We start from the raw sequence: 65,827 nt of genomic DNA on the forward strand, positions 1-65,827 counted from the left end.
CAAAAGGTGGTACGAGAAGTCCTGAAACGGTTAAAGGAGAATGACCTGTTCTTGAAGCCTGAGAAATGTAGCTTCGAGCAGTCTAAAGTCGAGTTCCTTGGGTTGATCGTGGAAGAAGGCAATGTGTCGATGGACCCTGTGAAAGTAGAAGGAGTATTGAAATGGCCTGTTCCCAAATGCGTAAAAGATATACAAGCATTCATGGGCTTTGCCAACTTTTATCGAAGATTCATACTTGGGTTCTCGGATATAGCCAGACCAATGAATGATCTGCTAAGAAAAGATGTCAAATGGGACTGGACGGAAAAGCAACAAAAAGCTTTTGATGAACTTAAGAAACGTTTCACAGAAGCTCCCGTTCTAGTCATGCCAGATGTTGAGAAGAAAAAGAAAATAGAGACCGATGCTTCAGATTACGCAACAGGAGCGGTTCTCTCTCAACTTATGGAAGATGGATTATGGCATCCAGTAGCATATTACTCTAAGTCAATGAATGATGCAGAAAGAAATTACGACATTCACGACAAGGAATTATTAGCGATCATTAGAGCGTTAGAAGAGTGGAGACACTACGTGCAGGGAGCACCTCACCCAGTTGAAATATGGACAGATCATAAGAACCTTGAATACTTCATGACGAGTCAAAAGTTGACCAGAAGGCAAGCTAGATGGAGTCTTTTCCTAGCGGAGTATGAATTTACACTCCAACATAAGCCTGGCGTGGTTAATGACAAAGCAGACCGTCTTTCTCGGAGATCAGACCATAGAGGGGGGGTAGAAAACGATAACTCAGATCGCATCCTTTTGAAACCGGAATTCTTTATCGTAAAAGCTGCTAAAAGAGGTCAAGTTTTGGTGCATGGAGAGAAACATTTACTCCAAAAGATACTAAAATGCACAGAACGAGAACCTGAAGTCGCGAAAGCATTAGAAACACTAAAAGCAGTACCGGTTCAATTGCGTAGAGGAATCGAAGAGTGGAATGTGGAGGATGGATTGGTGTTATTCCGAGGATTAGTTTATGTTCCAAATGACAAAGAGATCCGCCGAGAGATATTGGAGTTGTTTCACGACTCTCCACCAGCTGGACATCCTGGACGAGCTAAGACCTTAGAGTTGATTTCCAGAAACTATTGGTGGCCTTCAATGACGAAGTATGTCCACGATTATGTAGATGGTTGCGATAGGTGCAAACAAACGAAAGTGCTTCCGAGTAGACCAACGGGGCCTTTACAGCCGAATGAAGTCCCAGAAGGACCTTGGCAGACAATCACCTGTGACCTGATAGTGGATTTGCCGAAGAGTGAAGGGTGTGATAGCATTTTTGTAGTCGTTGATCAATTTTCGAAACAAGCACACTTCATTCCCACCACCAAAGATATAGACTCGAAGGGTATTTCCGAGCTATTCCTGAAAAATGTATGGAAACATCATGGAACACCGAAGAAAGTGATTTCAGATAGAGGAACTCAGTTCATATCAAAGTTCATGGGACAAATGTCAAAAAGATTAGGAACGAAATGGTCTGCGTCGACCTCCTATCATCCCAGAACCGATGGACAGACTGAATGCGTAAACCAAGAAGTCGAACAATATTTGCGCATGTTCACGTCATATAGACAGAATGATTGGGTATCTTGGCTGCCGATAGCAGAGTTTTCACACAACAATGCAGTCACAGTAACCTGGTCATAGTCCGTTTAAAGTTCTCTACGGGTATAACCCAGATTTCATGATTCATCCAAACTCTATGTCCATAATCCCCGCCGCCTGATGAGAGAGTTGATCAAATGAAAGAAGCGAGAGATGATGCTGAAAATACTCTTAAGATGGTCAACTGAGCGCATGAAGCGTTTCTACGACAAAGGAGTAAAAGAAGCACCTCAGTATAAGAAAGGAGACAAGGTCTGGCTTGACTGCAAAGAATCTTAAACAACTGTCGTCCGAGTCAAAAGCTGTCAGATCGTCGTCTAGGTCCCTTCGAAATACTAGAGAAGATCGGTGAAGTGAACTACAAGTTGAAATTGCCAGGAAAAATATCAGATTCACCCGGTTTTCCACGTAGAATTGCTTACGCCATATCACTGCATCTCAATTAATTCCTCATCCTCCTCCCAAACCGACCACCTCCAGAATTGATTGACGATCGGGAAGAATTTGCTGTAGAAGAAGTACTAGATAGCCAATTGTTCCGAGGAAAGCTGCAATACCTAGTGAAATGGGAAGGATATCTGAAGGAAGAGTCATCTTGGGAGCCAGAAGAGAATTTGAAGAACGCTCCAATTCCTTTAGCGGAGTTCCATAAGAACAATCCAACGGCTGCAGCCGGAAAATACCGAAGAATCAAAGGCTCAGTACTGTTTATGGAAGATTTCAAACGATGGAGAGAAAAGAATATCCGACCTTCATTCGTTCGTGATGACACTCACCTTAGAGAGGGGGTAATGTCACGAGTACCTTTAACGAACCATTATTCTTTCTTGAATCTTCCTAAGCGTCAATACACAGCGCCTAAATCAAACCCTAACCCTACCTTGAAAGCGTCTATCATTCCTGAAATACCTTTAGCGCCCACGACACGTGTCTTCGATGTGACTGATGAAGAAGACGAGTTCTTTGATTGTGAATTAGATAAGATAAGATAAGATATGGTCACGTGATACTTCTTTAATATTCTACGATGTTCTATGGTACGATTCCCTTTCCTATTTTATGATTGGCTAGTAGTTGTAACTCAGTTTCGATCTCCGTTTCAATAGTTGTATATAGGTAGCATGTCTTGGTCGATAGTTCCTTAGTTCAAACCTCTTGTATCTACAACTGTAGCAATCCAAGACTGTACTTGCTCATTCCTCTTTGTTGTGATAACCTTAGTCCGAGTCCTAGTCTCTGCCCAGCGTTAATTCGTTATTGGGTTGTGACATCCACCGCCAATACTATGTACGGTAGACGGTAAACCTGTCTACCGTACCTCTACCGTATGTGTACGGCCGTCTACCATATACGGTACGGTGTGCAGCCCTAATCCCAAGATAGAGGCTCTTATTTTTCACCACAAAATCATGACACTTTCTCATGTTGTTGCTTGAACCATACATTTTTACCGTGGCCTGTTGCTCCTCCTTCCCTTACACTTTGAGTTTGGTCAATGTCTGGACCTTTTCTTGATGATAAACTTTAATAAGTAGATCAAAACATCTTAGTTCCCCTGTAAGGCCAAACATAACAATATAATCAATGATAGCAAATTTATGTGGATTCTTGTAATTACGTCCTATATATTGTTATATATGACCTTTTTATTTGTCCACCGGTTCATTGATGTCAATGTCGCGTCACATGCGCGTCACTGCCTGTCCAACTTCATTCATGCCGCATCGGTACACTGTAATTGTCCACATTGACAGTAATGAAAATATTTTATGATTTGTCTCCTATGGCCTAGAGAAAAAACCCTTATCGTGTTTTTGTAAATCGTATCATGGCCTTTGTGAGTCCTTTGAAATACGGAGTGCACTTCTTATAACCATCCTTTAGGAATCAATCAAATATGTATTCAACTTTTTCTATCTCAACGAGACAGAAAATCAAAATTATCCAGATCGGCTGGGTCCACTACTGAGTTTTGGGGACCTCATACCCTGCTATGACCGTTCAGGTGCGTCATCCGACTTATTCTCCTTGTGAACTCGTATTTGATAACTAGAACAGGCAATGTAATAGCTTATCTTCTGGCCTCCGTGCAAACCGCTCACCCCTCACATGTTACTGCACACTCCGTCTCAAATGCGGCACCCCTCCCTCAACACATGAAACACCACTCACGGGAGTTATTTGATCTCTGCACAGACACAAAGTGTATACCACGCTGGCGTACCCGAAGCGTTAGTCCGTGAGCTCACCCAATGAACTCGAAGTCGAATGTAGAACATATAGAAATAGCGCGTCAGTGGCCGCGTCAAGACTCGTTAGTACCGCATAAAGGCTTGTCACACGCGCGTCACGGCCGCGGCAGGACCGCATCAAAATAGCTACGCCCCAAAGTGCTACCAAGTGTGGCTTTTCCGCAGCGCGAAGCGTGAAAATGTCGTCCCCCTTCAGGACATTTTTTTCTACGCGCTGTTGAGCTATCCAACCTTCGGATGCATCACGGAAATCATAACAGCCATCTGTGGTCGCACCCTCGGCATCCGCGTCGGCAATCCTTCGAGCATCATGCCCGAACTGGGCGTCGTTAATGAACGGTCGTGGGCTATCTATGAAGCTGGACGGCATAGTCTCGTATTTTCCCCTTCAATCGACAACTACGTAAATTCGCTTGTTGCGAGCCGTATCTATCTGATAGCTTCTGCGCGCAGGATTCCTACCATGATAGCAAATACACATTCTTCCGTTGGGCTGGATGCAATCTCGCCGGATATGACCCTAGCAATCCCGAGGTCATGCAGTTCTATACCAACCAGACCATCATTGACGACTTCAAAAACTACATCAAAGCAATCCTTGCATCCTTACCCATACCAACTAATTCACGGGTCTCACATACGCCAAGGATTTCACAATCTTTGCTTATGAAACCGGTAACGAGCTCAATGGACTTATTTTTGGAGGCATGTGGGTCCCGAACGAATGGACAGAGCAGATTGCGGTATGTCCGTTTCTTCTAGCGTTCGGCGGCTTTGACCCTTACCACCCTGATGAACATGTACAGTCATATTATCAAGGAGCTTGCCCCCGTCAAAACTTGTCATTGACGGTACCTACAGTGTCAATGCGATCCACCTCTCTATCTCCACCATCGACATCTTCTCCGATCACTTCTACTTCATCTGATCTAGCGAAGCTTCAAAGAAACATAGCCTCGTTCAATCCGCGAACAAAGCGTACATCATTGGAGGATATGATTGGACCGGAAATACCGCTTCCGTTTTACGGCTCTCCAGTTCAATCCTGTCGTAAGCGGGGACCTGTTCTCGAGCTTGTTCATGCATGACGTGAGCTGACTAGCTGCCAACTCTTGACACGTTGGCTTCGGCTTTCTGATTGCACGACTTATGTCAATCATACGGATGACGGGAGAACTGCGGTAATTGTATGGTAAGTCGGGAAATACCGTACAGACTGATTCACAACGAATCTCGGAGATTGGGCAGCATTTTCTTCGGAATGAAGGGGCAGAATGTTTTATCGTACCTTCATTCGGTGCCTTGTCCGAGCCAGTAAGCAGGGTTACATATTATAATCCTAGAACTCAAAAATTCATAGAAGGATTTTATTATACTTGCTGGTTAAAAGACTTTATAAAAAAAATGTGCGCGTCATGGGCCAGATCTGAGTGGCTGCAAGTGTAATAGTTTTGCACGAAGTTTGAACTGACCAGGCCACCTTAACTATACTGTGGAACTGTCCTTTAATAACTCAGGTATGTTATGTCACATATGTAGCATATAAACATCAGAGAATAATCGTACACAAACTTGAAGGGGATCGAAACATCCAAGTTAAGAGGATGCCGATGGGCTCAACACAAAAGTATGCCAAAGATCGGTATCAAGAAACCAATGTGTATGCAATGGATGACGCATTTATCTGTGATGTAGGAGAGCGATCTGTAGGTATTATTGACCAGCTAGTCCAAATTAGAGTAAGGAAGTCTCGTGGAATAACGACAGAAAGGTAATGTGAGTGGGTATGTACGGAGGCCGCACTAATGATATACGTTAGTCGCGTGATCAGGAATATGAGGGTGATTGCAATGAGGTTCGCTACCCGAGAAGGGGAATCTACCATAATCTTCTGCTTGTACAGTAGCCGAGCCGGTGTATGAAAGTCTGTCCATGTATCATGATCTCATTGCATTCATAACTATTGCCGTGCATACGTGGTCTGCCCATCGAATGCTGCTTGCGAAGAATAAGCAGGTTGTGTCTGTACTCCTGGCTGTTGGCACAGTGACCGACTGCCTGAGGGCGTCGATGAATTGGACGAATCAGAATAAGCCTTTTCTTGTACTACGTTAACACCAACGCTTCCAGCATCCGTGGCAGCGGTTGCCTTCGTCGGGTCGCCGATGCCTGCACGAGTTCCCCATCCAGTTTCATGAAGGGTGAAGAGGGCATACAGCTTCATGATCGCGAAATAGTACCCGAAGAGGATGAACGCAGGGACGTAGATGACATGACTGGGCGTATGCCAAAGATGTGGGAGGAGCTTAGCGGTACGGGTTGCGAGAAGCCAGACGATGTATGACAGGATAATGTTCCACCAAGGTAGATGGTATCCTCCATCTACAACAGCAATGGTACTTTTGTAGATGAGATACCCGACGAGGCAGGGTCCGACAAGGAGCGTGAAGGGGTTAAAGAGCTTGTCGACCTGTGAGGGAAACAAAAATAAATTAGGTTGACAGGATGATGTCATCGATATCAACTCACCATGGTATAAGCGACATATGGATGTGTAGTCCATATATGACGTTCCATGAATAATGACCGGAGATCGCTTCTCCAGGTATTTCGGGTCCATCGTAGTACCTGTTTCAAGAATCTCCAGTTCGGCTTCATCGTACTCAATAATTCTGCCTCTTTGCAGCACTGGACATAGGTACTCCATCCATGGCTCACCATCCACCTCGTCAAGAATTTGTCATCGCCCGAATTGAGTTGGTACTTGCCCAACCAGTAGTCGTGCGTGAAACCGTGTAAGAACTCAGGGTCTTTGAGGATGACCGTTCTGTAGGCGGCTGTACGGCCAGAGAGACATGGAAGACCACCATCGATGTGCGTGCTGGAGCTGATTTCGATGTTACGGATTGTCAGACGGAATGCCGCAAGGACTTCCCAGACTGTCATGCGTTTGCCTACAGGTTGAACACGTTGACTCGTGCCTACGCCTCCAACCTTCTGGTCTTCGAAACACGCAAGCACATACGGCAAAAGCGTCGGTGGCCAGATGGCATCGTCATCTGCAAAGACAATGATGTCTGTCGTAGTGTTCTTGATACCGTGTGCCATCTGCAACCGCTTATTCGCGAAAGGGACGGTAAGGACACGGATGCGCTCCGGGTCGACGGCGTTGGCAAGTTCTTGGAGAGGAATAAGCATTTTCTCTTCGGTAATGATGATGATCTCTTTGGGTTTGCCGGCAAGCCAACTGTTGGCTGCTTCCTTAAATTCTTCACCCGCATCGATGGTGGGTACAATGATAGTAACATCTTCTGAGGCGACATAAGTGGGATTTTCGGGCAGAGGAACGGGGCGGTAGGTGACAGATGCAATGACACGAAAGATGTACCACAAATAGCGGTAGAAGCTAGAAAGTCGTCAGCTTAGTTCAATAAAGAGAGAAAGCGAGAATACCCTATGACTCCAAATGGCACGACTGTAAATAGCGTTAGCATGAACAGTCAAGGTGCTGGACGCCAAGGGCACATACAAATTGGAAAGTCATCAGACGTCAAGTAGAGCATGGTGGCAGTCTACTGTGCCTGCTGTCAGGAAAGCAGTGAGGCCAAAAGAGCGTCAGCGTCGTAGCTAGGACGACGAAGGATGTAGGCCTTCGAGGGGGGAGAGAGAAGGGAAGAAAGAACGAGTGACGGTGGTGGACTATTACATAGATGGCCACACCGCAACGTCAGAAGTATTGTCGGGGTTCGAATTTCGAAATAAGCTTCTGGGCGTATTTACTAGTCAAATCCTATTTTGTATATTACGTCGATATGTATCAATATTTTCTCACCGGACCCCGAGTACGAATGATTGGCCGACAACAATGTCAGATGTGGCAGCTATCGAAGTCAGGCATACTACCAATAGAACTGCCAAGCTTTCTGATTGAACATTTCTTCACAATAAGTGTCCCAGCTTCGGCTTTTGTTGAGTGAACTAACACATCCCGAAGCGCCGAATAGAATGCAGACTAATCAGGTTTGGACTTGCTAATCCAAAAGGGATATAAAAGTGCGCCGTTGCACGTTGTTCGCCTCGAGAGCGATTCTGCCACGCTCATCACCGTTCGTTGGCAACATCGCATCTAGCACATCTTATTTCCAAAAATTCTGTCATCACACCGCACACCTCGGCGTACAGGGAATCTCTAACACCACATCTCTGCTATCGCTTGCGACCAACCTAACTCAGCCTGTGTCGCACGTTCAGTTCAGGTCATAGTAACGGCATTCACTCCAGAGGGACGAAGTTGTGACCGCGGAGACAAATCGGTATTTGGTCCCCGATCATTTAAAACAACAGAAAATGTTATAGTTTACCTTTTATAGAAGGACGAGCTGGCGTGATAACGACTGCCACTTCACCGTTTAATGAGTCTGGAAAGCATACAAGCGAAATGCGCGAAATTTTGGGAGGTCTATCTTGTCCTCGCTTTTTAATTTGTTTTGAGTTGAGAATTCGTACTCTAAAACTATATGCTATCAATGAGGAGACTACGAGTTCTAGGCCTCCCAGAGTCCCACAATTTGCCGGAGGCTAAAGTATTCAAATCGGCATAGTCAAATACTATCAGATAACCATCACGGGAGCTTCCGGCTAAGCCTACCCGGCTGCAACTATTTACATAATAATAGATCTAAATATAAAATTTATAATACTTTGCCGATATGTATGATTCTTGTAGACAAAGTAACTCGAGATTTGGCCCAAATAATATATTTTCTTCACTTATCGAACCCCAGATTTACAAAGTAAATTATATTTCCGTTCTGTGGTATTATGTAATTAATTAGAACTTGGAATTTGAGAAGTGAAACACTCTAGTGATGTAGCTAAACACTGTAACTTATGTTTAATACTCTCTATGAGTTCATGATGCTCTGGGAGACTACCAAGAGCTCCTTGATACCCAGTGAAAATCGACAGGAATGAGGTAGAGATGTAGAGATAGACGTCTGAGTACAAATTGAGGCAGATATAAAAATCTAAAGCCATCGAAAATCCCATCTCGACGCTAAAAACTTGTCTCGATCTCTCTATTTTTCGATTTGTATCTACATATATCTGCCTCTAAATTGTCGATTTTCACTGGGCCTGATATCCCACCCCTCTGACATTCAGATCAGATAAAATACCCGAGGGTGCTGGTGAAGCTTCAATGGATGTACATATGGAAGCTCATGCAAGATACTAAGATCTGCTATTCAACTTTCTCAGTACAGCTGTACACTACCGACAACTACATCCCGAAAAACTTATAACAATACGCGAAAAAAAAAACCGTGCGTTGAAAAACGAAAAATTAAAACATAACTATAAACAAAGTCAAAACATGTGGGAGAGTTGACCACACTATCGTACTACCCTGAAAGGGTACAGTCATACATAGAATAAAGTAGCAGTATAAAGGGAAAATGAAGAATGAAAGATGTGAGGTACAACACGGGGTGTGATAAAATTGAGGTGATACCATGCAAAAGACGAATAAGAATCGAGTGCGACTTGACGAAAACATTTCAGAGAGTGTAGACGATCAAAATACAACGACGACGAGTAAGGACAGTGATGACCGTGTGGTTGGTAAAAGCGCAGGGTTAGATGGCCGTCGACTCAACACAAAAGGAGTTAAGAATCGTAAGGGACGACTAGAAGCCGCTAAGGGAGTGATGGGTGTGAACATGTGTAAAGAGCCAAGCCGTGGTTAGGTCGATGGGACGGAGGACGCCGAAAACCCTGTGGCAGATGACTTCCTCGCCTCCGAACTCTTCCTCCCACCTGCACGTGCGGAGGTGGAAGTGCTAGTAGAAGCACGTGATTTCTTCTCGCTCCGTACAGTACCTGTCGACACCGACAGAGCCGCTGTGCTAGCACTCCACCTCGATCCCAGCCTCTCGAGTTGCACAGGCTCAGGGAAAGATAACACATGGCTTGCTGCCGCCGCGCTCGTTAAGCTGCCGTATTGCGCTTCCGCTTCAGTACCCGCCGTCAGAGACTGCAGAAGGAGTTGTGCTATTAGGACCTCATCTCCAAGGCCACGTTCTCCCTCATTGATGTGAGCCGGATGGGGACGAGGAGGGAGTAGAGCTTGTGCCGAGGCTTGGTGTTCCAACGCTCTCACCCTCAATCCCATTCGTCTCTTGCATCTTCCTTTAGCCTTCTTAGCTTTTGGCGCAGGAAAACGATATTGTGCCGCCACATCACAAAATTGCACATGATTTGAATCAGCAATTCCCAGGCCAACGGTGGGTGGAGGAGGCGGAGGCGGGGAGGCAAAAGGATCCCTCATGGAAAGAAAATCGGAGGCCGAGTCCGAAGACATGCCCCGTGAAAGCGAATGCTTTGGGGTGCGGTGGTTAGGAAATTCCGTAGGCTTCGGTACCGAGGTGTCCGCTATATGCTTGGCGGAAGTTGGCAAGGTCTGCTCAACGACAGACGGAAGTACTGAAAACAAATAATAAGTTAGATGTCTTGGACTGACTATCATTAAAAAGCGCAATATATGCTCACAATAAAGGCTAGCGACCACTCCTATCGCCCAGAATAGCGAACAGACGGAGTGAGCGATAACTAGTCCAGCGGCAGCTGTTACGTCATAATTTTCCGATGGTTGCGATGTTGTCACTGAATCGCGGGTTTGTAAAGCGGCCCACGATGAATAATTCTCTGCAATGGTCGTCAAAGCAATTTTCAAGGCTGCAGACACTACAGCAGTTGCCTGCGCCGCTAGCATGGTAACAGGAAGACGCATTTCTTTGTGGCACCAGCTGATTACCGCCGCTCTCTCAGGCATGTCATTATTTTCTTGGTCTGAGTGAACGAGCGTAAGTGACGGGGGTAAATTTACGATGGTTTTTACACTCTTGGCCGACGACTGATCAGAGGCCAGCTGAGTATGCGATAATGAGGCTGGAAAAGGCCAGGTGTCAGGAGTGGGTGAGCTGACCCGTCCAGATTTATTCGGACCGGTGGTCGGGCGAACTGAGGTCTCTGGACCTGCTTGAACTTTCTCGCATAACTTCGTGAATGGAGCCGCAACGGCGATAGAGGAGCGTATATCAAGGAAAATTCCAATAGCGAGAGGGAGTTGGAGACTTCGTGAGATAAGAGAGAAAGTGGGTGAAAGCAAAGTAGGAGTGCTTGGAATTGAGCCAGCGATTGTTGCTATATTGCTATTGAAATTTGAGGAATGGGATAAATAAAAATTACTCACCGCATATAAGAAATGTTGTCACCAAGACCACCACGAAGCGAAAGGTGCGGTGGGGGATCAGGGGATCTGGCGTGGTTGCCACGAACAATACGTACAGCGAACTCAAAGATACTTGAGAAAATATTAGTGCACCACGCGGGTTTGAAGTGTTGATCCAAAGCTCACAGAGACATGCATGCAAAGCTAAAGAGACATTCCAGAGGCGCTGAAGGAGCTGGACATGGTTGAGCGACGCTGCGAGGCCAAATCCGCTAGCAATGACTGGTAGGACAGTATTGAGCGCCAAAAGAATATTTGAAACAAGTTTGCTTCGGCTATAAGGAGATGAACGAGCTAGAAGGACGGCCGACACTAGCGGGAGAATCAGCAAAAGAGCGGGCGGGATGACCTGGAAGGTCTGAGAAGACGGAGTGGATATGATACTTGAGGAAGAAGACATGAAAAGGGGAGAGATTGTAAGAAAGTAAGAAAAGAATGTAGATAATGAGCGTTTGGAAAGATAAAAAAAGGATGTAGTTGGTGGAGAAAGATGGGCGAGTCTAGCATCAGAAGAAGAAATAATAAGATTTAATTTGCTTGCGAAATGAACAGGGGAAGAGCCGACGAATTAGGAAAGAATCTTTGTTGGTATAAAACGTTCTACTTCCATCGACTGTATGGGAAGAAAAATAATCAGGGAAACTTGGACTAGAGAAATTGGTCCAATTCCTGTCACGGCCATCCAACTTCCCCGCTCCCCGAGAAAGGTGTGGTACATACCAGACGAAGGAACGCTTCTTTTGACTCAAGTCGTGTCATATGCAAGACTCACCACAGAGTACTAGTATATGCTGGCAGTGGCACTATATCAGATAAAAAGGAGGATAGAAGCGAATGGCACATGGTGACAAGCTTATATGTGATCAAAGTTTGATGCAGAAAAAGAGATCATGGTTGCCCCAGCACAGCCACATCCTCGGTCAGACTCCGACTTTGGCGAGCGGGGCACACACGAGTCAGGACTCCCCTCATCTCATGTGCTAACTGCTGTGAAAATGATATGCATTGCTCTGCTTGACATGACTGGGTACGAATGAAAGCACATCAGAATTCTGTCATCCGAAAGACTTGTGATTACGGTATCTCTATAGATTCCCAACGTCCGTAACGATATGGACAGCAGCCAAATCTCTGAGTTCCATAATGACATTGCGATTCTTTTGTACTCCCCGTCACGTCGCTGCACTCAATTCTCGCAACTGAGACTCCATATTATTCGGTTTATCTTCAACAGGGTACCCGCCAAACGAATAGTGTCAGCCACGCTCCATACCATCATCCGGAAGGTCATAACGATTCCACAGATGAACAAGCAAGAATGTCTGCTGAGCCATGCCGGCGAGAATTGAACCAGCGGTCATTCAGCCCGTCCGCCTTGACATCACGAGTGAACCATTTCTCCCGATCTTGACCGCAACAGGAAATACGATGCAAGGTAGATGCAGCCTGCGGTTCGCGGGAAAGAGCATACATGGGTGACTGCAGGAAAGGAGTCAACGTGCTTCTTCGACCACCTGTCCTTTCCTGTGCATTGTGCTGCTCGAACATGGTCCTGATACACCGGAACCGAACTTTCGCACTATAGCCTCCACTCACGAGCAAAAATGCTCCATTATGTGAAATCGCAACACAGCAAATCCGCGCAGAGGTGGTGCGACTGTTTTCCCTAGTCGCGCAAGCTTATCGGTGCCATCAGAAAAAATGGCAAGCGAGTAAACGGTGTCAGTATGACCGGTGCAAGGTAGATCCGGTATTCGTTCGACGAGTTCCAGAAGTTGGCAGTTGCTTTATTTGTTGCAGAGACAAATTGCTGACCGTCGGGCGACCACACAACACTTTAAAAAGACCATCTTGGTGAGCGATCTGTAGAATAAGTTCGGCGTCATCGGTGCGCCAAACCCTGATAGTCCGGTCCAACGATCCAGATGCCAATGTTAGTCCATCCAGACTGCATGTGGACACGTTGATAGGACAAGCGCCAGTCTCTTTACCCCAAATGACAACCTCGAAAATCATTTGACTCGCTAGCGAGTCTCTGTCTGTTGTGAGAGAAACAAACTGACCGCGCCCTGCCTCTGACTGAAAACTTTTTGTTTGGCTTCGTCCCAGATGACGGTTTGATCATCTCCACCACTTGCGATCCGTTTGTCATTTGGTAATTTGGAGACTGATCGCACAGTTCTCGTGTCCTTCAAACGGGTCTTCCTACCAATGTTCCTTTATCCACATCCCAAATTCGCAGGTTGTGGTCTCCTGGACCGGTGACAACCCGTCAACCATCTTTGAAAAATGTGGATGCCTGCGCTGCGCCTGTATGCCCTTGCATCATCCGTTTCGGCGTCGGTTTCCTTGACGTTGTCCGCCCAGTCTGTTCATTCGACTGTATAAGCACGATGATGACCTATCCGCGACACGGCCACTCTGGACAGTGGACTCTATGTAGACTGGGCAGCCGGCTTCGGGCGGAGTTTGAACGCTACTCGATGACGGCGCACTTGTCGTGATGGATATTGATGGCATGTAGTAGTTAGACTCGTGACCAGCCTGTAGTAGTGGTTCTATCAAGAGTTTCATTTGGAGTATTTTGTTTCCGAAGGATGTAAACGAATCACATTATGTAATGCGAGCCATGAGGTGAACTTGATAGCTGATCAATTAATCATGTACAGGCGGACCACAGCTGCTTAATTTGACTGTTGTAAACGGTGATAAGCGACAAGTTATCTTATCCATAGCCTCTGCAGGTAATCCTGGCCCACGTATGTACTGACTCATCTAGTAAGTCGTTCACGATATATCCTAAGGATTTCTAAAATCCCTGAATGCGTACCAGCGACTGCAAATGAAATAATACACATAGTTGAGATGGAATATACTTGTACAATTCTTCTTTTGAACCTTGAGAACAAATACAACATACGCTGTGGACACCGATCGAGTCCTTCACTGATACCTTGTCCCGAAAATTCCCTCTTCGTATGATTTGATTTCTGAACGTGATTAAGCTCTCCAAATCGGAATCAGGAGCAGACAAAACGACTTACGCAATGCGATATGCTTGGAGTGGAACCTACAAAGCGCCAAGTTCCCCATCATGGACCATATACCATTGAGTTCCGCATTCTTGCTGCGCCCACCAACTTCTCGCCAGACGCTGTTCATCTCTCCTTCTTTGTCAAGGCCCCAGATAGGATACAATTTATCATGCAAGGACTCTGGAAGCAGAGCACGGTAGGCATGACGTGCATCAGCGTAGCTGACAATGTGTAAATTACGATGTCTATTAGTTAGGAAAAAGAACGTACCCAGTAGCGAAGACAACCACGTCCGCGTCGAGAGTAGAACCATCTTCGAAAAGTAAACCTGTCTGCGTAAAGCGCGAGATTGGCCCATCGCTCTTGAGCTTGATCTTCCCGTCGATGATCATCTGTGAAGCTCCAACGTCTTGATATTGGTATTATATGGTCAGCGCAGACATGATCCAATCCGTGAATGGACCAACCAAGATAATATCCTCCTGCCTTATTCCATGCCATGAGCAGAAAACCAGAGTCGTCGTCTCCCAAAGTTGTCTTGAAGCCTCGTTTTCGCAGACCCTCTAGAAGCTCCCTGGATCCCTCATCTATCAGGCAATCATAAAATTACATGTAGTCACATACTTATCTGCTTCAGCAATGTCCTTGGTGAGACGTTGATGTACTAATTTGAGCAACGAATTCGGATAAGACGCGTTCACGCGATCCGCAATATCAGTAGGAGGGCCGCCCTCCCAGAAGATCGCTGGGTGTATTTGTAATGGCAAGAGTGTAAAAAAGCAAATAACTCACCCATCAACCTCGGCATGCCCTCTTTTGTGGACATGATGTAAGTCGGGCTACGTTGAACCATGGTCACATCTGCGCCAATTTTGCTTGAATTATCATCAATATGCTTTGAAAAAATCATTTACCGACGCCATTTTCAACATAGTCCGCACATATGTCATGCGCTATACTTCATAGTGAGCAGAGAACATACAACATTCATGGTGCGACCCCTACCAGATGTGCAAGCGCCAACAACGACAACCTTTTTCCCTGCATGATCAGTTGCAAGATTGTGTTTGCTGGAATGCAATATCTGCCCCTTGAAATCGCCCTGTGCGGATATTTGACGTCAGCCTGAGGATCCTACATTCGTCGATCGAACGAACCTGTCCTGGGATATCTGGAATTCGGCCCATACCACTGCCAAAGCCCAAGGCAAATATGACATGGTTGACCTCAAAGGTACGCTCCCCTCTGCCAGCACGTTGGACTGTGACAGTCCATTTTTTACCTCTCGTACCCGGAATGACGGACGTGACCGTAGTGTTGGTCCACACATCGAGTTCCATACTGTGTGCATACGATTCCAGCCAATCTGCGAGTTTCAGTGCAGGCGTGTAGACAGGCCATGAAACAGGGAACCTGGGTGGATTTTTGTTAGACAGTCACGGACAACTTGAAACTGAGGTGAGACCCACGGAATGTATGGCATGTGGTCGTACCCTATACATGCGGGGCCATTGAGCAACAAGCAAAACACAATATTCTGAAAGAGCGATAAGCTCACAGACGGGATCATGAAGACACAGCGCTGCATAACGCTTTCTCCAATTATCACCAACTCTCTCGTTCTTTTCCACTACTAGAGTCTTTATGCCGAGCATCTTAAGCCGCGCTGCAACGTCGAGCCCACTCTGCCCGCCTCCGATCACTACGACGCCGGGCTCTTCGTCAAGACATTCAGTCTCACGTGCACGCTTCGCGGCCCACTTTCCGTGGTTTGGCTGGTGGTCTCGTCTGGGCCCATTCTGTTCTGGGAAACCTTTGAGATTTTCCAAGTTCGTGAAGACGGTATGGGCCTTCCATGAGCCATCTGCGAGCGGTACAAGCCGGAACACCCCAGATGCAATGCCGACTGTAGTTTCAAAGTCAAAAAACGCCTGAATCCACGCGATATCAGGGTATGGTCTCTGAAGCTCTACAAGATCTTCCTTGAGTTTGAAAGAAGACAAAGTAAACTGTGGGAGTTGGTCTGTGAGGAATGTTTTGACAGAAGGGGTGCTTTGGAAGGTGTGAAAGTCCCATGTTAAGGCGAGCATATCGCGCCAGAATACATCATCGACGAGGAGATCTATGACTGCTGGTACGTTCTTTGACTGCATCGCTTCCGCGAAAGCTGAGAACCATTGACTCGCTACCGCTTGAACATTGACATTGGGAGGAACTAAACTGCCGAGTTTATCGAGAGTAGGGAGGGTCAGTTGGTTCGCCATGATGCACAGAAGGAGAGATAATCGATAATCACCGTTATAAATGCCTCTTGATAGGACGGAGTTCCATCGGCTAGCCAACGAAACTCGCGAGTACGTACAGAGTCAACGGACCTTCAATTTCAGCCTGATCAGCTCTACTTCCGATGGTCAGATGTTCATTTCCATGTCAGAATCATGATAGGGGATTCTATCATGCATGAACCTTCTGAGCTCAAGTGACCTACCAGGTTGTGGCTATTTCTATAACAATTGGGTAAGTCAACCTGAAGTTAACGCAAAGTTGCCACGCTCACTTAGACCTGGACTGACTCATTCGAAATTCTCAGACTGCGATTTCTAATTTTCTATAGGCAGTAGCGATATACAACCCTGACCAATGCACTCTCGTACACCGTCTCTAAACCTCGCTGCTTTGCCCGACGATCTTTTATTTGAGGTGACATCATGCCTATCCTCTAGAACGGATATTCTCAACTTGGCGCTCTCAGTAAGCATCCCGAACTCAACTCTAACCTGCTCTTTCCTGAATTCATCGCATAAAGAGCAAATACCTATTCACTAGCACATGTTCTGCATTGTATGCCCAAGTGCACCTTGGGACCGCAGAACAATGCCAGCGAACTCTGTCGATGCTTCGTTCTCGCCCGGATGTTGCCCGTCATATCCAGAAACTTCACGTTCGATTTTCCTCTGCCTCCTCCGACTACATGGTCGATGTCAATGGAATTACAATATCAGCACTGCTGAGGGAACTCGCACCGAAACTGGACGCACTCCATACTTTCATCTGGGACGCGGATGAGATCCCGCAATGCGATGATATGTGGTTCGCCCTACGAATGTCGTATGTCTGGTCGATGATTCATTCCTCACCAATAACTTAACTTTCTCACAGGTGCCCACGGCTGCGCACACTTGGCACATGTTACGGATCTGTGATACCAAGCCAACGAAGCCATGTATGTGCATGATAAACACGTTTACCATTTACTCATGTTCTCTAGTTGCTGGAATTCAAGAACCTCCGCGGGTTCTCGTTGAGCCTGAAATATGGATACTACGCTCATCATACCGATGACTTTCAAGGTCTGTGCTTTGTTGACATGTGATTTCCTAGTGCGTTGACACGTTGCAGATGCTGTTCCTTTTGATGTTCGCCTTTGGGATATGCTGATCCGGCGTTCCCCAAACCTCGAGGAGCTGCATGTCTTAGGTGGGCCATTGATCCTAGACGGAACAGTGCATCCACTCTGCAACGCACGCTGGCCTCTTCTACATTCCCTATCTCTAGGGGACGTCATGTTAGATTGGTCTTCAGGACCAGGACCCATGTCTTCCAAGCGCCCTTTCATAGCTTTTTTGGAGGCTCATCAGCGTCTGCGATCTCTTCGTATATCCCGCACTGCACTAAGTCCTCATGTCGTCCCTTCACTCGATCAATCCGCATTACCACTTCTTACTCATTTTACTGGTTCGTTGGAGCACCTTCAAGCCCTGGCCCCTTCCCATCCACAAATCACACACTTGACGATTGAGGAGCCGCTAATCATCCGTGATCTCGCACCTCTTTTAATTGCAGGGGTATTGCAGAGCCTGCGCTGCCTCACTGAACTTCGCGTTGCCTTCGTTTTTCACTCTTCATATGAAAGTGCAAACTTGATTAGAAACCTTGTAAGCACTTGCCCCGGACTGACCACGTTGGAGATAACGTGCGCAAGAAGGTCGTCCTTTAAAGTTGTATGTTCTTTCTTGATTGCCGCCTGCATACTAAGGTCTTTAATAATGATCTCTCAGGACACACTAGCCAAATCCGTTAGCTACCTTCCTCGGCTGCGTCACCTACGGTTGACGCTAGTTCCGGTAGCCACAGGGGACTCGTTGCGTGTTTGCGCGCTCCATGTCATACAAGCGATCCCGCGCTTACACTCATTTGCACTAACGTTCATTTCCGCCTCACTTCCTCTATCCCTTACCCCCGTCGATTTTGGCATGTATGAGGAGAGTGGGAACTACGTTGTTCGTGCCGACGAGCATGGGCTCCCTCATTCTCTGAGCTGCACTGAGCGAAGGCCTGCGCTACGCCTGCCCTTTACACTTCCAATCATTCCAATCCCACTAGCAGTGCCGCTACTGACCATCTCTCCTTTCACATCCCCCTCACCAAGGGAGAGGAAAATGAGAACCCAACGATTCTTGCTGAACCTATATCCAATCACTCCCAGGCATGGCGGTTTAGGTCTTATTCTGGAGCGTAGTACAGCAGGGGATGAGGCGAGGGTGCTTACTGTTCTTGTGGCGCTAAGCGGGCTTGCGCTGTGGGGTTTCTTTGCATAGATTTAGACACGATGGGTACGTACAGCCCTGACAGCCTTCAGTATTTCAATTATTTATTATTTATGTGGTTAAATTATTGATGGAGTGCATGGTCTTACTTCGCCCAGGATTTGGGAACACGATGTCGACGGATTCCCGAAGCCAAGAAACACGTCAATCGATGTGTGTATCAGAAGGAGCTGACCTACATCTTTCAGGGTAATGAAAACTACCGCGGCAAGTCATCAAATACACGACGCGCCAAGCTATGCTACACAGGTTGAAACTTGTGGCCCATCATTCTCATCGTGGGGGCGATGCGGTTGTTGGTTCTTCCGAGGGTTTAGTACAAGCCGCAATAGAAGTAGCCATGCGGTTGATTATCCCTCCGAGGGCGGCCGCGCTAGGACGTATGGTCAAGTGGTTTAAGGAGGCTGAAGTGCATGTTCACAACCCCGGCCGGGCCAGTACAGCCGAGATCCAAGTACCGATGATATTCTAATTATATCCGGGCATTCTAACCTTGACTTGGAGGTTCATCTGGAGGCATCTATAGCTAGCCACTATGGTAGTATCACCAGAACACCAAATTTTGGTGCTGATTTCATTATGATGCAGCTAGTTGCTCTCCCGTTTCCGTGAGCCCACACATCGTGCAGATACATCTCGTTTTGTGTATGCAAGTACAAAGTACAACCTATTGCGTGTAAGTAAACCCACGCACTGTATAGTTATAGGTAACAATCTGTGCAGGTATCCGTTCAAATCACCTACGCATCCGAAGCCAATCCATGCAGTTTATCCACCTCCTCATAAAGTTTTGTCCAATCACGACAAACAGTCTCATACCCCCTAACAGCGGTCCCAAGGTTATTCACAGTCGGCTCAATCCTGATATTAGGTCGACACGAAATCGACTGACGAAGATAATTCATGCAATGACGTGCGATCGACGACGGTGGACGCTTCTCCGCATAATCATCCCGAATAATTCCCAAGCATTTGAGCTGGTGAAAGAGCGTCACCGTGTAAACGCGGTTTTCGCCCGTCTCTGCATCTTTGATCTGGACGGTGTGTCCTCCGCGCGGAATGAGCTTTGCGTACTCTTCTCCGCCTTCGTCTGTGTGGGCGCTGTAGTGTGCTGTTTGATCTATTCGCATCCATACTGGATCTCCGAAATCTATTTGAAGGGATAGATCTGATGCGTGGAATCGTTTAGTCGGGATGCGCTTTGAAAACTTTGTGGTACGTACCATGACTGAGAGCAATTCCTTTGAAAGACCTGTTGTCGGACGACCAAGGTCCTCGTATAATAAGATTGCCAAGGCCGACGCCTACGACTGTGGCGAGTATCACTTTAAAAGCAAAGACAAGTCGTCTCGAGCTCATCATTAGCAGCTGCAGGGACTCGGAATCGCAGTAACATCATTTTGGCGCTTACTACACGTACTAGTACCATGTGGCGGTACGTTACGATTCCCTGGGAGATCGAATCAGAGTCGCCACAATACTTGATCCAGCGGCCAGTAGTCACCTGTGCTATTATGTAATTACCAAGGCTGCATCACGAGGTTCCGGATATATACAGATCATTGTGACGGAGATACCATAAGAGTCAATCTCGTTATAGGTGAAATAAGGTCCTGAAAGGCAGTCTTTCCAATTACTTATCTGCGGCCATCATTACCTCGAGCGTATCAGCTCCATGATGAGGCCAGTGCTAGCCGGACACTGAATACTCCATCTTCTATGCGGTCAGTACGGATGCTGTTTCCATTGAACGACTACGTCCAATGCGAAGTTTTGTTGAACGCCTTATTTTCAAAGCAACTGTGGGGTATCATATAAATAATTCAATCCTGAGACATGAGGCTCCACTGTCGTAAGTACACCAAATAACAAATTTTGTTTCTTCAAAAACGTATATACTTTGACCCGAGGGATTCTGCAACGTGATCTTAGCAAGTATCCAAGCGACCTTGCTCACACGGCCGCTTCCACCGAATTGCGGTCGTTACTCTTGTAGACCACAGGAGGCCCAGTGCTAGTGGAACTGGCACATGTCTTGGAACCTTCGTACTCCAAGTCACCCATGCGAATTGCTTGCACTGATGGCCTCGAGGTCATGACCCTAGACATGGTTTCCTGAGACCATCCCTTTCCTTGCGCGACTCGGAAAACTATGAGCAACATTGCAATTATCTTTGGCATATCATAAGCAGCGTGAACTTCTCTCTATTTGCAAGTGCTAACCTGAACCTGAGTCAGCGACTCGATGAATGTCGCCGAGATGGGATTGTTCGTGAGGAAGAGTAACAGAAGCGCCACCGAAAACGTGGAATAAAGAGCGGCTGATTCAACGATCATCGCGGCAATCGACGTGTATTGAGTGCCGTAGCTAGAGCCGAGAGCTTTGGTGATGCGACGACGATATGTAAGTAGACGAAGTACGATGACGATCGTGATGACGATGTTCAGTGCGAGGGAGAGACTGAGATATGGAACGGTGTAGTTGATTTTAGTCGAGGTAAAATATGGGGAATTGGCGGTTACTTGAAGCATCCACATTATACCCATAGCTGACCGATGCGATGGTTGAGCGTCGGATACAATCGCAAAGGAAGCAACTGACCGATGGATGCAGTAAGCATCAGACAAGGAAACAACATGATGATCCACATCGGCACCATGCACCCTCTGTAGATTACCATGCATCGCCAAACCTGCACAGATATATCAGCGATAAAATTTTCAACATCGAATACGTCTACTCACGACTAACGTATCTGAAAGAATCATCGTTATAAGACCACAGGCGTTTCCAAGATTGTCCACAGGAATGCCGAACATGGTATTCTCAAATGCGTTGGGACCACCTGGATAATTGCGATCTTGAATGAATGCGAGTTGCGTGAAATTGGCCAGCGATGCCATAAATAAGGTGCTGAGAATAAAGATAGTCGTGATGTATATGAGCAGAGGCAACTGCTTTTTGTAGTTGGTGCGGTTCGTGTGCAGCCAAAGGAGGTGGAAACACATGAAGAAGAGTGCGACGTCGATGCCATATGCAACGGCGCTGACCACTGTACCCTGCAGCCAACCTTTCTCTGCGAGAAGGGTTTCAGAGGATTCGTTTGGTGTCCAACTAGAATTTGAAGACATGATAGATCAGATGATGTCTGATGAATCCTTCCGGTGGAGCAGGGATCTGGGGTGGGAGGGAGGTCATGATGTTAGTACGCCGTTAAATAAGACTAAGAGGTATCCTTGCTACAGCCGTCGCAAGGTCCATGCGATGAACCGTGAGTTGGCGTTTTGAAGAACATCAATCTTGACGTGGAGAGAGCCAATAATAGACTTCCAAGAACCAATTACCAAATGGGAAACATTATATCCTCTTCTGGAACCGCACAAACGACCGCCGGGCAAGTTTAACAAATCGGTTCAACAACCATCATTTCAAATCATCAAGATGCGGCTCCTCATCACACAGCCGCGAGTTAAATAAACGCTAACCCAACTCATCAGCTTGCTCCCCCTTATTCAAATGGCTGAGATTTCAGGAAAAGTACGTTTCAAAGTAGGAGACGGCGCGTACCAGACTTGGTACAAAATCGTCGGCGATCTTGCCTCAGGTGCACACCCTCTCATCGTGCTCCACGGCGGTCCTGGCGTCTCCCATGAGTATATGACGCCTCTCGCTGAACTTTACAACAAATGCAACATCCCCGTCATCTTTTACGACCAGATCGGTATCGGCAAGTCCATTTTTGAAGGTGTGGCGGAGAAGCCCAAAGAGTTTTGGACAGTCGATCTGTTCATGGACGAGCTGGACAACCTTATCGCCCACCTTCGTGTCCAGAATGGTTTCGCTCTTCTGGGTCACTCCTGGGGAGCGATGATGGGAGCACACTACGCCAGCCACAGACATCCTGTGGGTCTCAAACACCTCATCCTCACTAGCGGAGCCCCATCAATGGCATTGTGGGAACAAAGCACCGGCCAGTTGCTGAAAGCGCTGCCAGCGAATGTGAGGGAGACGATTGAGAGGCATGAAAAAGCGGGGACGACGGATAGTCCTGAATATCATCAAATGATGGGTATCTTCTATGAAAAGCACGTTTGCAAGACACCCTGGCCAAAGGTGATGGAGACATCGTTTGCGGCCATGATGCAACATCCCACTGTGTATCAGACGATGTAGGCGATATCTCGATGCACCTTTTCGATATGTACTGATGATTATTGCCAGGATTGGACCGTCAGAGTTCACGATTACGGGCACGCTGAAGTCATGGACGTGTCTGGAACAGATTCACACGATTACGGTTCCTACTCTGGTCACGAACGGTGTGATGGACGAAGCGCAGGATGTCTGCGTCAGTCCTTTCTTCCAGAGGATTCCGCATGTTAAGTGGGCTCAGTTCTCCCAGCGCCACATGCCGTTCTTGGAGGAGGAGGACCAGGCGAGATACCTTCAAGTGGTGGCTGATTTTCTGACGTATCCTTGAATGGTCAACCCTGTAAAATAGAACCAAGAATGAATGCATGGGAATGGAATGACCAGGTTACCACAGCGATTGATTTCCTCCCTTCTACCGGTACAGCGAAGGATAGGCTTGAGGGATTATCCTATCTTGAATAGATGGTGAAAAATCAGTATTGGGAACACGCATGAGAAGCCAATTCGAGGAGCTTTTTCTCTGTCTGGACCACTAGAAACTGTACAATTTTGTTGAACACATTTAAATAAAATCTAGTACAGCTATCGAACCACTCAATAAAATAATACATAGTTCCACAGATGTATTCAGCAAAAACAGATCGAAACGTACGAAGTAGTGTGTCAATTTAATCCCAATGCGCCCTCCACTGCAACCACTGCTCATGCTGCTCATCAAGTACAGAAATTACCTTACTCCAGTCTCTGCATACCAACGTGTCCCCAATTCTGTCCTTCTCGTAATCGACTTTCATAAAGTCTCCCATTTCCAGCGTATGCGCAGCGTCGCACATAAGAGTCTGTCGAAGATAATTGAGACAGTGATGTACGTGATGATACGTGACCTGGGGTTGGTCACGGTCATAGTCAAGAAGAGCTCGCTGCAGCATCCACAAACAGTGAAGCTGATGACCAAAGATCAGCACGAAAACTCTGTGCTCTGGTCCTAGATGGGTGCGACCAATCAGTTTGGGCCAGCTTGGGAGACCCTCCCATTCCATTTGAGCTTCTGTATCAGATGCGTTGAGAGCAAAGCGTACGCTCTCGTGAAGAGTCATCGCGACGGGTTCATGCGTGAGATCGATGGGATATTCCCATGGGTAGTCGTCACCAGCGTAAGTGTATTCTATAGATTCTAAAATGCCCGAGGTTAGTCTTTGCTTCGACACGTATGGAAGGTACTTGCGATGTTGCGCCGGTTGTAGTTGGATGCGAGCATGCCACAAGGTGACAAGTAAACTAAGCATTCCGAACATCCAGCCGACTACCAGTTCTCCGCGAGACATCATGGATACCGATTACCTGCAGGTACTAACACAAGTTTCTTGATCAAGTCCTGCTGACATATGATGAACACTGCCAACGAATTTGCATAGCCCCAAAATACTTTACCCGGTCAAAGCTAGAGCCGCCCTCCTCGCAGACCTCGCATAACTTGTCGGAAATTTGTTAAGACGCGGTGTTCTGCGAGCTGTCCTGAGCTGACCTGGGGAATTCCGAATAGTAGGTACGAGATGAGTTATAATACAAATATCCAATGAACTAGTGTTTTGGAGTGTTGATAGCTTGGTCGGATAATTGAACTGCCGACGGCCGTAAAGGACTAGTCGCTCCCTACTATGGGCCACATGCCACATGATACTTTGATCGCAGCGACGCCCACGCCGCGGCCAAACTGCTTTTCCACCCCACTCCATTGTGGCACATCATAATCTGTTATGCATCTCCGTTGATCATCCTGAAAGATGTACCGCAAGGTAAGGTTATTTCTTTCCGATGGATCAATTTGAAAGGTGAGCAGCTGATCAGAGGTAGACCAATTACCTGAGAGCGCATCTCTATCCAAATGCAGAATGTAACTTTCGTTCGTAGAAACATGGATGATGTTGACAAAACAACTCATACAGTCGAATACCGTCAACTGCTCGAGGCGAGACTTCAGCAAGTACCATTTATATGGCGTCCCTTAATATGGGCTCAGGAGTCAGCCTTTAAAGCTTTATCACGCAGACGTATCTATCGGTAGACCAGAATTAGAAATTTTGACTTAGCCGCCTTTGTCAAGTTATTATTGGAGCACCATCAAACAGCCGGGAGATGCCAGCTTTTTTTTCGCGGTAAGTCGTTATACGACCTTATGCGGGATGGTACAAATGCTGTGACGGGGCCTTGGAATCCCGACACGCGCACACTGATCTCAGACCAGCTCCACATCTTGATGGTGGTACTATACTGCTGTGGGTGGCCTTCATGGTCAAGCAACGAGCCCTCGCTGTAAAAGGCACTAAATGTTGCTAAAGGTAAGGCATGCTCGTCCGAACCAGATGGGACTCCACCGCGGCTTTGCTCGAAGGCCTGCCCTATGCATCAGCATTGCGGTGTTGGTACTACTCCAAAAACGGTACGAACCTGGAAGTGCCGTCACACCGGCCTCACAATGTTCCATACTAGTACTCTGAAACCCTTACCGCCAAGAAACACTTCTGATTAGTATAGCCATGGCAATTCCGCATCGCAGTACACTGAATCTGAGCATCTTACAACCGGAAAAGAATACCAGGAAAGACCGCTATCTCCGAATTCCAATCCGACATACGTCATGTAAGCAAACCCTTGCTGAGCTGATGTTTAAAAGGGCCCAACTACCAGGACACAAGGAACCCATCTTTTGAACCAGCGAGTCTTAGCCAACAATATCATTCAGTACCATGATCGTGCTCAACATCAGCTTCTACATCTTACTTTTGTCTATGAACTTTGCGCGACTCACAGCAGCAGTGCCAGTCACTGCCACTGACGGGGAATGTCACGCGTCCGGTGACGACGAAAATCCAAGTTGTGAGTATGTCCTGGCTATCATGTAGGACTTGGCTGATGAATTTGAACCTCTAGCTGGTGCTGTATTGGCTTGCTTTTAAAGCATCAAATCAGCCTGAAGATCACAAGTTGATGTAAAGAATAATGGAATAGCAGATGGGGCAGTCGTATTGTATATGATCACTATACACATATAGTGAAATTAGCCTTCAACAACAAATCATTTCGCCAATTTATTATTTGAATGGGCAGCGAAAAATTGTACTATTAAGAATATATATGATGACGACTGCAGAAAAAAAAAGTGGGCGCAGTGGAAGGAGCATTGAGGCCAAGCTGATACGCTAACTTCTATGCATGTACATTCATTTGAGAGTAGAACTCTATGTAAGACAATAGATTCTGATTTAGGGAGTCTGTGTCCTATCGCGCCCCTAGGTTCGTTCAATGCTGCCCTGGTGCCATGAGGCGTGCCTCACCAATGTCCATCGAAGGTAAGATGACTTGGAAGGTTCGTACAATTAAGTACGTGTAAATCAAGGGGGATGAGGAATTTCTTCGTGCGGTTAGCACCGTGCATCGTGCGACTTCGAAGCTGTGGAAAAACAATCCCCGAATTCTAAACGAACGCACTTCCCCCTCGCCTGGCTGCTATATTAGAAGGTCCAACTGGTCCCATCTGGCATAAACAACAAGTCTTAACCAGCGAGCCTTCAAGACCGACAGTATCATCCAATACCATGAGCGTGCTCAATATCAGCTTCTACGTCTTAATCTTGTCTGTGGCCTTTGCGCAATGCGGACTGGTGAAAAAAAACAGTGATAAGGCGTGTGGAGGGAACATAAGTGATGACGTGGATAGTGAGTAGATCCCAGCGATAGTATAGGACTTTGCTGATGGATTTGAATTTCTAGTAGAGGATGGGGGCCTAGGTTGCTTCTAAAGCCTTGATGCGCGGATGCAGCAGAAGGAAGGATGACGAGGCGACATGGCGATGACAGTGCGGATTGTAGTATACCTGTATTGTAACGGCGCTCGGCCTCGACTCCAGGTTCGCGAATCACTTTCTTGCAAGATAAGTCCATTGGACATACAGTTGTGCAGCACCATCAAATGCCAGTGTACACATGCTGTATTTGTAACAGTATCAGTCAGTGTAATCTCGCGCAGTACTAACTCAGGCTGCATCCAGTGCTCTTGAGGAATTTTCATTGGTGCCGTACGTCGTACGACTTTAGATGGCAGCCACATGCATTCTTGCGATAATGATGCGGACGCTAGCAACAATATTTGTCCGAGATGCTGCGGCTCATCGCTCGAAGTCTCTATCGAACTGCCTGTTGAAGAATCGAACTTACAGGACAGGTAAGTTGATACCAAGTAATACCGTAGATATCTTACCCTGGTTATCAGTGCAAACCATCGTGGAACCTTTAATGGGAAGATTCAGGTAACCAAGTTTAGGAAGCGGAAGATACTCAAATCACCACGGAGTGATGGACAATTTGGATTGGCTACGATATTTTGTATTGTTTATACAACGTACATACTATAGCTCGCATCACCATCAATGATGTGCGCATGATACTTGAGCTTGAGCGCCCATTTCATACAAGCTACATCAGGTTAGCCTAATCCCGCAGTTTCAGGTCTCTTACATGCTCATTCACGCCGCATTCGCGTATTTGGAGTTTCGGATGAATGTATTTCCCAAGCACAATTGCGAAATCAAGCATTGCTACATCCTCGAAGAATCACTGGCACGTACAGCGCTAGTACGACTAATATGATAATCAGCTCCCAAACACCGCCATTTCATTTCAGGTGATGGACAAACAGCCAAATAGTCCAACTTGAGTGTTGAAACATCATTCTCGTGTATAAAGGGTTGCGTCCTGCGTTGCCATGCAGCTCGCTCCATACGTCAAACTTCCAATGACTGAAGTTACAGGCAAAGTAGTTTTCAAAGTCGGAGAAGACACGTACCAGACTTGGTACAAAATCGTCGGCGATCTTGCTTCGGGTGCTCATCCTCTCATCGTGCTCCACGGCGGCCCTGGCATCTCGCATGAGTATATGACACCTCTCGCTGAACTTTACAGTAAATGCAACATCCCCGTCATCTTTTACGACCAGATCGGTATCGGCAAGTCCATTTTTGAAGGTGTGGCGGAGAAGCCCAAAGAGTTTTGGACAGTCGATCTGTTCATGGACGAGCTGGACAACCTTATCGCCCACCTTGGTGTCCAGAATGGCTTCGCTCTTCTGGGTCACTCCTGGGGAGCGATGCTGGGAGCACACTACGCCAGCCACAGACATCCTGTGGGTCTCAAACACCTCATCCTCACTAGCGGAGCGCCATCGATGGCACTGTGGGAACAAAGCACTGGCCAGTTGCTGAAAGCGCTGCCAGCGAATGTGAGGGAGACGATAGAGAAGCATGAAAAAGAGGGGACGACGGATAGTCCTGAATATCATCAAATGTTGGGGATCTTCTATGACAAGCATGCTTGCAAGGCCCCCTGGCCAAAGGTGATGGAGACGTCGTTTGGGGCTATGATGCAACATCCCACTGTGTATCAGACCATGTAGGCGATATTTCGATGCACCTTTTCGATATGTATTGATGATTATTGCCAGGATTGGACCGTCAGAGTTCACGATTACGGGCACGCTGAAGTCATGGACGTGTCTGGAACAGATTCACACGATTACGGTTCCTACTCTGGTCACGAACGGTGTGATGGACGAAGCGCAGGATGTCTGCGTCAGTCCTTTCTTCCAGAGGATTCCGCATGTTAAGTGGGCTCAGTTCTCCCAGCGTCACATGCCATTCTTGGAGGAGGAGGACCAGGCGAGATACCTTCAAGTGGTGGCTGATTTTCTGACGTATCCTTGAATGGTCAACCCTGTAAAATAGAACCAAGAATGAATGCATGGGAATGGAGTGACGGTGACCATATTACCATAGCGATTCCCTCCTTCCATAGGATATGTTTAAGGGATAATCCTGTCTTAGGTTAAGGACACGCGATGAAAGAGGTGTCCAGTCTGCTATATGTTAGGAGAGCGTGAAGATGCTAGAAATAACTGCGCGATGAAAGAGGATAAAAGGCAGACTTGCGATAAATTGATTGAGACAGTGCACGGGATTTGCCGAATGCACAACAATAATGTTATTGCGAAGGCTTGATCCAGTCACCTTATGCATTTACCAAAGACATGGAAAACATACTATCAATCGGGGCAGGCGTAGCTCTGCGCGTCGTGCTCGACGTTGCAACAGGCAAAGATCACAAACTCATAGGTTGGTTTCGAGCAGTCTTTGATTTTTTTTTCAAGTATATCTAATTAACTTTGCTGCAAGGCATACTTATCGGACTCTGGGAAGGCGTCGTGCTCTCGCACTTCCTCTCAAAGCATACCCGTTCTCGATCGAGGTCAAAAGACCCATACCTCGCCCTTGCTACGCGCATAGCAATTGACATTTACTTATCACAATCACTTTCTCGCTTTGCCCTCACATGCGCATGGACGCTGGTCGGGCTCCTCCTTGCAGACGTCGCTCCCGGAATATGGCGCGATACAGGACTGAAGAAAATCTATAAGGCACTGAGGAGGGAAATGAGATCTATAATGAAGGCCATGCCGCGATGGAAGGTCAAGAATGACATACGGATACCGAAGATTTCCATGAAATATCCCGTGCGAGGCTTGTTTACACGTGCTCCACCATCATCTGTTGTTTCGAGTACCCGCGCTGCACCTCCCGCTTCACCCTCTAGACAAATACACAAAAGACGCATGCCACCCGGGACGTACCCTGGCCGTCCTGCCCTTTCTGAAACAAACTCCGAGCTTAGTCGCGTCCGCGAAGTCGTCCTAGGACCATCCCCAGTGTTCATAGCAACTTCCGTCGATCCTGCATGCCTTCCACCCGTCAACCTGCACTCTCAACATATTTCACACCTCTCCGATACTGGACCTTCGAGACATGACTCTATAAACGTCCACGATGACAGCTGGGTGCACGTTAGTGTGTCTTCACACTCGCCAGAACAAGGGCAGGACACAGAGCTAAGTGTACTCGATATCCCTTCACATCCATCTCCAAGCCAAATGATCACCGCAAACGTTGAAGTTGTTTCCCCAACACCTCGCATGCATATCAATGCTCTCCCTACGATCGCTGCTCACCAAGTGCCACTGCCGGAATCACGGCCGGCATCCGTCATGGGCAGTGTCCTCTCCCTATTTGGCGCAAAGAGTATACTGAGCCGCGCGCGAGGTGACAAGACCACGTCGGACGTGGGAATTGATGCTACTCAGCATCAAGCAAGCATAACTGAATGGGAACGTCCAACTCCCATACAAGAAGAGCACCAGCCCAGCGCAGTGACGGGACACCGCCGCGTGGGTTCAGGCCCTGGACCCTCAATGCTCAGATATGCGGATGATGATAATGAATCGGTGGTGGGTTCGGTGGTAGGGAAAGGCGCAAGAACTGAGCCCATCTTCGGTGGTAGGTCAGAGTCTCTGTTGGGCACTGGTACTGCTAGAGGCGCAGCTTTTGTAGGCGGACTTTCTGCCGAGGTGATTGTACCCGAAGCTTTTGTGGGTGGGTTTGCAGTGGAAAGCACCGGGAATGACTTTGCCATCCAGTCAAGCATTGGGTCTCAAAATCTTCCCGTGAACCCTTCTCAGACACCCACCCCTCCTGATGCTCCAAATACGAGGTCTATGATTACCGATCCCGAACTTCTTGACTGTGTTCAACAGTTGAACATTGATAGTATCACAGGCACCAACATCGACACCGACAACCCCCTCCTGAACTCTATCCCCAATGTAGATGACCCTGGCAACAACCAAGATCCCGCTCTTACCGTCACTCAAAAACAAGAAAAACCAGGAAAGTCAGAAAGGAAGAGGAGAGGACCCAAGAGTGTTTTACAGACAGCCTTTCAGAGCGCTACGCCCGGTGCACCTGAGACCACATCCAAAGACCAACAGCAAACCTCTGTCCGCGCTCAAACACCAGGTCCTGACTCTCAAAACCCCACAGGCTCTGCATCGGACCCCTTAGCCACTCTAGATGGTCTAACACAAGATGCCGCTGTTTCTGTGCAACGTGCGACGGAGGTAGACACAGACACAACGAAGCACGGGCACATCCGTGGGGTGCAAGGAGCCGACTTCCCTGACAGCAGCCCCAACTCGCCGCCACCGCCCTTCAAGGAAGTGGGAACTCCCATCGAGCCGACTCTTCTTACCCCAGAGCAGACCGAACGCGAGTCCCTGCGCGGGGAATTCTTGATGCGGGAGTTGAAGCAGCTGGAAGTACATATTGCGAAGGCAGAGAGTGGGACGGGGCGGGGAAGTCCAAGTGCATTGAGTGTGGAGAGGCTGAATGGGCTCAGGGAGAGGCTTGGGATGGTCAGGGAGAGAGTCGAGAAGAGGGTTTATGAAGGTGCTTCTTTGATTTGAATTATTTTGGCTTTCGACACTGTGCTAAATCCTCCCCTTTCTCCTTCCATGCACAGATTCCTCCATCGAACTTGGAACCCCACACCAACTTACCCTTTCAGGTATCGATGGCCCGTCGGCCATTGACCTTGTACATACCGCCATTGTAGATCTGCTCCTGGAAACGCCCCATGCAGAGCCATTAACGGTTGTTGGATATATCAACAAGCAGAAGAAGGCAGGCGGAAAGGCAGGTGATTTGAAGAATATTGTTGTAGATTGGGTGAAAGAGTGAGCATTTTTTCTCGTTGTTTCGCCCCCCTTTTTAGCAGATGGGTTTTATTTTATTTTATTTCTTCTTTTTTATGCGGCTTCGCACTAATGCCTCACCTTGTAGGAACAAGTTCAAAGTCCGGAATGACCCGGGGACGCCATTTATTCTGAATATCACATTTTAAATGTTCGTGTTACACGCCCATTGAATATCGTGTCCACAGCGCTTTCACCACCGGTGCGTGTTGTGTTCACAACGACCCCCATACATGTTTTGTCTATGTGGATCTTATCGCGATTTATGTCAATTATTCAACCGTGCAAGTACCCTATTCCACCAATCACCCCCACGACATTAATATCTTACCTATACCACGCACTCGACTTCACACCTGGAAACAGACACTGCTGGACAATGCTGTCTCTGCTCTTTATGCGCTGAATTATGATCACTAACAGATACGCAGTACAAGTTATTCATTTGTATATAGTTTTTTATGTTTGTGCGAATGTTCACTTTCAATGGGATTCTGATTATGCTCTGTATGATTTACTGGGCTGCTAGGCATGTGGTTCATTGCACATGGTCAATCAAGCACTCCGGAGTCCGGAGCATCAAATCACCCGCGGTATGCGTCGGGCATCATGGGATGGATAATGGATCTGCATATGTTGGACTCCGCGATCGTCTTGGTGTTGATAAGTTACAGAGACGGGGTTTAGGGCTGATATGTGAGCCTTAACGCGAAACAAGGAAGACTATCGAAAGCCTCTTTTCAGTGCAGAAGGTCTATCAACCTGTGATTATTCGCTTGCTTGTTGTGTCGATAACACGGCGTGTTCTGGACATCCCAGCGATTATGGTACTGCGATAGCCTGAGAAGCTACTCTCACACCTCTCGAAGCAGCTGGGCTTCCCATACACTGTGCGTACTTGCTGTGCTTTGGCAGCTCGCTTCAGCACCGAAGCGCAGATAATGTGGGTAAGCTCGGGGCTGATTCTGTAGACCTCTTGGAGGAGACCTCGATCGTTTTCTTCAAGGCTACGAAGGCCCCACATCCATGAGGCATGAATTCTACTATAAATTCAGCTTGTCCATGCGTATTTCCATTGAAATCGTGCGGCTCACCTCTCGCCGCAGCTTTACGATGTATCTCAGCATTCTATTCCTCATTTACGTTTTATACGTACTTCATATTTCGCGTGCCGCCCGCGTCATTGTCAACACAGGTACAAATTATGTTCCGACTCAGCTAAATGTTGATAACCTGTGTAAAGACGTTGCCCCAGGGATGGCTGGTGAGATCTTCAGATGTCGCCCGCAGCTATTATCTGATCCCTGCGGTAGTTCCCGCTGCTGACACTCAGGATGGAAGACTGTGGATAACAGCCATCCTCGACGAAATAATCCCAAGCAGAGGCAAGACGTCACAACTCATTACGTCGCGGCCTGAACTGATCGCCCGCAGTCCGTGCTGATGGTCGGCATACGGTAGATGCTCGAATGACGCCCCTCGTTGGTGCTCTTTGGCAAACAGGCGTTCATCAAGAAGTATCACCTAGCCGAGGTAGATAAAATCGCTCGACTTGTTCTAGAGCTACCATTTCTGTTACTACAGCAGGCAACAACAGGGCAAACGAACCGGAACCGACACCAGCCGCTGTTTCTTTTTGGAAGACCGAGGGAATAGCTTCAAAACTGTGTTAGTCTATATGAATGGTCGCTTGACTAGTACTTACTAAAAAAACCATAGCGGCTGTTCAACATGCTGAGGGACCTGTACCTACGCACGTCTTTGGATTGCTATTACAAACCGCAGTCCACGAGAGGATTTACGATTCTTGAGGCAAGCAGTATAACGCCGCAACATGTTGGTCGATACATGCCCTTGCACAACAGACTGACAACGATCGAATCGCAGCAGTTGAAAAGCAGTTTTGAAGCAACGCGGGACTCGGGAGGGTTGTAGAGTTGAAGATTCAAGAAATTACAAGTCGTTACCACTTTGAAGCGCTGACGTTATCTTGTTCGTGAGTCTGAGTGCGTGCATTGGAGAAACATTGAGTGTGTCAGTCGGACTCAGTCCACAACTACGGATTGTTTTGTCACGTTAACCCCGGCAATCGTGTTTCAAGGACATGTTCAAGGGCGTATGACGGAAGAATGGTGACCGACGGTACTCAAGGACGAGTACTTCCATGTCCCATTCAAAATTCAAATGGCACAACTGTTGCTTACTGGCTTTCTGGGCTTGTGGAGGAGAGAGTGCCAAAGTCAGGCGAGTCAAAGTTGTATTTATCTTCCCTTCGAGTAGTGACCCATTCGATTCAAGTCCAAGATATGCAGTCACTATGTAGATGTAAAAAGTAGAAACGGCATGACTTGGACAGACTTGGACCAAGTTGCTTGAAAGGGAGTATAGAAATACGGGTTTTCCCGGCCAAGTGGCTTTCTAAATTGATCAACTGCTTTTCTGAGAACTCAGAACGGGATGTGTTAACCCTATCGATTTACTATCAAATCCGACGCTGAAAATACTCAAGATAAATCCTGCTCAATCTGAAGCACCCTGATTTTGTTTATGAGATGGCGCGTAGTCAGGCAAGAAAATGGTGTTCCGCTCGGAGGGTGTACATTGTCATGGTGAGCCCCCAATTTTTTTTTTGAAATTGTTGCTTGTTAGTGACTCATGAAGTCCTTCTTGCTTGCTAGCTACCGGCATGAAATGCAGTTCACGCTACACACTAGATGCGCACAGGAGCTTCCAATGAACTGGTTGTGATCACGCCCTGATGATGGCAACGACAAGGCAAAACCCCATAATCCCGGCAGGCTGCGGGCACAAACGACACGATAGTCGGACATGACATGTACAGAGTCCGATTGAGAAAATTCCTGAAACAAGGATGACAACCGAAATGATAACGCCTCAATGCAAAAGATCATTTTTTTCACCGAGATAGCAGTCTAGAATCCTCTTGCACAGGTAAGTAGTAAAAATAATACAATCGTGCATGCAGGGAGTGCTTATGGGTCTAGCGAATGGCTCATCATCTTATTCAACATCAATCCCATAATCATCGTCCTACAGCGAGACGACCAACTCTTGGTTTCTCCTAAGCAGAGAATAGCGAAGGGAAACAGTTGTTCCTCCTGACTACTGATACTAATAATGGCTCCGAGGACAGGCTGCGCGCATCTGAGAGAATTTTTGTTGCAATCCCGAATGAGAGGCAAGTATGATTATCTCTTATGAGTTTCTAGCTCGTGGTCGTTACAATGACTACTAACTCTCAGGCATCAGCACTAGTCGCTTGCTCATAATAAACTAAACACAGGATGTTCATAGTATCTCTAAGCCCTTTTGCGTGGTGGTGAATCATGATGAGCCATACTCGGACGTGAGCCGGTACCGCCCTTTGCGACGCCCAAAGCTGCTGTGTTAGGAAACGAGCATAGTTTCTGCACTTGGTAGGATCTCTCCGCCTGTATAGCTTATTCATCTTCCAGAATTGAGACGGTTCAGGATCTTGAAGATGCTGACACTCCTCGAGCGTTCCTCTAATTCGAGTAACACAATTCGCGGTGTTGCCAAGGAACGATCACTGCTTGGTGGTGAACCTAGGTCATACTCTTCTGTCGCATCAACCCGACATTGTTCGCACTTCATGTCAACGCGGCATCATGCAGCGCACTCAGGGGCAATAATATGCCGTATAAATTGGATGAGGAATTCACGCATTCCGTTTCTTATAATTGCTTTTTGTGTCCCAACATCGTCTATTTGAACACGTTTGTTTGATTCAATCTCAATAGTAATATGTTGATCTTGTCTCGCTTTACGGTTGCTCTCACCTTCACATCCTCTATCTTCGGTGCTACTATCCATGCAGTACCCTCCCGCCGCTCTGGGGAGCTTTGGGAGGGATTAGAACACGAAGACGTAGACCTAGGAGGTCTAGCACCCTCTCGCCGTTCTGGGGAGCTTTGGGAGGGGTTGGAACACGAAGAAGTAGACCTCGAAGGTCTAGCACCCTTTCGCCGTTTTGGGGAGCTTTGGGAGGGGTTGGAACACGAAGAAGTAGACCTCGGAGGTCTAGCACCCTCTCGCCGCTCCGGGGAGTTTTGGCTGAGAGCGGGACATAAAGAAGTAGATCTTATACACTTTCGGAACTGAGACAAAGTCGTCTCGTCTTCAAACCAATTGCATGCCTAAAACGGCCGGCGGGAACGGCGGACTGATGGGGGTACGCCTCACATCAGGGCATTCATGAATTGAGAGACGCGTTAGGACACGGGTGTCCTGTAGACTAGAACGAAATGTCCTGCATAGAGTACGCTCTCAATAGGACAAAAATTGGACACAAAAAAAAAAAAAAAGTAGATGCATCTGGCACTTATCTGACGAAGGAGGCCTTTCCTTCCACTTGTGTTTGAGGTCAGTTGACTGTCGGTGCTGACCTCAATCAGCTTCATCGGCAAATCATTGCAACCTTGGAGGATCCAATTTTGCACTGCATGTGAGCGTCTAACCCTTGAATGATGGGCGTGTTGAGGTTTATCATGCTTGCTTCGCTCCAGGACTTTATGACGAACTCTCTACGCTCGAAGCAATATCACATAGATACTGCACACGCTGATGAGCACCTTACATGCTACTGCCTTGATTTCATTACACGCCAGGATTCTATTCAACCCTTGCCATTTTAACACTGTCATCATCCTCTTATAATTCATATTTATCTTGCATATCCTAGCAGCAAACTTCGAAATCTGCTGGCCCTGTTTACAAACACAACACTGCGACATTGGGTGCAGAAAGCAAACCCTAAGGATTTCTATTTTGTACCCAATATTATGATCGCAAGAGACACGTATTTATTCTTGGTGATTGTTTTGAACATGTTGAATTATTAGGGATGCGTACTAACCATGAGTCGCCCAGAAATGGATCGGAGGTTCCGTCAGACATTATGGTTGCATGATGTTTTTAAAGTAACGGTAGTGTAACATCCTAGCGGACTTAGGTAGGCCAGAGATGGAACAGAGCAGTACATAGACCGTTAGCAGAGCGAGGCAGGGGCGTCTGCGCAGAGCAAACTTGGGAGAGCAGTACGTACTGGCCAGTCCACCGAATTACACCATATTTTACGAGGGCCCAACTGGATCAATCCTCGCTGCTCGGACCACTACTGGTAGTTAAAGTGAACTCTCCGGTCCTCAAATTAACAAAAGAAGCATATGACATGCCATTAACGACGCCGGTACCATACTCGTATCAACGCACGTCCGGGGAACCAGGAAATACTCCCAAACCCAAGTACTGGCTTCTACTCAAATGGCAGCCTATACATACTAAGCTGTTTGGCTGCTCGTGCACCCCATCGTCCTTCATAAACCGACTGGTCACCAATCTATGGAAATTTTCAGAGATAAATGCAGTGGGTGCCTGCCAGGCGGCAATCATTTGTACGCTATACATACGTGTGGATTACCATGATTCGGATGGACAGGTTTTATGCCTGCAGCATTTGAACATTTGTTTCTTTACACAGGTAAGTAGTAGTACTCATCCATGTTGGACTTCGGAGATTCACACAAGTTCGATAGACAGACACGCGATCGACAATACACCTAATATTTCAATTTTCCTTATACTATTCCACTTGATATTCCTTATAACTTGTTCTGTATAAAAGTCTGATTCCGCGTAGTAGTTGCCTTGTGCGCAATGTGCCGCGAGTCAACACGCGAAACAAGTCCTACGTTCAGAGTCCCTGCATATATTGTATGGTAAGTTTAACATGCTGAGATTCAGTGCGAAACAAGGCTTACACGTCCACCCACTACTGGCTTGCCTGGGTCTGGTTCTGGAGACTCGTCTTGCGCACATTGTATGGTGAGTTTGACATTATGAGATTTGATGTGAAACAAAGCTTACACGTCCACTCACTACCGGCTTGCCTGGGTCTGGTTCTGGAGATTCGTCCTGCGTATATTGTATGGTGAGTTTGAAATGATGAGATTCGGTGTGAAACAAAGCTTACACGCCTACCCACTACCGGCTTGCCCGGGTCTGGTTCCGGAGTCTCATCCTGTACGCATTGTATGGTAAGTTTTACATGATGGGATTCGATGTGAAAAAAAGCTTACACGTCCACTCACTACCGGCTTGCCTGGGTCTGGTTCCGGAGTCTCATCCTATACACATTGTACGGTGAGTTTGACATTATGAAATTTGATGTGAAAAAAAGCTTACACGTCCACTCACTACCGGCTTGCCTGGGTCTCATCCTGTACGCATTGTATGGTAAGTTTTACATGATGAAATTCGGTGTGAAATAAGGCTTACACGTCCACTCACTACCGGCTTGCCTGGGTCTGGTTCCGGAGTCTCATCCTGTACGCATTGTATGGTAAGTTTTACATGATGAAATTTGGTGTGAAACAAGGCTTACACGTCCACTCACTACCGGCTTGCCTGGGTCTGGTTCTGGAGACACCTACACACATTTTATGGTGAGTTTGATGCATTCGGTGCGAGGGAAGGCTTACTGGGGCCACTCTCACGACAATGTTACGAGTGTGAACACTAGGGCGAGCGGCCTGCAGACATCGTATGTCAATATGTCAATATTTATCAAGATGCGGGGCTTACTAGCACTTCAGTGTTGACGAGGGCCGTTAAGCCGAGGAGAACAACGAAAACAGTAGAGACGCGGATAAACATGATGGTAAGTTGATTTCACTTGTAGAGAGGTTGTCAGCAACTGATTGTTGGCGCCCTCTGTTTTATACCCTACAGAAAAGGACCCTAAGTCGTCTTTTGGATATATGATCATAGTACTGTGGAATTGAGATGAAATTCTTCAGTAGTATTCATCCACTAGCAAAGAGGTCAGCTATCAAAGCATACGTGTCTCGAGTCAATCCGATTGAATGCAGTTCAAATTGCTGCAGAGCTGGACCCTAAATACTTGTTTTGATCAATCCCCATCTTCCAATTCAGTAGGGAGAAGGGCTCTGTGAGCTGAGTTGTAGCAAACAATCGTATTCCCATCTGTCCTACCATGACTCACTTTCCAGCTGACCGAGGTACCAAAAATCATCAAAACCACCGTTCCTCCTCGTAGCAATGCATGACAAACGGCAAAAACGGTATGTTCAATGAGCGGTATCACTAGGCCAGCGCAGGGTGAGTTTCTAACCTTGTGTATATGCGATCTACGCATGCCATCAATTATAAATGTTCATTCGATCCTACTAGGTTCTGATAGGTCACAGCATAGGCGCCGAGCAACGTGGTAGCACTAGTATGGAGGTTGTACACTTAGATGGTAGGGCAGGACCAGGCAGAGCGACTTTTTTGGTGTCAGGACAAAAAAAAGAAATCTCATAAAAGATGTATAGAAGGCACCACTGGACAGAATGAAATAAACAATTGCGGGGTGGAAACGAACATTCCCAGTGAGAATGAAATTTGTTATCTCTCGAAGAGGAAACTTCGTGCTCACCATAGTACCTCGAACACAGTCACAACCTAGTATAAGGTCTCTTGAGATGGGACTATGGAATATGGTTGAGCTTCGCTAAGAAATTTGCATGATTAGGACGGACGAATAATTGTTTGCACTTCTAAGTTAGATGGTGTGGCACCACAAAATTTGAAGTCAAAAACAAATGCACATAGCTGTAACAAATTGTATCCAGGTGCAAAATGAGCGTATTGCAATAGTTTTTCTGATGTCAATTTATGCACCAGAATAACGACACCACCAATTAGCATAATAAGCTATTATATATGGAATATATGATTAGGATTGATGCAGCCTAAGAGTTGATGCGGCCGTGATGCGACATGGTTGAGCCTGACGTGTACGGGCTGATACGGGAGAGTGCTTGTGAGGTGGCATGGATGAGACTTTACACGGCACGAACGAGGCATGGATATTATAAGGCCCGACATGGTCGGACGAGGCTTGATGCCTTTTCCTATTTGTCATCCAATATTAATGACCTTTTTCGCACGCTGTCTCTTATTCATGTCTTGAAACTTGTATCTTAGCTTCTACTTTCTACGGTACAAACAATGAACATTCACAGAACATTAATGGTTACTAGAGTCCAAGTGAACTCGGACCACCATTAATCGACAGCAGAAGTTTGCGACATACTCAAAGGTGATTCATCCCCGGCACAGTATGACAAGAGGCTTGCTGACTCGCGGCTGATTGTACATCATGTGCTATTTGTCTAGTGTCCGTATGCATGGCAGCTAGCAACCATGTCGCAGCTTAATTTTGGGAATCTTAATGGCAGGTAAGGTAGACGACATGCATTTACTGTAAACATCACGTGCTTTGACCTAGGTGTGACGCTACATTAGCCCGGACGGATAATTGCTTTGCGTTCGGTCATATTTCTCATTATGGACTGTGTTAGTCGAGCTTAACTTTATTTACGCCAGGGTAATTGGATGAGCGTGCTCCTCGGCAGCCTTGTCCTTTGGGTCTTCCCGAAGTTTACTCTCGATTTGGGCCTGTCCCTATGCTTTCTACGAGTAATGCCTTGTGCATGCTCCTTAGCAGCCTCGTCCTTTGGGTCTTCCCGAAGTTTACCCTCGTCTTGGGCCTGTTCCTATACTCCCTGCGAGTAATGCCCTGTGCATATTACAATGTGACTAATACATCTCATGCAATCCTCATTGCCACCTCCTTGAGTGGGGCCTGCAGCCTGTGTCTAGCGAGACTCAGTGGGATAAGGTTCTTTACCTCTTCTCACTCGAATTATTTGTCTCGCTAGGTACGCTGTTCTTATTCAGTTCCTTTCTCTTTTCTCACTCGGATTATTCGTCTCGATAGCGAAGTTTTTGAACACCCACCCCACTTACTTTCCCGCCCACGTTGTACGATATGTATAGTTGTAACGTAGTCTCTCTTGACATGTCATAAACAGATAGTCGGAGATAGATGATTTGTTGCTAGAGCCTTTCTCTACAAGATATTTGTCTCCAATTTCCCAAACAGCAAGAATATTTAAAATCCAGGCCTGGCGAGGTAGCGACTGATGTAACATCGGAGCCATGGAAAAATGGCCTGACGGACAGTGAAGAAAATTTAAATCAAGGCCTGGTGAAAAGCGACTGTGACTTGAAAAAGGCATAGACACCATACGTGAAACTAGATTCAAAATTGAGGCTGTTCGTGCACCCGCAGCCATAGACCAGCTGGACATTAGTCTATGGAAAATTCAGAGATACATAGATGCAGTGGATGCCTGTCAGGCAGCCGCAATCGCTTGCACGCTATATGCACGTGTGGACTACCACGATTCAGATGGACAGGGTAAGTCTTACTCTCTGCAGCATTTTAACATTTGTTTCTTTATACCGGTAAGTGGTACTCATCCATGTTGGACTTCGGAGCTTCACACAAGTTTGATAGACAGACACACGATCGACAACAGACCTAATATTTCAATTTGCCTTATATCCGAGCACTATTCCACTTGATATTCCTTGTAACTTCTTCTGCATAAAAGTTGCATTCCGCATCGTAGTTGCCTTGTGTGCAATCTACCGTGGGTTGACGCGCGAAACAAGTCTTACATTCAGAGTCCCTGCGTACATTGTTGGTGAGTTTGGCATGCTGAGATTCGGTGCGACAAAAGGCTTACACGCCCACCCACTGCTGACTTGCCTGGGTCTGGTTCCGGAGTCTCGTCCTGCGTATATTGTATGGTGAGTTCGAAATGCTAAGATTCGGTGCGACAAAAGGCTTACGCGTCCACCCACTGTTGACTTGCCTGGGTCTGGTTCTGGAGTCTCGTCCTGCGTATATTATATGGTGAGTTTGGCATGCTGAGATTAGGTGCGACAAAAGGCTTACACGTCCACCCACTGCTGACTTGCCTGGGTCTGGTTCTGGAGTCTCGTCCTGCGTATGTTGTATGGTGAGTTTGGCATGCTGAGATTCGGTGCGACAAAAAGCTCACGCGTCCACCCACTGCTGACTTGCCTGGGTCTGGTTCTGGAGACTCGTCCTGCGTATGTTGTATGGTGAGTTCGAAATGATGAGATTTGGTGTGATACAAGGCTTACACGTCCACCCACTGCTGACTTGCCTGGGTCCGGTTCTGGAGTCTCGTCCTGCGTATATTATATGGTGAGTTTGGCATGCTGAGATTAGGTGCGACAAAAGGCTTACACGTCCACCCACTGCTGACTTGCCTGGGTCTGGTTCTGGAGTCTCGTCCTGCGTATGTTGTATGGTGAGTTTGGCATGCTGAGATTCGGTGCGACAAAAAGCTCACGCGTCCACCCACTGCTGACTTGCCTGGGTCTGGTTCTGGAGACTCGTCCTGCGTATGTTGTATGGTGAGTTCGAAATGATGAGATTTGGTGTGATACAAGGCTTACACGTCCACCCACTGCTGACTTGCCTGGGTCCGGTTCTGGAGTCTCGTCCTGCGTATATTTATGGTGAGTTTGGCATGCTGAGATTCGGTTCGACAAAAGGCTTACGCGTCCACCCACTGCTGACTTGCCTGGGTCTGGTTCTGGAGACACTTCCTGCATACATTTTATGGTGAGTTTGATGCATTCACTGTGAAGGAAGGCTTACTGGGGCCACTCTCACGACAATGTTACGCTCGTCAAGGCGAGCACTGGAGCGAACAGCCTGCAGATATTGTGTGACACTATGATCATATTTTACAAGATGCGAGGCTTACTGGCACTCCGGCGTTGACGAGGGCCATCAAGCCAAAGAGAGCGACTAAAACAGTAGAGACACGAATAAACATGATGTCGGTGAGTTGATTTCACTTGTAGAGAGGTTGCTGGCAATTGATTGTTGGCGCCGCCTATTTTATACCACAGAAGAGGTATGATCATGGTACAGGGGAATTGTATTCATCTACTAGCAAAGGGGTCAGCTATCAACGCATACGTGTCCCGAGTCAATCCGATTAGATGCTGCCCAAATTCCTGGATACTTGTTTCGATCAATCCCCGTCTTCCAATTCAGCGGGGAGAAGGGCCCTTCGTGCTCACTATTGGAATAGTTTTTCCGATGTCAGTATACACACCAGAATAACGACACCACCAATTAGCATAAGAAGCCATGGAATATATGATTAGGAATTTAGGATGCTGATGCAGGCCTGGGAGTTGATGCGGCATGGTTGAGCCTGATGTGCACAGGCTGCGGCGATATGGGAGAGTGCTCGTGAGTCGTGAGGTGGCATGGATGAGACTTTATACGGCACGAATGGGGCATGGATAAGGCCCGACATAGGACAAACACGACGGTCAGCAACACCCTAAGTCTGTTGTTGGAGCTCTGATAACGATCCCATAGAAGGGAACAATATAGATTGCTGGTTACAAGACTGCAATGGTAGAATAAACAAGGTCCAAAACAAGGAACAAAACTAATTAATTCCGGGAATGCGCCATAACCCAAATTGAAGGTCCGCTAGTCCCGGACCGCCTTTTTCATCCACTCCCAAGGTCGATATCCTCATCGACGATCTCTCTGAATGTTCCTATTCTCCAATTGTATACTCCCCAATTCAGCATTGTATACCTCCATTCTCCTCGAGGTGGTATACAAATTTTGAAACGTTCCCGTTCACGTGTGAGGAAAGTTTTGAATGCTTCATTGGTTCCATACTCATTCTTTAGGTCCTGTTCCGGCTCCCAAGTATTTTCTTCTCTCAGCTGTCCTCTCCACTTCACCAAATATTCCTTCTTGCCTCGTCTCTCCCGACTATCCAATATTTCTTCAACTTCATACTCCCGGTTCCTCCGAGATCTATTGGTGGCGGCGGCGATTGGTCATTGCTGTAACGGAGAAACGGGTGATGTGTAGGGACGGAGAAGGACGGTATGGAATACTGGATGGATCCGCTTCCAGGTGCGAGTAGGGTTTAAAAGTCCAGTTGCACAACCGGTCAAAGACTGCAGACCGAACCGTACCGCAACTTTTTAAGACCGAATTTTCGGTCTCGGTTTCCCTTAATTTGACATCTTGCGGTTGCCAGTTTATGCTACGTTCTGTACAATCCGCAAAAATATCGTCTAATTTTGAAAAAGTTAAAGGGGGGTAAAAGAGTCTCAATAATATGCTAAACACTGAAATTTTTTTCAGTAACTATTGAAGTTAGATCTAAATGTGACGCTCGCTAAAAGCCATCATCGACTATTCGATGATGGCAACCAATTTACTCGTCATCAGTCATTTACTCTTAGTTGCCTTCATTTTTTTAGATTCTTTCATATTCTATGCCCTACAGTATTTAAGCTCGTGGTTTACGTAGTTGTAGGGCAATTGATCTTATCCCCCGAATATCACTTTGGTTCTTACAGTTACCCTGTGTGAATCTCTAGCCTATTCAAACCTCAACTATCTCGTGTACACAATTCATTAATCGTTTCATATTTTTAACTTCGATAAACCCAAAGTTTTTTCCCCCCCTTCCACTATAGTCGTTGTCGAAGAGGCTTGATCACCCTCTGAAACATCGACTCATCTTTAAAAACAAACTCGACCCAAGAAAAAAAAAAACCACCTACAATATCGTTAGAAAAAGGAACATGCCCGTGAGCGCATTAGAACTTGCCTCCCTCTCTCCTCGACTGGCTCGAGGAGACCGAGCGTTGATGGCCGCGTCTCCGACAACGGAGGCGCTGAGTCTCGAGGCAGTATCCCTGCCTCTGGAGACAACAGGAGCAGTAGCCTGCTGGCTAACCCTGCCCCAGAAATCGGTCCTCAGGACATGAATGGGAGGACCCCAAGGTCCCCCAATGCAATAAGTGCTGTAAACAGCCCCGCTGTTAATAATTTAGCGCCATCACTGACTGATGAGACGCACCGAGTCACGGGAACTCGAAACATTGGTGCGCTTGGCACAATGTTCAGTAAAGATCCTCCTACTGGAGACGTTATGGGACAATTACATACCGTAGTAGTCCCTGATAATATGAATACTCCTCGTCTACAGCCTGTCTTTGATTGGTCAGAATCAATGGATGATGAAGAGCTAGGCAACGTGCCTGAGCTCCCAACCACTAGACCAAGCCCTGACACATCCCAAGTCAAGCTTGAGACTGCTAGCGAGCCTGCTGAGCAGGACAACAAACCTGAACCCATTAGACGCAGTGTCTTAGTGAATTACCTACGAGATTGGTCCGAATTTGACGAGGATATGGTTGAGTTCAATCGCCCTGGACCAAATGACTCCGACGAGTCCCTTCGGAAAATCTGGGACGATAACAACAGAGGCAGCTCCATTAGAGTCCAAAACTTCGCCCTAAGACAGTTCCGCAAAGCAGCCAAAGAAGAACTCACCAAGAAGGATGAGGAAAATGTCAATCTACGAGACTGTATTGCAGAACTTGAACTGCTCATGATAGAAGCTCAGACGAGAGAGGTGATGGCCCAGAAGCTGTTCAAAGAGGCGCAAAGTGCCCCCTGCTCCTGAACCCACCACCGCAAACTCAATGCCTGCCATTGTAGAGACACCCAAAATCGAAATGGTCGTCAGTAATGAACCCCGTACTGTAGAAATGGTGACTGACCCACCAGGTAGCAGAGACCCCGCACCTGATAAAACCAGTCAGAAAAAGACTGATACCTGATACTGGAGGGCATCGTCCCTCCTACCTAAGAAAAGTTCAGTTAAACGGGCAATAACAGGAAATCACCCTAGCGATTCTGACTCGTCAAGCCCGTTGTCCGATTCTGAGAGTGACAGTGAGGCGTCATCCACTGAATCCTCGGATAATGAGGAAGATATGAGATGGAAAATTGAAAGGACCTTCAGGAAGTCTTCAAGTAAGAACCTGACACCTTCTACAAGGAAGAAATCGAGGACATTACCAGGAATGACGGATGGATACCTGTCCGACGACCTCAGTGCTCAACTCCTTGCTTTAGAGCCCGAGTCTGATCACGATAGTGACTCGGACAACACTAGGAAGACAAAACGACTCGCACAATGAGAACACCGGGCACGATTAATTCTCCTGAAATATCAGCAAGGGTTCTTGAAGCACGAACCCCCATTCACTTACAATGGGGAGGTCAATGTATCCACTTTCAAGAAGTGGGTCCATGAGGTGCGCGCATGGCAGGACAGGGCAAAGCTGTCAACTCCCCAGAGCTTAAGCATGCTCGGGAAGTATCTAGGAAACAATGCTTATCGATTCTATGAGCGAGACATTCTTGATCTGAAGAAGCGATACTCACTCACCGAGTTTTTCGAGCAGCTCTTTGACTACATCTTCCCGACCAACTTTAGGATGTTGCAAAGACAAAAGTTCCTCGATTGTTGCCAAGATGGCAAGTAATCAGTTCGGGACTATATCCAGCGTCTTCGTGAACTTGCAGACACCACTGGAGACATCAACAAATGGGAGCTGGTACGACAGTTCTGGATGAACTGTAAGCCCTTTATCAAGGCCTCACTAGTGGATAAAGGCTATGATACAAACACCGTCAGTATTGATATGATCAAAAGGAAAGCGCTACGCACCGAACGTGCATTTATAGAAAATGCAAAAGACCCCCACGTCCTTCTAGCTCTAAACCCCACACTCGCAGCAGGACTTGCTAAAAGGGATACCAGTCATAACCGACACAATTGCAGGCATCACAGCAGGTCAGATCGACGATCTCGAACTCACTTGATCTCTGCTAATTCAGTGAATACTTGAGCCCCAAGCACTCGAAGTGACAACCCCCGTCGCAAAGGCCCTGGAAACCCTCGTGACTCCAAACCAACTTGCAACAGGACATACCGAAGCCCTGAGACCCTAAACAAACTCAGGGATTTGAATCAGTGCTTCGAATGTGAGCAAAATGGGCACTTAGCGAAGGATTGCCCTAAACGCCACCGTCTACCTCCAACTCAGCACCCAAAAGCCTCGTCCCTGTGCTCAAATGCAATCGGAGTGACTGCTGCTGACATAAGATCTGCTGCGATCGAGGAAGGTTTTAAACAAGGCCTGTATGGCTTTGCTGTTGGAATCACTGATAATGAACTCGATGAGTTAGAACGCCTGGAGCACGCCAAGCACTTAGTAGTGACTCACCAGGCATTATCTAATCTGCATATTGCAGTACCCCTTACCACTGATGAGTTGGAAGACCCCATCTATTATTCCTATAGACCAGACCGTTTCAGCCTAACTCAATGGGGAGATGCGAGCACGTACTTACTATCAGACAAGCACAATAACAACGAATACATCGTATATTACTCGCAGCTCAGCGACCCAGCATTCGATATCGTTATGTGGCTCACCATCTTAAAGATTCATAACTTTAAGTACCTTACCCACACCAAAACATCACTACGACCTACCTCACCAGGCCCAATCACCACATCGTCGAGGCTCGATCCCAGTGAGGCAGAGGACTCCGACTCCTCGTCCTGGGTTACCTCGGAATGGGGAAGTAGTGATTTTGGGGACAATATCAATGATGCCCCTGACTCCACATCATCCGATGACCTGCCCGGTCTCGAAACTTGCGAGTCGAGCGGTGAAGAGGAGGTGAAACCTACAAGTGAGCTCTTTTTCGGCATGGTTAACAATACTAAGGCTGACTTACCTGACTTGCATTCTCTCCATAGACAGGCAGCCAGACCAAAGTCTTCCGCCCGTATTCTCCCTAAGTTGATCATCGTCGCTGTTCTTCTTAATGGGAAACCGTGCAGAGCGCTTCTAGATTCCAGGTCGTTAGCAGACTTTGTATCTAGTACTATGGTGGATCAATTGAAACTAAAGTATGTGATGCTAGAGAAGCTCATACCACTCCAATTGGCTGTGTCTGGATCCAGAAGCGCCGTCAAAGCTACTACAACAGCCGAATTTGAGTACCAGGAAATTAAAGGTGTACGCACCTTCAATATTGCTAACCTAGAGTCCTATGACGTCATTCTAGGCATGCCCTTCTTGTTTCAGCACCAAGTGTTGCTTGGATTCAACCCATCTGAGATAAAAATCCGTAGCTTAGAGGCCTTACCAATTCGCAGAGCGCAGACTCAGATTCTTGAGCTGAGGGAACTGAACGTCCTAAATTGCACGATTGAATCATACTCGCTGGAACTGAGAGACTATGCTCAAGACATTTGCAATGATACTGTAGACACCCCATTGCCCCTGCTTCAGGTAATTAATCACGTCATCCCACTCATTGACGAGAATACGACTTACTCCTGGAGGCAGTCCAGATGCCCGGAAGCACTGCGTTCCCTCTGGAGGACTAAACGGGATGACTACATTCGCTCCGGGAGATGGGAGTTCTTTAGTGGTACGAACACAGTACCCATGATTATGATGAGGAAATCCACTAAAGATGGTGAGCTGCGTCTATGTACTGTTTTAGACATGAGAGAGTGTAACAAGAACACTCGTAAACTGGCCTCCCCTCCACCTGACATCAAGACGATCCTGTGGAACATTTCGTCAAGACCATTCCGATCACTCCTGGATGGGAAGGATGCTTATGAGCAGATCCGAATTGTTCCGGAAGATGTACCTAAATCACTCTTCGCTACTCCTGATGGTACAATTATTAGCCATGTTATGCAAATTGGAGACTGCAATGCAGGAGTGACGTACCAATCATTGATGAACCATATCTTTGGTCCGTACTTAGGTGTATTTATGGACATATACTTGGATGACATAGTCATCTACTCTAATTCTGTGGAAGAACATGTCCAGCACGTCAAAACAGTAATCGACACCCTGCACAAGCACAAGTTCTACTTGAGCGAGCACAAACTTCAGTTCTTTAAGAACGAACTCACCATTCTTGGTCATGTCATAGATGAGGAAGGGATCCGCCTAGATCCTCATAAGGTGGACAAGATATTACACTGGAAGACCCCTACCTCTAAGGAACTCCTGATGCAATTTATAGGATCAGTCGGCTACCTCACAGCTGGCTGCAACAGCGTACGTGTACACATGCAGCATCTATCCAAAATCGCAGCTCAGACAACTTGCTGGCAGTGAACGCACACGGATCAACACGCCTTTGACCTAGTGCGTGAGTGCGTCAATGCTCACAGGGATACTCGAAGGAAAGCACTTGACTTACCAAACACCCTAAACGGATCCTCCCCCGTCAACTTAGTCACTGATGCTTCATTCACAGGTGCAAGCGGAGTTCTGTCACAAGGCGAATGCGTACAACAGGCAGATGTAGTAGCCTTTTGGTCCGGGAAGTTTAACTCTGCTCAGCAGAACTATCCCATTCACGAACAGGAACTATTAGCGATAGTAGAGTCCTTGAAATGGTTCCGTCACCTACTGATTGGAGTTCCATTTCACATATTCACCGATGTAACAATGGCCACGGCGCTGGGCTCGAAACCAGGCAATCCAATACCTACGTTCATACCATTCCCCGACCTCCCTTGACCTTCCGAAGGCCGTGCGCACTTGTCCGAACCTTCTGCAGGCAGTTTTTCGTGTTCTGAGACCTGTCCGAACCTCGCAAGTTACCATACCATGTCCTATCCTCATCCTTTTGACTTTGCTGGTGCATTTTCCTTTATTCTAACTATATGTTGACTACGTCTTAGTGCTACACGGATGACAATCCCATCAGCATCCTGTCGGGAGCCTCGGAATACGTATAAGCAGCACGCATTGCGGCTTATTACATGTATACTTGTATTCTTGCACGCCTCGCGGCTTATTACATAGGTTCGGACTTGCTTATCTCGCTACTAGTTTCGCCTACGGATTCCGGCCTCTCATGGAAGTAGGATATAATCTCGCTCGCTGGCTACTAATAGGGCACTTCACTTCCCATACTTCGAGCAGTAATTAGTAGAGTCACCTTGGTATAATCGTAAACTGCGCAATTGATCCTAGTTCATTCAGAACGATTGTCTGGCTAAACTGCTGCCAAGTTCGCACTTCATTTATTCTTGAGCCCCGATAGATTAGCATTGTTCTGGACTTCGGACGTTGCGCAAAGTCTTATACTGTTATTCAACACACCGACATACCAACACATCGACACACCGACATATATAGACCTTCGGACAGCTTTTGCAAGCCTCGGAAGGCATCGCGCTACTTCGGACAACACTTTCGCAGCCTTGGACTACCTTTGGTCGCATCGGACAAGTTTCTCGGTGCTTCAGAAGTAGTCTCGGAACTATGGACGAGCATTGAAGAGGTTTTCTTCCAATATATTGTCTACTCTCTAACTGTATAAGACTTCCCTTGCATTATCAAGGTAGTTTTTAGGTTGTCTCTTGGGACAAAGCATACTCGCATCCCTCAGGACTAGGGACTCACACTCAGTGGAGCCCAGACCAGATCTACTCTTTACACCGACCACAAGGGACTGGAGTGGATCACCACTCAAAACAAGCTGTCTCCTCGCCAGGCCAGATGGCTAGAGGCCTTGAGCGAGTTTGATTTTCATATCAGGTACCTCCCAGGCACTGACAATGTATTGGCGGACGCTCTGTCCAGAATGTACAGCAATGAACCGGCTGGCACTGGTTCGGCTACCTAGTGAGTATGTCAGCATGGAGGAAGAAGACATACCACGCAGTCTCCTACTGAACTTTGTGACTGCTCCAGTATACACTGGGACACCTCTGTTCCTGGGTGCTATGGAAAACAGACGGTCAACATGAATAGCTGAGGAGCTAGTGCACGGGCACAGCTCGGAGGACACGAGGTCACTCAAACATGCCGTCAGCATGGACCACAGCCTGCACGACACGAGGTTGCTCAAGCAGGCCATCAGCATGGACCACAGCCTGCAGGACACAAGGTCGCTCAAACAGGCCGTCAGCACAGACCACAGCCTGCATGACATGAGGTCGCTCAAACAGGCCGTCAGCACAGACCACAGCCTGTACGACACGAGGTCGCTCAAACAGGCCGTCAGCAAAAACAACAATGCGAACGACATAAGGTCGCTCAAACAGGCCATCAGCATGGACCGCAGCCTGCACAACACAAGGTCGCTCAAACAGGCCGTCAGCATGGACTGCAGCCTGCACAACATGAGGTCACTCAAACAGGCCATCAGTCGTGACCCCACCAACATCCCTGGCGCTGTTGACCCTCCAGTCAGCATCCAGGGAAGTGAGACCTGTACCACCCTGCCTAAAGCAGTGACAGGTAGCAGTGGCCCAGCTGAACTAAGCAAGTCACAAGGCATCACCAGACGGCCCCGTTCACAGGGAAGTGACTCACCTGGCTCGCACATAAAGAAAGTGACTCTGAAGTTAGGTAAACCCCCACCAGAATCACTGGAGGGCGGGTCAGCAGCAATGACAAACGACAAGCCTGAAAAGGAGAAAATACAGAAGCTGTCAAACAAGCACCCACAGTCAACTAACCTGGACCATGACACCATAAGCAGAAAGTCTGGGCAATCACTTGACAGTGCGCCCGTTGACGTAAGCAAGTCTGGGCAATCACCTGATCACATCAGTGCTCCCAGTCAAAATAAACAAGTCAAACAGGGACCCACAATGCACTGAATCAGAACACTGCATGCCAAAAGCCACTAGTCCCCTCCTTGAGTCTCCGCCCACCATACCTGAGATAATCAGCCTTGGTGACCCAAACATAGACATCTACAAGTCGATAAGAGGCCAGTACCACAGGGACCCATTCTTCGCCAAAGTGCTGGTGAACCCTGGATTGTTCAAAAACTTTGAGGTAAGTAATGAACAAATATTCCTCAGGGGTGGAGAGAAGCGCACACTGTGTATCCCAGACATCAAACTTGGCCCAAGACATGCCTGTGAGATCATCATCTCTCACGCACACTCGATTCTCGCGCACCTTGGCCCTTCAAAAACGCTACTGTACCTCCGGGACAGTGTTTGGTGGAAAAGCATGGCTAATGATGTTCGGGCATTCTGTGAGTCATGTCCCACATGCCAAGTATCCAAACCAACCAATCATCACCCCTATGGTTTACTCGAAACGCTAGAGGTACCGATGCGCCCTTGGGAAACGATTGGGATAGACTTCGTAGGTCCACTCCCAGAATCCAGGACCCTACATGGCACCTTTGACATGATGCTAGTTGCCATAGACCACCTAACGTCCATGGTACACCTCGCCGCTATGAAACAGACCTACCGTGCGAAGGACGTTGCCGAAGTAATGTTTCACTTGGTCTATAAGCACCACAGGATGCCAGCAAATATAGTAAGCGACCGTGATACACTATTTACAAGTATATTTTGGCAACGGCTCAATCAGCTCACTGGAACTGAACTATGCATGTCCACCTCGTTCCACCCTCAATCTGATGGTGCCACTGAACATGCTAATAGGACGATAACTCAGATGCTCAGGCAAATGGTCTCGCCCAATCAGCGAGACTGGGCAATGAAGTTACCCACAATTGAATTTGCCTTTAATTCAGCTTGCTCGGCCACTACCAAGTACCCACCATTTGTGCTCAACTATGGTAGACTCCTGCCTCCCCTGATTTGGAACACAAACTCCGAATATCCTGGAGTATGTGTGTTTGCTCAGCGGATGAAAGACGCCATTATGGACGCTCACGACTCCATTATAGCTGCTTGAGTGAAGAACACCGAAACCGCTAACCGAAAGCGAGTTGACTCCCCCTTTGTCAAAGGAGACCTGGTGTACTTATCCACCAAGAACCTGTCATTGCCAAAAGGCCGGGTGCGTAAGCTAGCCCCCAAATTCATCGGACCTTTCAAAATACTCAATGACTATAAGAATAACTCATTTCTCCTAGACCTGCCATCCCACCTCAAACAACAGGGACTGCACCCTGCATTTCATGCCAGTCTACTCCGCTTACACATCCCAAACGATGATCATCACTTTCCAGGGCGACAGCTAGAACATGTGTCTGATATTGGACACCTCGAGGAATGGTTCGTTGCAAGGGTCACAGACCACCAGGGATCTGGAACTGACTTGCTGTTCAAAGTCAAATACTCGACTGGTGACAGAGTCTGGTTCCCTTACCACCAAGTCTCCCAGTTGGAAGCTGTGACTCAGTACCTGGAAGCCTTAGGTGTTCCTAGCATCTCTCATCTCCCCAAGAAGCTCACCTCAGTATGAGGCGATATCCCCGTTAGTGCTATTGAAACTTTCCAGGCGGCCCGGGACTCAGTATTCGGTCTTACCAACCGAATAATTGAAAATTTCGCATCCGACGCTCGCTTAGCTCCTGTCGCCTCATCCTATTTAACCAGGCAACCCTTGGAAGCTGCTACTCCATCCCATCGAGACTTGCCCATGCCTCCCTTCACATCTACGTCTCCTGACTCCAATGACATGGTCGTTGATGAGTCTCCCACCGTTGTCGAAGCTGGCAAGCATACCCCTCGCTGATGCGAGTAATGAGAGACGGTGTGCTGTGAAGGCAAACGAGAGGCTACAGTAAGTGTTAGTGAGTGTTAAGTACGACGACGAACGAAGGGATCTCACCTCAGTCTTATGGGAATAGACTGAGGTGGAACAACGCGGGTGCGAGGACTATATACAAGTCCGCGTTAGCGATGATGTAAATAGTAAGCATGTTATAGTACGTGTGAGCAGCAAGATAAGAGAATGAATTACTAACGAGACTTGCAGATTACGTCGAAATATCCAACACTCCCCTTCAAGTCTAGCATAGTCCGAGCATATCAACAAACTTCTGAACCTTCGAACGAGCGAGTGCCTTTGTGAAAACATCCATGACATTTGCGCTTGTTGGGCAGTATACAAGCACGACCTTTCCATCACTGACAGCTTCTCGAATAAAGTGATAGCGGATATCAATGTGTTTCATGTGCGGATGGAATTTGTTGTTCTGGGTGAGGGTGATAGTGCCTTGGTTGTCGCATAGAACGATGGTGGGACTGACAATGGGCACGCGAATTTTGCCAATGAGGCTACAAAGCCAAATGACATCCTTTAGTGAGTTCGTCGCAGCAACATACTCAGCTTCCGTTGACGACAACACAACAATGTTCTGCTTCCTCAATCCCCAAGCTATTGGCATTCCTGCAAGTGATACAATGTGGCCCAAAATTGAATGGCGATGAGGTTGCGAGCCCCAATCAGCGTCAGTGTAGGCCAACATGCCTTCGTTAGGATCTGTGAGGTTGAGACGAAGGTTTCATGTGCCTTTGAGATAGTGCAAAACACGTTTTGCAGCTTGCCAATGGGTTCTGCCAGGGTTTTGGGTGAATTGAGCGAGAGTCGAGGTTGCAAATGCAATGTCAGGGTGCGAGCTGAGTGCAGCCCATGCTAGTGACCCAACGAGTTCTTGGTAAGGGACATTTTGCATCTCATTGGCATGCTGTGCTGTTGTTGGTGACTGGTCAGTTGAGAGCATGATACCAGGTTCGAGAGGTGTGGAGATGGTGTTGGCATGTTGGAGTCCAAAACGATCAATGAGAGTGTCGATGTAAGCACGTTGGGATAATGATAATGTTCGTGCTGTTTTGTCATACTTGACTTCGAAACCGAGCAACCATTTGATTTCTCCAAGATCAGAAATCTCGAACCTCTTCCTAAGCTCATCTTTCAACCATTCTATTGCCTCAATAGAATTTGCCTCAATAGAATTTGCCGTGGCGGCCATGTCATCAGTAGATACAGAGACAACAGTGGATGACTTCTCGTCATGTTTGAAGAAGACCACATGGTCGACAGCTGATCATGTGAACCCAATCTTGCGGAAAAATTCACATAGTGTCTCGTACCATTCAAAGCCGGCCTGCTTGAGTCTGTAAAGACTTTTCTTGAGTTTGCAGACCTTGCCTTCTTGACCAGGCTTGAGATATCCAGGAGGTGGTCTCATATAGATGTCCTCAGTCAGTTCAGCATTGAGGTACGTGTTTTTCATGTTAATTTGGTGGATCTCCCATCCTTGGCTAGCAGTGTTGGCGAGAACGGCTCTGACAGAAGGAAGTTTCGCGACGGCAGCAAAGGTTTCATTGTAGTCAATGCCTTCTCGTTGACTGTTGCTGTTGGCAACGAGGCATGCCTTGTACTGTGTGATGTCGCTGTTTTGTCTTGCTTGGCTTTGAGAATGAAATGGGAGTTGATTATGTTCACATCAGCAGGTGGATCAACGAGGTCCCAGGTGTCGAGCTTCTCGATTGTGACAATTTCATCATCCATTGCTTTCTGCCACTTTTCTGCATCTGGACTACAAAGTGCTTCTCTGATGGTTGGTTCATCGCCAGGGGAAGATGCTAGAGCATAGTGCATGAGCATAGCAAATTCATCGTGCGGGAATTCATCTTCTAAGTCTGGTGATTCTTCTGTCCATGTTGCATTGATTTGTTTGGCTCAATTGAAAACATCTCGGCTATAGTAGCCTGGAGGGAATTGGACACGGCGAGTTGTGCGAGGTTCGGCAGCTGGTTCGTGTTCGGGAAGTGATGCTGTAGGTGAAGCAGGAGGTTGATGATTGACGGTTGCTGGTGGAGTTGATTGGCTAGTTGTGACGGAAGATGGTGTTGGTGTCACGGGAGTTTTTGGTGCTTCACTAGTGGGTTTCGAGGTGTTGTGAAGGACAATGCTCTCATTCTCCCCTTCGAACTGCACATCACCTGTAGTAGTAGCTTCATCAGGAGCAAACCTCACATCTCGTTCAACTGATACTCGACGGGTGTCAGGCCAGAAGACTCAATACCCTTTACTCTCGCTGTCATACCCTAAGAACTTCCCAGCTTTTGCACGTTCATTGAGCTTTCCCGCATCTAAGATCTTGATGTAGATGGTGCAACCAAATCTCCAAATTCCCGAAAGGTCAGGTTTTTCGCCATGAACAACTTCGAATGGTGTTTTGTTGGTGAGAGCTTGTGTGGGTGATCTATTTTTGAGGTAGACGGCGTGATTTATGGCCTCAGCCCAAAGAGCTTTAGGGAAGTCTGCACCAATAAGAAGAGCTCGAGCATGCTCGACGACAGTTCGATTAACTCGCTCGGCAATACCATTTTGTTCGGGAGAGTTGTGGACAGTGTATTCATGATGGATTCCGTGTTTCGATAGATATTTCTTCATCTCGTCACTGGAATATTCACCACCACGATCAGATCTAATGAACTTGACCTTGGCATTGTGCTGGGTTACGAGGCGTGCAATGTGCTCGGTGAGTGCTCTGAACACTCCACTCTTCTTCTGAAGGAAATCAACAGTCATTTCATGGGAATAGTCATCCATGAACATGACATAATAACGCTTCTTGCCAAGTGATTGAACTTTAGCTGGACCCCACACGTCAGTGTGGATGTGTTCACCATACTGGGTGGCTTGTGAATTCAACTGGTCAGGGAATGGTTGCCGTGTGATTTTGGCTTTGACACATGTCTCACAGAATGTGTTAGAGTCAGGAGATGAGGTGATCTCGATACCTTCAACCATGCCCTTGGTTATCATGGCCTTCATGGCTGCAAACAACATGTGACCCATGCACTGATGGAGTTGAGTCAACGACATCTTCGTTTTTGGTTTTGCGGGGGCTACTGCAGCTGTGTGCTTCAATCCTGCAATCCAATAAAGGCCATCAACCTTGGGAATCCTCACAATGAGCTTCTTTGGCTTCTGTGACCAGATTTCACACCATCCCAGCTCCATATGGATCGATAATCCCGCGCGAACAATTCGGCTTGTGGAAATGAGGGTAAAGGCTATGTTTGGCGTGTATAATATGTCCTTTAGTGTGACTCGGGAACGTGCCTGACCATTTGGTAGCTCTATTTCAACATCTCCTCGTCCAACAGCATGAAGAGTTTGTCTGTCAGTGACATTAATAGGCTTCGGATCAATGGTAGCAAAAGTCTTGAACTTCATGCGGTCAGGACAAAAATGGGAGGTGGCGTCAGAATCAACAATGGCACTTCGCTTTTCGGCAGGAACTCGAAGTACATTAGCTTCGTCAACGCAATTAGAGGTCAAAAATGCATAATCTGTTACGACTTGGATGGTATCTGTTGGCGACGCTCAAACAGAGCGTGTGTTGTCAACGGTCGAGGACGTCCTTGGGCTAGCCCAAGGTTAGGGGTCTTACTTGGCGAGGCTTTGGCAAGTAAGATTTGACGCCTATGTCCAAATCGGGTAGCTTATGTCAAGCGGGTGCTAGACGATAAGCTGTATCTGCCAAGGCTTACGACACCCGAAGGTTAATCGTAAGATCGTCGTTAATTAGAAGGACAGAAGTCCGACTAGTTAACAGGGGCTTTGCTCGTCGACGAAGTCGATGAGTAAAGATTGAGACTAAAGACTTATCTGCGAAGAGCAGATAAGAAGATAGAATATAGACTGCTGGCTAGGCAGAAAGGATCACTCTGGTGAGAGTAGGAGGTCAAGAACCAAGTAGATTCAAGTTAAGGAATATGGTACATGGTAGCGAGTTTATATAGAGGACAGGAAGCGTATTAGTGGGTGATAACTCATACTACCAAGAGAGGTAAATGGCAAAGGGTAGAACCATAAAAGGAAGGCACGTTCGAGGTGAGACACGGGTGATGTTACGACTTGGATGGTATCTGTTGGCGACGCTCAAACAGAGCTTGTGTCGTCAACTGTCTGTGGACGTCCTTGGGCTAGCCCAAGGTTAGGGGTCGTACTTGGTGTGTCTTCGGCAAGTACGATTTAATGCCTATGTCCAAATCGGGTAGCTTATGTCATGCGGGTGCAAGACGATAAGCTATATCAGCCTAGGCTTACGACACCCGAAGGTTAATTGTAAAGATCGTCGTTAATTAGAAGGACAGAAGTCCAACTAGTTAACAGGGGCTTTGCTCATTGACGAAGTCGATGAGTAAAGATCGAGACTATAGGCTTATCCGCGATGAGCAGATAAGAAGATAGAATATAGACTGCTGGCGAGGCAGAAAGGATCACTCTGGTGAGAGTAGGAGGTCAAGAACCAAGTAGATTCAAGTTAGGGAATATAGTACATGGTAGCGAGTTTATATAGAGGACAGGAGATGTATTAGTGGGTGATAACTCGTACTACCGGGAGAGGCAATCGGTAAAGGGTAAGACCATAACAGGAAGGCACGTTCGGTCGAGGTAGAACGTGCTAGATAAGAAAGTGAGTCAAAGATCGAAAATAAGAAGTAAAACGTGCAGGGGCACAATCGTGCAGCTGCGGATCTAAGTATATGTCGCATGTGCGACTGCGCACTGAGTCAGAGATCAAGAAAGGGAACAGGGCAAAGGAGATGCGTCGTGCATCGTATCATAGGTTACCGTCCAGACGGTAAGGGTAGAGGGGACTGTCCACAGGATCAGTCGGGTAGTGAAACGGAGCATGGGTATGCTTCGTCAGCGAAAGGGTCCAGCCAGATGTACTGGCTTTGCTGAAGCGACAGGTAGAGGGTGAAAGGGAATGCGAGGATGACGAGGATGACAAGGGTGAGGTCAGGGTAAGGGTATGATGCAAGGGCTGATACGAGGAGGATTAGGAGAAAAATGGTAGGGGCCCAAGCGTCTAGATGTTCTTGTAACAGGTGAACCTGAACGTGCAGATAAGAAAGTGAGTCAAAGATCAAAATAAGAAGTGAAACGCGCAAGGGCACGATCGTGCAACCGCAAAGCTAAATATAAGCATGCATGTGCGACTGCGCACCGAGTCATGGATCGAGAAAGGAAACTGGGTAGAGGGGATGCAGCATGTGTCGTATCATAGGTTACCATCCGGATGGTAAGGGTAAGGGGACTGTCCACAGGATCAGTCAGGTGGCGGAACAGAGCATGGGTATGCTTCGTCAGCAAAAGGATCCGGCCAGATGTACTGGCTTTGCTGCAGCGACAGGTAGAGGGCGAAGGGGAATGCGAGGATGACCAGTATGACGAGAGTAAGGTCAGGGTAAGGGTATGATGCGAGGGCTGATACAAGGAGGATGAGGAGAAAAATAGTAGGGGCCCAAGCATCAAGATGTTCTTGTAACAATTAGAGACCACTGGTTATCCTTCCTTGTCATGGATTGCTGATGCTTGACAGATTATCCATTACCGCTCCCACAATGGATAATTTGCCAGACAGCTCAATTTGGTATGTTTCTGCTCATTCTGGCTCAATTCCTCATGTCAGGACTTCCCACAATAATACTACACCGCATTTTTGGCCACACAGTGTGGGAATTACCCCACAACACCCAAAACATTGCCCATTTTGGTATTCCCCACAATATCAATTATTCCCACACCCTTCCCACCTCACTGCAGCTTTACCACTGCACCACAATAGGTCCCCCCATGTATCTAAGTAGTAGTTCAGTATATATATGTATCACATAATATAATAGACCACTTTTTTTGCTCATTTGTATGCCTGCTCCTCCTCCAGGGGCAATTCAACATATGATAGGATATAAAACACTTTCGCACTTTTGCCCCTTTGGCAGGGAAGTATCCTGGAGCATTCAGAACATGTTTAGTAGTATATATGAATATATTACCATCTTTATTTGACCCCCTGAAGCGCCCTATATCAACACATACAATATATGTACAGAAAACACAAAATAGGTTCGCATTTTTTGGTTTCTGGCCATATGAGCTTGCAAAAATTGTCCCCAACATCTGTTCAACAGTAGGAATAATGTATCAGGAGCTCAAGACCACAGAGAAAGATCTTTTTGTGTAGTGCATTCACTCTCTCCTGGTGGTATACCTCCTGTGAAAGTTTTTCCTGTAGGACTGGACCTTAATTGAAGTGAAGAGTTTATTTCTGTGTATATTTGGGGTATATTCATTATATAGCTGGCCCAGGACACACATAGGATCTCTCTACAGGAACAAAAACATCAAACATCACATTTTTGACATTTTTGATCTTTGTCAGTATCTTACCCTTCCACATCTGGTCAGCCATCTTCATATATAATCAGTAGTACATCCAAATATGTGTTTCATGTTAAGGATCAGCTAGATATATGGTAGAAAGGTGACATATAATGTAACGGGGGCTTTCTATTGATTAGATGCCTATATGATAGCAAAGCCTGCAATAAGTGATCAGAGACCTGTTACGACTTGGATGGTATCTGTTGGCGACGCTCAAACAGAGCTTGTGTCGTCAACGGTCTGTGGACGTCCTTGGGCTAGCCCAAGGTTAGGGGTCGTACTTGGCGTGTCTTCGGCAAGTACGATTTAACGCCTATGTCCAAATCGGGTAGCTTATGTCACGCGGTTGCGAGACGATAAGCTATATCAGCCTAGGCTTACGACACCCGAAGGTTAATCGTAAGGATCGTCGTTAATTAGAAGGACAGAAGTCCGGCTAATTAACAGGGGCTTTGCTCGTCGACGAAGTCGGTGAGTAAAGGTCGAGACTATAGGCTTATCCGCGAGGTGCGGATAAGAAGATAGAATATAGACTGCTGGCGAGGCAGAAGGATCACTCTGGTGAGAGTATGAGGTCAAGAACCAAGTAGATTCAAGTTGAGGAATAGAGTACATGGTAGCGAGTTTATATAGAGGACAGGAAGCGTATTAGTGGATGATAACTCGTACTACCGGGAGAGGCAATCGGTAAAGGATAAGACCATAACAGGAAGGCACGTTCGGTCTAGGTAGAACGTGCTAGATAATGAAGTGAGTCAAAGGATCGAAATAAGAAGTGAAACATGCGGGGGCACGATCGTGCAGCTGCGGATCTAAGTATAAGCCGCATGTGCGACTGCGCACCGAGTCAGAGATCAAGAAAGGAAATAGGGCAAAGGGGATGCGTCATGCATCGTATCATAGGTTACCGTCCAGACGGTAAGGGTAAGGGGACTGTCCGCAGGATCAGTCAGGTGGTGAAACGGAGCATGGGTATGCTTCGTCAGCGAAAGGATCCGGCCAAATGTACTGGCTTTGCTGAAGCGACAGGTAGAGGGCGAAAGGGAATGCGAGGATGACGAGGATGACAAGGGTAAGGTCGGGGTAAGGGTATGATGCGAGGGCTGATACGAGGAGGATTAGGAGAAAAATAGTAGGGGCCCAAGCAGTCTAGATGTTCTTGTAACATTACCCCGGTTTCTAGGACTGAAATCAACGAGTTCAGTTATCCATGTTGTCATACCAGGAGGGGTCGCAGTCGAGGTCACGGAGTATGTCCATGGCTTCCAAAGCATTCTCTTCTCTATCTTGTTCGAGTCGTGCAGCATCGTGATCATATGCTGCCTCTAACTGACGCATGTCAGTGTAGAACGTTTCCGAGGATATTCCTCGACGAAGGATCTTCTTGCCGTGAAGACGAGGGCAGAAGGGAGTGAGATGTCCGGGGGCGAACAGTCCACAAATGCGGCAGAAGTATCGCTCGCATTGTTTCTGTTTGTGGCCGTACTGGTGGCAGACCCTGCACTTAAAGTTGCACTGGTAGGGTTGTGGGGTCGTCCTAGTGTGTACGTGTCGTTAAGTATCTGTTGCCTGGTGGGATCTTGGCCCGGTACATGTCGAGTGGTGGGTAATCCGAGTGCAAGGATGCGCTCGGTATTCAATCGGCGACTTCGTCGGGGTCTACGTGTAGGTGGAGGACAGGGACAGGGGTATCGTCCCTGATGATAGGTGACCCGATAGATAATATCGGTATGTCATCGGTAGAGGTGAACCCTGGAGGGGGAGTGGTAAGACGAGCTTCCAAGCTCGGTTTGTCTTCTTCGTTCGTCTTTCTCCAAGGTGGTGTGCGAGTTTCCTCACTCGACTTTTCTTCTTCGTGCTTCTTCTTCCCTTTATAGGGAGCAGGTAACGGGTCGTTGGCTACGACCTCGTCATTGATGATGGCAGCTCGGAGTTCCTCGAGCTCGTCGCTGGTCATCATCCTGTACTGCTCTTCTTCGTGTTCTTCGAACAGTCTGTCGATTTCTTCGGATGTGAGGTTGGTAGGGAATAAGGTTGGTTCGTTCAGGGGGAGGGGTTGGAGCACTGCACTCGGCAGTACGCTCGACAACGGTTGCCTGTACAGGCGGTTTGTTGTATGCGATTTCTTCTTCTATCTTGACGACTACGTCGCCGAAATTCCTGGATGCGAGAAGGTTCAAGAGGGCCCTCTTGGCCTTCGTGACGGAGTATCGAGTGATCGGGACTATGGGGAAGGATGCCGTATGGTCCGGTTGTGAAAGCGACAGTGTCAACTGCCCGAAACGCGTTGACAAGCTCCAGGAGAACCGTGTCTTTGGTTCGGTCAATATAGCTGTCGAGTCTAAGCGCGTACTGCGCGTCGAGAATAACTGGCCTCCCAGAATGCCTTCTGAGAGTCCGGGGTCTGCGTGAAAGGAACTGGTGAACTCGTGGATGAGTTCGACGATGGAGGGTGTGGAACCGAGGGAGATGGAGGAGGCATTGGACGAAGTGGTAGACATGGAGATGATGGTAGCTGGTTAACAACTGAGGAGCTTTGTTGTCAGCTTGAGTCTCTTCTTATAGTCCTTGAGCATCTCCGCTGCGGACTTCAAGTCCTTTTCTGGGATCCACGTTCGTTCGGAGGGTGGATAACCAACCCAGGAGACCAGGTATCGGTGTTTCGTTCCGGTACCCCTGTGTTGGAGGATCGCTTCTATTTCGTAATGTTCTTCCCCGTCGATCAGGTCCGGTGGCGGTTCAGTATAGTTTGGGCCATGCACGTCCGTTTCTTGATAGGAGGATAATTCTGATGCATGGAACGTGGGGTGAACACGCCAGGTGGCAGGGAGTTCGAGGGTGAACGTGATAGGGGAAAGGACCTGTTTAACGGTAAAGGGTCCGTATCGTTTCGGTGCGAGTTTCTTTGAAGGGAAGTGGGTGATCAAATGCGCAGCAGACAGCCACACCTTGTCCCCAACCTTCCAAGGCTGGTATTTTCGCCCGAACGTGCGTTCTGCCATGCGTTGCTGCGCAAGGCTATGGCATGCGAGGGCTTCTTCGCGGATCTTCGCGAGTTTCTTGACTCGGATCTTCTGCTGCTGGCAGAGCTGAGTCGGGGAAGGCGTAAGGTATGCCTTGGGTTCATAACCCATCATGAGGTAGAACGGGGATGCGTTCCGAGCGGAGTGTCGTCTGGAATTGTGGACGAATTCGGCCATGGGAAGGTGTTTGGCCCAATCGTTAGGGAGTCGTCCTACAATAGATCCGAAGGTATGTCTCCAGCTCCTGGTTCATTCGTTCTGTCTGCCCATCCGTCTGAGGATGATAGGCAGTGGAGAGGGCTACCTGGTAGTCCAGGAGCCGTCCGAGTTCTTTTGCTAGCTTCGAGGCGAATTGTGGGCCTCGATCGGAGATGATCTTGTCGTATAGTCCGAATCGCATAAACACCTTTTTGTAAAATAATTCAGCAACGCCCTCTGCAGTGATGGTTTTCTTGCAAGGCGAGAAAATTACCCCCTTCGTAAGCCCATGGTCGACCACGACCATAATGGAATCATAGCCGGCGCTCTCCGGAAGATCAGTGATAAGATCGACTGAAACTTGGGAGAACGGTCGAGTACAGGTGGAGGGAATGGGCATAAGGGGAGGTGTGGTAGGGTGAGTGTCGGATTTCATCTGCTGGCACATAGTGCAGCCATCAACGTATTGTCGGATAAAGGTGCCCATGCCGGGCCACCAATAGCTTTTCTTGACGTTCCATTCGGTATTGGAACGTCCGGGGTGCCCGGCAGTCGGGTGATCGTGGTGGAGCTCCAGAATGCGCTTCCGGAGGTCAGGGGGAACGTAGGCTCGGTCCTTGAAATAAAGGATGCCTTCGTCCATGCGCCAGTCTGACAAGGCAGACTTCATAGGGGGGGCGCAGAGGACCGTTCAGGGCGTCAGCTGCTGTCTTTATAGTGAGATCAGCAGGGTTATCATTCGCTGCTTTGAACTTTGACGCTAGAGCAGATGTCAATAAGTTTAACAAAGAGCGAATCTGGGAGGAGGACAACGTCCTCGTTATCTCGATCCTGAATTGTCATGATCCGGTCGTCGGGAGAGAGCATCGGGTGCAGCAAGCTTGCTGCCCGGGACATGGTGGAATTGAAGATCGTACTCGCAGAGAGTGAGCTGCCAGCGGGCTTGCCGGCGTGTCAGCGTCTGCGAGGATCGGAAATACAGGAGGTTCTTGTGGTCGGTGAAGACGATCACCGGATGGGGATTGCCTTCAAGGAAGTGTCTCCATGCCTTCAGGGCACGGATAACCGCAAGAAGCTCTCGGTCGTAGATCTGATAATTCCGTTCCGCAGCGTTAAGGGACTGCGAAAGATATCCACATGGGTGGTAGGACCCATTGTCGTCGGTTTGTAGGAGGACTGCTCCTGTCGCAAATAGTGATGCGTCTGTGGCCAGTGCAAACTGGCGAGAGGGATCGGGGTTCCGGAGTACAGGTTCGGTGGTAAAACATTGCTTTAGCTTCAGGAACGAAGCTTCGCAATCTGTGGACCAGGAAAACACGGTGTCTTTCTTTGTGAGGTCGAGGAGGGGGCGAGCGAGGTCGGAATAATGGGAGATGAAGTGACGGTGAAAATTGCAGAATCCTAGGAAGGATCTGACTTCTTTCACCGTCGATGGAGTCTGCCATTCGCTGATCCCCTTGAGTTTTGCCGGGTCCATGGCAACCTGTCCGGGTCGGATGATCATCCCAAGGTACTCTACCTCTTGGGAGTCGAAAGTGCACTTTTCGGGTTTGAGGAAGAGTTGCTCCTGGCGGAGCTTCTCTAAAACTCTACGGGTGCGTATCTGGTGTTCTGCAAGGTCAGAGGAGAATATTAGGATGTCGTCCATGTAGACGATGAGCCATCCTTCATCTATCTCCTTGCTGAACGTCTGGTTCATGTAGGCCTGGAACGTCGCTGGCGAGTTACAGAGGCCAAAGAACATCACTTTTGGCTCGAAGAGTCCAAAAGTTGTTGAGAAGGCTGCCTTCCATCTGTCGTCGGGGTGGATCAAAATATTGTTGTATCCTGAATGGACATTGTCACAACCCAATAACGAATTAACGCTGGGCAGAGACTAGGACTCAAACGAAGGTTATCACAACAAAAGGATAATGAGCAGGTACGTCTTGGATTGCTACAGTGTAGATACAAGAGGTTTGAACTAAGGAACTATCGACCAAGACTTGTTACCTATATACAACTATTGAGACGGAGATTGAAACTGAGTTACAACTACTAGCCAATCATAAAAAGAGAAAGGGAATCGTACCATAGAACATTGTAGAATATTAAAGAAGTATCACGTGACCATATCTTATCTTATCGTATCTAATCTAATCTATTCACAATCAAAGAACTCGTCTTCTTCATCAGTCACATCGAAGACACGTGTTGTGGGCGCTAAAGGTATTTTAGGAATGATGGACGCTTTCAGGGTAGGGTTAGGGTTTGACTTAGGCGTTGTGTATTGGCGTTTAGGAAGATTTAGGAAAGAATAATGGTTTGTTAAAGGTACTCGTGACATTACCCCCTCTCTAAGGTGAGTGTCATCACGAACGAATGAAGGTCAGATATTCTTTTCTCTCCATCGTTTGAAATCTTCTGTAAACAGTACTGAGCCTTTGATTCTTCGGTATTTTCCGGCTGCGGCCGTGGGATTCTTTTTATGGAACTCCGCTAAAGGAATTGGGGCGTTCTTCAAATTCTCTTCTGGCTCCCAAGATGACTCTTCCTTCGGGTATCCTTCCCATTTCACTAGGTATTGCAGCTTTCCTCGGAACAATCGGCTATCTAGTACTTCTTCTACAGCAAATTTCTTCCCGATCGTCAATCAATTCTGGAGGTGGTCGGTTTGGAGGAGGATGAGGAATCAATCGAGATTGCATGATATGGCGTAAGCAGTCTACGTGGAAAACTGGGTGAATCTGATATTTTTCCGGCAATTTCAACTTGTAGTTCACTTCACCGATCTTCTCTAGTATTTCAAAGGGACCTAGACGACAATCTGACAGTTTTTGACTCGGACGACGTTTGTTTAAGATTTTTTGCGTCAAGCCAGACCTGTCTCCTATCTTATACTGAGGTGCTTCTTTACTCCTTTATCATAGAAACGCTTCATGCGCTCATTGACCATTTTTCAGAGTATTTCGGCAGCATCTCTCGCTCTTTCATCTGATCAATTCTCTCATCGGCGGCGGGGATTACGGACATAGAGTTTGGATGAATCGTGAAATCTGGGTTATACCGTAAAGAACTTTAAACGGACGTGACCGGTTACTGTGACTGACATGTTGGTGTGAAAACTCTGCTATCGGCAGCCAAGATACCCAATCATTCTGTCTGTATGACGTGAACATGCCAAGTATTGTTCG

The 65,827-nt window shown here is 47.4% G+C and overlaps 18 protein-coding genes across 18 annotated transcripts; 9 read left to right on the forward strand and 9 right to left on the reverse strand.

The window, feature by feature from the left end:
* Window positions 1-3,481: 3,481 nt before the first annotated feature.
* On the forward strand, window positions 3,482-4,833 carry EDB93DRAFT_1102271 (uncharacterized protein; the record flags this gene model as incomplete). The annotated part of the gene is made up of 6 exons (XM_041447190.1): window positions 3,482-3,490; window positions 3,538-3,658; window positions 3,724-3,884; window positions 3,985-4,308; window positions 4,359-4,614; window positions 4,712-4,833. 6 exons carry the CDS (start codon window positions 3,482-3,484, stop codon window positions 4,831-4,833), a joined length of 993 nt encoding a protein of 330 aa, XP_041310043.1.
* Window positions 4,834-5,865: 1,032 nt separating this feature from the next.
* EDB93DRAFT_1081261 (glycosyltransferase like family 2-domain-containing protein) lies at window positions 5,866-7,468 on the reverse strand (the record flags this gene model as incomplete). Its single annotated transcript, XM_041445602.1, has 4 exons — window positions 5,866-6,375; window positions 6,435-7,311; window positions 7,359-7,380; window positions 7,435-7,468. The coding sequence occupies 4 exons, from the start codon at window positions 7,466-7,468 to the stop codon at window positions 5,866-5,868; spliced, it is 1,443 nt and encodes a 480-aa protein (XP_041310044.1).
* Window positions 7,469-9,555: 2,087 nt separating this feature from the next.
* EDB93DRAFT_166281 (uncharacterized protein) lies at window positions 9,556-11,704 on the reverse strand. The gene is made up of 4 exons (XM_041455563.1): window positions 11,323-11,704; window positions 11,158-11,268; window positions 10,455-11,108; window positions 9,556-10,388 (listed from the first exon to the last, which is right to left on the reverse strand). The coding sequence occupies exons 1-4, from the start codon at window positions 11,594-11,596 to the stop codon at window positions 9,649-9,651; spliced, it is 1,779 nt and encodes a 592-aa protein (XP_041310045.1). The 5' UTR covers window positions 11,597-11,704; the 3' UTR covers window positions 9,556-9,648.
* A 1,376-nt stretch (window positions 11,705-13,080) lies between these two features.
* Window positions 13,081-13,468, reverse strand: EDB93DRAFT_1041882 (uncharacterized protein; the record flags this gene model as incomplete). The annotated part of the gene is made up of 2 exons (XM_041444570.1): window positions 13,081-13,179; window positions 13,394-13,468. Coding segments are annotated over 2 exons (174 nt in total), but the record flags the coding sequence as incomplete, so codon positions are not given.
* A 671-nt stretch (window positions 13,469-14,139) lies between these two features.
* EDB93DRAFT_1081358 (uncharacterized protein) lies at window positions 14,140-16,495 on the reverse strand (the record flags this gene model as incomplete). Its single annotated transcript, XM_041445614.1, has 11 exons — window positions 14,140-14,186; window positions 14,241-14,452; window positions 14,502-14,640; window positions 14,699-14,805; window positions 14,856-14,976; window positions 15,024-15,092; window positions 15,146-15,184; window positions 15,237-15,333; window positions 15,389-15,644; window positions 15,701-15,725; window positions 15,790-16,495. 11 exons carry the CDS (start codon window positions 16,493-16,495, stop codon window positions 14,140-14,142), a joined length of 1,818 nt encoding a protein of 605 aa, XP_041310047.1.
* A 376-nt stretch (window positions 16,496-16,871) lies between these two features.
* On the forward strand, window positions 16,872-18,829 carry EDB93DRAFT_1081328 (uncharacterized protein; the record flags this gene model as incomplete). Its single annotated transcript, XM_041445610.1, has 5 exons — window positions 16,872-16,982; window positions 17,038-17,339; window positions 17,391-17,454; window positions 17,500-17,581; window positions 17,631-18,829. The coding sequence occupies 5 exons, from the start codon at window positions 16,872-16,874 to the stop codon at window positions 18,827-18,829; spliced, it is 1,758 nt and encodes a 585-aa protein (XP_041310048.1).
* Window positions 18,830-19,444: 615 nt separating this feature from the next.
* EDB93DRAFT_166394 (uncharacterized protein) lies at window positions 19,445-20,307 on the reverse strand. The gene is made up of 2 exons (XM_041455564.1): window positions 20,062-20,307; window positions 19,445-20,006 (listed from the first exon to the last, which is right to left on the reverse strand). The coding sequence occupies exons 1-2, from the start codon at window positions 20,198-20,200 to the stop codon at window positions 19,579-19,581; spliced, it is 567 nt and encodes a 188-aa protein (XP_041310049.1). The 5' UTR covers window positions 20,201-20,307; the 3' UTR covers window positions 19,445-19,578.
* A 270-nt stretch (window positions 20,308-20,577) lies between these two features.
* On the reverse strand, window positions 20,578-21,970 carry EDB93DRAFT_1320132 (uncharacterized protein; the record flags this gene model as incomplete). Its single annotated transcript, XM_041454903.1, has 4 exons — window positions 20,578-21,010; window positions 21,062-21,387; window positions 21,441-21,531; window positions 21,584-21,970. 4 exons carry the CDS (start codon window positions 21,968-21,970, stop codon window positions 20,792-20,794), a joined length of 1,023 nt encoding a protein of 340 aa, XP_041310050.1. The 3' UTR covers window positions 20,578-20,791.
* A 385-nt stretch (window positions 21,971-22,355) lies between these two features.
* On the forward strand, window positions 22,356-23,319 carry EDB93DRAFT_1081415 (proline-specific peptidase; the record flags this gene model as incomplete). The annotated part of the gene is made up of 2 exons (XM_041445617.1): window positions 22,356-23,008; window positions 23,061-23,319. The coding sequence occupies 2 exons, from the start codon at window positions 22,356-22,358 to the stop codon at window positions 23,317-23,319; spliced, it is 912 nt and encodes a 303-aa protein (XP_041310051.1).
* Window positions 23,320-23,659: 340 nt separating this feature from the next.
* On the reverse strand, window positions 23,660-24,277 carry EDB93DRAFT_1223373 (uncharacterized protein; the record flags this gene model as incomplete). The annotated part of the gene is made up of 1 exon (XM_041451179.1): window positions 23,660-24,277. One exon carries the CDS (start codon window positions 24,275-24,277, stop codon window positions 23,660-23,662), a length of 618 nt encoding a protein of 205 aa, XP_041310052.1.
* Window positions 24,278-27,402: 3,125 nt separating this feature from the next.
* Window positions 27,403-28,983, forward strand: EDB93DRAFT_166789 (proline-specific peptidase). Its single transcript, XM_041455565.1, has 2 exons — window positions 27,403-28,436; window positions 28,489-28,983. Exons 1-2 carry the CDS (start codon window positions 27,754-27,756, stop codon window positions 28,745-28,747), a joined length of 942 nt encoding a protein of 313 aa, XP_041310053.1. The 5' UTR covers window positions 27,403-27,753; the 3' UTR covers window positions 28,748-28,983.
* An 87-nt stretch (window positions 28,984-29,070) lies between these two features.
* EDB93DRAFT_1043262 (uncharacterized protein) lies at window positions 29,071-29,394 on the forward strand (the record flags this gene model as incomplete). The annotated part of the gene is made up of 2 exons (XM_041444589.1): window positions 29,071-29,155; window positions 29,216-29,394. Coding segments are annotated over 2 exons (264 nt in total), but the record flags the coding sequence as incomplete, so codon positions are not given.
* A 630-nt stretch (window positions 29,395-30,024) lies between these two features.
* On the forward strand, window positions 30,025-31,916 carry EDB93DRAFT_166805 (uncharacterized protein). Its single transcript, XM_041455566.1, has 4 exons — window positions 30,025-30,321; window positions 30,375-31,318; window positions 31,392-31,605; window positions 31,712-31,916. Exons 1-4 carry the CDS (start codon window positions 30,296-30,298, stop codon window positions 31,770-31,772), a joined length of 1,245 nt encoding a protein of 414 aa, XP_041310055.1. The 5' UTR covers window positions 30,025-30,295; the 3' UTR covers window positions 31,773-31,916.
* Window positions 31,917-32,369: 453 nt separating this feature from the next.
* On the forward strand, window positions 32,370-33,606 carry EDB93DRAFT_1132739 (uncharacterized protein). The gene is made up of 6 exons (XM_041449006.1): window positions 32,370-32,818; window positions 32,867-32,887; window positions 32,937-33,008; window positions 33,058-33,156; window positions 33,208-33,291; window positions 33,343-33,606. The coding sequence occupies exons 1-6, from the start codon at window positions 32,650-32,652 to the stop codon at window positions 33,432-33,434; spliced, it is 537 nt and encodes a 178-aa protein (XP_041310056.1). The 5' UTR covers window positions 32,370-32,649; the 3' UTR covers window positions 33,435-33,606.
* Window positions 33,607-35,409: 1,803 nt separating this feature from the next.
* EDB93DRAFT_1248316 (uncharacterized protein) lies at window positions 35,410-35,766 on the forward strand (the record flags this gene model as incomplete). The annotated part of the gene is made up of 1 exon (XM_041452697.1): window positions 35,410-35,766. One exon carries the CDS (start codon window positions 35,410-35,412, stop codon window positions 35,764-35,766), a length of 357 nt encoding a protein of 118 aa, XP_041310057.1.
* A 1,734-nt stretch (window positions 35,767-37,500) lies between these two features.
* Window positions 37,501-38,319, reverse strand: EDB93DRAFT_1248317 (uncharacterized protein; the record flags this gene model as incomplete). The annotated part of the gene is made up of 7 exons (XM_041452698.1): window positions 37,501-37,578; window positions 37,637-37,684; window positions 37,743-37,790; window positions 37,954-37,989; window positions 38,048-38,092; window positions 38,145-38,195; window positions 38,248-38,319. 7 exons carry the CDS (start codon window positions 38,317-38,319, stop codon window positions 37,501-37,503), a joined length of 378 nt encoding a protein of 125 aa, XP_041310058.1.
* A 2,755-nt stretch (window positions 38,320-41,074) lies between these two features.
* On the reverse strand, window positions 41,075-42,392 carry EDB93DRAFT_1102284 (uncharacterized protein; the record flags this gene model as incomplete). Its single annotated transcript, XM_041447191.1, has 12 exons — window positions 41,075-41,236; window positions 41,265-41,312; window positions 41,371-41,418; window positions 41,477-41,524; window positions 41,583-41,630; window positions 41,689-41,736; window positions 41,795-41,842; window positions 41,901-41,948; window positions 42,007-42,054; window positions 42,112-42,159; window positions 42,212-42,268; window positions 42,321-42,392. The coding sequence occupies 12 exons, from the start codon at window positions 42,390-42,392 to the stop codon at window positions 41,075-41,077; spliced, it is 723 nt and encodes a 240-aa protein (XP_041310059.1).
* A 9,961-nt stretch (window positions 42,393-52,353) lies between these two features.
* EDB93DRAFT_1081290 (uncharacterized protein) lies at window positions 52,354-52,698 on the forward strand (the record flags this gene model as incomplete). Its single annotated transcript, XM_041445605.1, has 1 exon — window positions 52,354-52,698. A coding segment is annotated over one exon (345 nt), but the record flags the coding sequence as incomplete, so codon positions are not given.
* Window positions 52,699-65,827: the final 13,129 nt, after the last annotated feature.

The sequence above is a fragment of the Suillus bovinus genome (assembly GCF_016758785.1).
Source record: "Suillus bovinus strain UH-Sbo-P2 chromosome Unknown EDB93scaffold_13, whole genome shotgun sequence".
Classification (NCBI taxonomy): domain Eukaryota; kingdom Fungi; phylum Basidiomycota; class Agaricomycetes; order Boletales; family Suillaceae; genus Suillus; species Suillus bovinus.

What these genes read in the sequence shown, in the direction of transcription:
- EDB93DRAFT_166789 (XM_041455565.1), top strand. Translation starts at nt 27,754, where the DNA reads ATGCAGCTCGCTCCATACGTCAAACTTCCAATGACTGAAGTTACAGGC. An exon ending in CCCACTGTGTATCAGACCAT is followed by an intron (nt 28,437 to 28,488) that starts GTAGGCGATATT and finishes GATTATTGCCAG; the next exon opens with GATTGGACCGTCAGAGTTCA.
- EDB93DRAFT_166394 (XM_041455564.1), bottom strand. Translation starts at nt 20,200, where the DNA reads ATGATGAGCTCGAGACGACTTGTCTTTGCTTTTAAAGTGATACTCGCC. An exon ending in AGGAATTGCTCTCAGTCATG is followed by an intron (nt 20,007 to 20,061) that starts GTACGTACCACA and finishes TCCACGCATCAG; the next exon opens with ATCTATCCCTTCAAATAGAT.
- EDB93DRAFT_166281 (XM_041455563.1), bottom strand. Translation starts at nt 11,596, where the DNA reads ATGTCTTCTTCCTCAAGTATCATATCCACTCCGTCTTCTCAGACCTTC. An exon ending in AGCTTTGCATGCATGTCTCT is followed by an intron (nt 11,269 to 11,322) that starts GTGAGCTTTGGA and finishes TATTTTCTCAAG; the next exon opens with TATCTTTGAGTTCGCTGTAC. An exon ending in AGTGGTCGCTAGCCTTTATT is followed by an intron (nt 10,389 to 10,454) that starts GTGAGCATATAT and finishes ATTTGTTTTCAG; the next exon opens with TACTTCCGTCTGTCGTTGAG.
- EDB93DRAFT_1132739 (XM_041449006.1), top strand. Translation starts at nt 32,650, where the DNA reads ATGAGGCATGAATTCTACTATAAATTCAGCTTGTCCATGCGTATTTCC. An exon ending in CCGCGTCATTGTCAACACAG is followed by an intron (nt 32,819 to 32,866) that starts GTACAAATTATG and finishes ACCTGTGTAAAG; the next exon opens with ACGTTGCCCCAGGGATGGCT. An exon ending in GGGAATAGCTTCAAAACTGT is followed by an intron (nt 33,292 to 33,342) that starts GTTAGTCTATAT and finishes AAAAAACCATAG; the next exon opens with CGGCTGTTCAACATGCTGAG.
- EDB93DRAFT_166805 (XM_041455566.1), top strand. Translation starts at nt 30,296, where the DNA reads ATGCGGATGATGATAATGAATCGGTG. An exon ending in ATGATGATAATGAATCGGTG is followed by an intron (nt 30,322 to 30,374) that starts GTGGGTTCGGTG and finishes CTTCGGTGGTAG; the next exon opens with GTCAGAGTCTCTGTTGGGCA. An exon ending in GTTGTAGATTGGGTGAAAGA is followed by an intron (nt 31,606 to 31,711) that starts GTGAGCATTTTT and finishes CTCACCTTGTAG; the next exon opens with GAACAAGTTCAAAGTCCGGA.